Source organism: Quercus lobata, chromosome 2 (genome assembly GCF_001633185.2).
Source record: "Quercus lobata isolate SW786 chromosome 2, ValleyOak3.0 Primary Assembly, whole genome shotgun sequence".
Classification (NCBI taxonomy): Eukaryota; Viridiplantae; Streptophyta; class Magnoliopsida; order Fagales; family Fagaceae; genus Quercus; species Quercus lobata.
This window is the reverse complement of record NC_044905.1, coordinates 98,256,157-98,317,104: the sequence shown is the minus strand read 5'-3', so window position 1 is coordinate 98,317,104 and position 60,948 is coordinate 98,256,157. Positions and strand designations below refer to the sequence as shown.

The following is a 60,948-nucleotide window of genomic DNA, read 5'->3' as shown; positions in this document are numbered from 1 at the left end:
GTTATAGTTGGTTGTGTGCGCAACAGGTCTTTCCCAAAGATTAATGCATTGAAATAAAACTCAAGTAAATTCATCATTTCTTTTCTCATACAAGTTCGTCTCTTTCAATTGAGTTTGTGGGAGTGCATTGTCTGCATTTCATTTCCTGAATAATGTCCGAAGCAGCTGCTATTCTTGTGGGCTTGGGTTAGATTTTAAGTCCATCTTTATTATTTGTTTCTTTTCCAGCTTTGTTTTCTCATTACTTTTTGATTACTATTAGTTAGTACCAATAATTCTGAAAAGCTGTGAGGTTCTTATTGAGTTAATTTTTTTACATTTCTGCAGTAGTCATTGTTATAAAGATTATTGTTGTGGTTATGGTATGCCAAAGATTTTCTAAAAGGAATAGCAGCAATGTCAATCCGGACTCACCGGACTCACGATTTATGACACTCACAATGGATAAATTTCTCAACGATATGGAAAGAGAGAAGCCAATCAAATTTACCTCTCAGCAGCTCAGAATTGCAACAGACAACTTCACTAATTTTTTGGGTTCAGGAGGATTTGGATCAGTCTATTGTAAGGAATTTCAACGAATTCTCAACTTGTGAGAAACAAAAAAAAAAATAGAGAAAATACACGCCAAAGAAAAACAATCATACGCACAAGACAATATTTATGTGGTTCGGCAATTTGCCTACGTCTACAGAGTTGCAGGGATTTCACTATTATCAGGGAAGAATACAGAGTACAAATTTGCGGCTACAATCTTTTCTCACTATATAAAACACGGCAACACAACCTCCTTTAAAAACCCTAATCACCAAAGTCGGTTTCTACATATACATAATGGGCCAAAAAATTTTTCCCGGGGGCGTTGCCCTTGGACCTCCAAAGGCTTGTCTATGAGCACTCTAGCTTGGGCCATCAGCCCAAGCCTCCGCTCCATGGACTAAACCTCAGTAAATCTCCCATTAAAAACCACGCAATATTATTCGAGTCAAATCAAGTCATTGAACCAGATCAAACAAAACTAGACTCCACAAAACCCAACATCTATAAGGAAATCTTTAGTAATGGATCTGTAGTGGCAGTGAAAGTTCTATATGGGAATTCTGATAAGAGAATTGAGGATCAATTCAAGGCAGAAGTGAGTACAATATTAAGGGTTCGTCACTTTAATCTGGTACGTCTTTATGGTTTCTATTTTGAGAAGAACCTGAGAGCGCTTGTTTATGAGTACATGGGAAACGGCTCGCTTGACAAGTACTTGTTTGGTGAAAACAAGATCTTAGGATTTGAAAAGCTTCATGAGATTGCAGTTGGGACAGCTATAGGGATTGCTTACTTGCATGAAGAATGTCAACAATGAATAATCCATTATGATATTAAACCAGAAAATATTCTTTTGGATGCAAACTTCTTGCCTAAGGTAGCTGATTTAGGTTTGGCAAAGCTATCTAACAGGGAAAATACACATATCACCATGACAGGAGGAAGGGGGACACCTGGTTATGCTGCACCAGAAATGTGGATGCCATATCCTATAACCCAAAAGTGTGATGTTTATAGCTTTGGGATGCTATTATTTGAAATCATAGGGAAGAGAAAGAACCTCGATGGTAGTCTTCCAGAGAGTCAAGTGGTTCCCAATGTTAGTTTGGAAAAAGTTCGAACATGGAGAATCGGGAGAGTTGAGTATAGTTTGTGGGATAGAGGAGGAACATAGAGAGACAGCAGAGAGAATGATGAGGGTAGCTTTCTGGTGTGTTCAATATAGGCCTGAATCAAGACCTCTGATGAGTGTTGTGGTAAAGATGTTGGAAGGAGCGGTAGAGATTCCTACACCTTTAAACCCATTCCACCACTTGTTGGTTGCTAATCCTTGGGATAATGCAAATTCCCATCCAACACAGACTGATAGCACTTTTAATTCAGAATACTCCTCTCAAATGACCTATGTAGGCGCTACTCCCGTGATGAGGAAATATGAAATTGAAATAGGCTTTATCTAGGTGAGCTGAAGGGCATCACTACCGAGTCTGAGTGTCACCAATTTTTACATAAGTACATGATTCAAGGATACCATTTCTCTGTTTATACAGAAATGCATAATGTGCCATTTGAATTTGATTACTTATTTACTTGTAATCTCTAGACCCTGTTAAGATAAATGCCTTATACCTATAGCTCATGTTGCCTCTACAGATCAGGTTGCGAGCTGAAATTCCAATTCAAATGTTTCTACAACTTTCAGATAAACTTGCAGAGGATTTGGTTCCAACTATTGTATTTTTTTTTTTTTTTTTAAATTCAAAGGTCTCATCATTATCTTTTATCCTTGGCTTCTGTCTAGGATTTTCAGTTGTAACTTGTAATCAAATAATCTAATAGTTTTATTTTGTACGTTTATCTATAATTTCAATACAACTCATGGGTTGGTAATTAAGCCAACCCCAATTATTCAGATTTTGATTCAACCAGCTGTTCTGTGAAAGTAAATAGGAGTACAAATAATCTCCTTCACCACTACTTGCCCAAATTTGGTTGGTTTTCTTTTATTAATCATTTGTTAGAAGTTAAGTTGCTCCACCGTAATCAGTGATGACTCTAAGAATTTTTTTTCAGAGTGGTCATTAAGAAACTTAAATTATACAATATTTAATAAAAAAATATAGTTATATCTCATTATCAATGTTGCAAGCTATATCTTTTTCAAAATTTTAGTTAAATAAAATTTTTCTTGGATATTTTTTGGTAAAGGCCCAATGTATTGTTAAAAGGGCCAAAGTTTGAGATGTGCATGAAATATATACAATAAAGTAATCACATATCTACATATTTAACCTTACTTTTATGTTATTTTGTGACTGATTATATAATATCTTTGTGTTGTAGGTAACAAGGGCTTTACATGCAAAGTGGGGCTAGGCCAATTAAATCAAGCCAACTTACATCCAGCCAGGCATGAATTCAAGAAAAGACCAACCCAATTAAATTTAAGTCCAATTGGAGTAAGGAATCAAAGGAAATTTGCACCAAATCCAAGTCCAATTCGGATTAGTATTCCAGATTGCATATCAGTTAATATTTTTGGCATAACTTTCGGCTCAGATTCCAGTCGAGATGATTCAAGTTGGGCTGGAACTTTAACTTAAAGGGCTACAACTTTGTAGTTTACCAAAAGTCCAAATTCTGACGTTAAATGAGCCAAAATCGTCGGTTAAGTGAAGCCTAAAAATCTGGGATTTTCTTCAAACGGGAATTCAACTTGTAATAGGATTCCTTGACCTATTTAAAGGCTTTCTAGGGCAAAATTCAGGGGGGTTAAGGCTAGTGCTAGGGCTGGGGGCTGTACATAGAGAGTGCGGCTACTTCTTTGGTTTTCTTCCATTACAGTTAGTTTTATTTTATTTGTCTAGTTTAATGTTTAGTATTTTATTTTTGTGTTTTAGTTCAATTATTATGAGTAGCTAAATTTATAATTAGGATTGAGGATGAAACCTTGTTAAGGATTATTAGTAATATTTATGTGATTTGATTTTTCCTACAATAGTTGTTCTTTAATGATTTAAATTGTTCTTGCTTCATATCAATTGACTAAGATGAGATTCTAGATGTGAGTTCAATCATGTTTTTCTTATGATTTAGGATTTGTCTTAATTAATTGAATGCTTGGTTTACTAATTCTTGATTATAAAATTGGATATCGCTTGTGATTTGTCTGTCAATGGATATAATTTATAATTTTATTTTTAAAATTGGATATATCTTGTGATTTGTTTGGCTACGGATACAATTGATGATTTGATTTTATACTTAAGAAGCGAAGAAGAACATGCTTTAGATTTTTAAACATAAGTTTTAATGATGATATTTTCCATGATGGCAAGATTGATTTCTAGATTATCATGTAGTGAGTTGGAAAAAATTAATGATCATAAATATATGCTGATGTAACTTACAAGGCGGATTCCAAAACCTTAATTCCTTTCTCTTGATTGTTTACATCTTTTTATTGCTTTATATCTTTTGCTTAGTTTAACTATTTGCTTAGTTTTGTCATTTGTTTAGTATATTTAATTGCAAATAGCCAATTTTTATTAAACTAGATTAGGATTAATTTGGTTAAGGTTTAATTAATTTTCCTACGTTCATACAAGTCCCTGTGGGTTCGACCTTGTTCTTGTCTAACTATACTTCGATACGGTTCGTACATTTGCAAGTACTTTAAAATTTCACAACAGTTTGAATACAAACTTAGTTGTAGCCTAAGACTACAACTTTCACTAAACAAATTAAAATGACTACATATTTGAAAATCTAACTGTTAAATTGTATGTTTTTTATATTTTTATAATACATGTCAAGTTTCATGTTAATCAGATGTTATTTATTATTTAATCCATAAACTTATTTTTTGCTTATAATTTTAGACTACAAAAATTAAACATTTGATTGATGACATAAGTTATTAATCTTTAATCTTCTTGAAGTTTTTTCAAGGTGGTCATTAAGAAACTTAAATTATACAATATTTAATAAAAAAAGATAGTTATATCTTATTATTAATGCTACAAGCTATATCTTTTTCAAAATTTTAGTTAAATAAAATTTTTCTTGGATTTTTTTTGGTAAAGGCCCAATATATTGTTAAAAGGGTCAAAGTTTGAATACTTAGACTACAACTTTCACTAAACAAATTAACATGACTATATATTTGAAAATCTAACTATTAAATTGTATGTTTTTTATATTCTTATAACACATGTCAAGTTTTATGTTAATCGGATGTTATTTATTATTTAATCCATAAACTTATTTTTTGCTTATAATTTTAGACTATAAAAATTAAACATTTGATTGATGACATAAGTTATTAATCTTTAATCTTCTTGAAATTTTACAAACAGGGAGGATTTAAGAAAAATAAATGTAATCTAATTCTGTAATTGTTAAAATTCATAGCCAATAAAAAAAATATTGAGTGGAGTTGTAGCTTTAGTTTACAACTAAGTTTGTTGCTAAACTTTGTCCAAAATTTAATTATATTGGGCCTAAAATAATTTAGGGTGGTCACACATTTTTTTTTTAGGGTAAAAAAAATCATAAAATTTTTAAATTTTATAAATAAAAATGATTTTTTTCCTAGCCAGGGTGGGGACCACCCTGACTCTAATGTAGAGCCGCCAGTTACCATAATTTTGTTGTGCCTTTTAAGTTATAAGCCACCATCTTAAAATTGAGATTCATAAGCTCTCTTCCTTGAAGTTTCTCTCACATCTACCATCCTCTGCAATCAATCTTAATGCTTACACTGATTTTGATTGGGCTGATGATGTTACAGATTGTTGCTCTACGACAGGTTTTTGTTTTTTGTTTTTTTGGCAATTCTCTAATATCTTGGAAGAGTAAGAAACAAACTGTAATTGCGCGCTCATCAGCCGATAGTGATATAGCAAGATCGTAATTCAAATAACACACAATACTGTATTTCATGATTTTTTTTTTTTTTTTTTTTTTGAGAAGAATGTATTTCATGATCTTGAGGGGTGTGTTTTTTATAATATAAATTATCTGTGTGATAGGTAGACTTAATTAAGGCCATAATATTTTTCACCCAGTCCTTTTTAGACAGTATTTGTATATTGTGTATATAAGGTTTAAATAATTAAGGCCATAGAGTGCGTCTAAAGCCGGATTTTCTTGAGCTAGACCTGTTGATTGTACATGGCGAATAATTAACTCAACTGTTTGTACAGTTCACAGCTAGACCTGTTGATTGTACATGGCGAATAACATAAAGAAGTGGCAAAGAATTAATCGTCAACAAATAACAAAAACATGAGACCTTGGACCACTTATAAGGAAGATTTGTGTGGTTCTTTCTAAGGAAGAACTGACAGACTTATTGTAATTGTTGATAAGTTTGAATCAAGAGCGGAGGTTGGTTGAATCTTCTGCATGCGACAAAGGTTCACCAGCGAAAGTCTAGGACTCTAGGCAAGGATTTCTTGGCAACATTGATGCTACTTGCATGGTTTTGAAAACCAAACTAGTCAAAGAACCGAAAAAGGATTGCTCCTTAGTTTTTCACGGTTATTGTCCAGTTTTTTTGCCGGTGTTTTCGGTTTTTATCATGCTAGTTCCATGCCTGGTTATTGGCATGGTTTTGAAACTCGAATTGCTTAATGAACCGTAAAAAGAAGAGATTCAAGATTTTTAAGGTTAAACTGAAATTGAACCAAGGTTGAACTGTAATGACATCATAATTAATTTAATAATTATTTAAAAAATAAAAAAATATATTAAATTAGTAAAAATTGAAATTTTAACTAAAATAAAGATAAATAATTTTATATGTATATACACTTAACATTTTTGTTGGAGCTTTGAAGTCATGACAAATCTCAATTGAGTAACCAATAATTTTTATTTTTAATTTTAAGAGACCCATAAAATGGTTAAGAGAGAAATTGGTCTGTCTGCCCATGGCCAAGCCTATTTGACAACCCAATCAAAAAAAATTTATGCCCAAACCCATTTGAATAGTCCACCATTTATGAATTAAAAAGAAAAAAACTATAGGAATCCTATAGGATGCCCGCCTATTTAAATACAAAAGCTGGAATTGCTTGACAGTGGTTGACAGTAAAGCAAATATTAGTGGCTGAGTTGAAAGCAGCAAAAAAAGGGGACTCCATTCACCAAAAAAGAAGAAGACTCAAGCGGTCTAGTTTTTAAAATAGCGGCTACTTGGTTCTTATTCCTTCTATTCAAGCACTATAAATGTAGATTTGGAATTTTTTTTTTCCACCATGCATTTGACATTTTTTTTTCACTAATTTTGATGATTTTCCATTCAAATTATAATCACTAGTCACAGGGCGATGCGTGACAATTTTTTTTTTTGTTAAGTGAAAATAAAAAAAAATAATAGGTGAGATTTACAATTGTTAATTCAAACATTTCTTAAAATGATATGATTATTTTCTAACAAAGTCTTAGATTTTCTAAATTAAACTATTTATATTTTTTATTTGAAAATGTTTTAAATTTTGTAATTCCTTTTTTCCAACGAAACATATATAATACATTTTATGTTCAATTATTATATAAAATGAGATATTTTGTAAATAATATTGTTAGGTTCTAAGACTTTAGAAATTAATGTATTAGAACTTCAATTTGTATTATGTTGGTAAACCATGATCAAAACATAGAGTTTAAGTTTAGGCTTGCTCAAAGTGTGTTTAATTGTAAAATTGGAATTGAGTGATTGCAAAATTTATTAGACAAAATTTGCAAGGCTTGATCGATCGAAAAATAGACTCGATCGATTAAACCACGTGCAGATTTATTTTTTTGCAGAAATTTCAATTTAGCCCAAGCCTAGTTTGACGTGTAGGGTTTGTGTGTTGAATCTTTTGTGAGATCTGGAGATATTTACCTTCATACACACACATAGAGTTATCAAGATCAAGATTCGTGTCAAGAACTTGATGATCTCTTTAGTTGCTGCTTAAAGAACTTAAAGAAGATCTAAAACCTTTGAGTAGGGTCTTCAAGTCACAAGTAAGAGAACTTGTGGTTGCAACAGATCAAGGATTGAAGTAGTCTGTAGATTCGGAGCTGTCACGGGGTCGTGGTAGTAAGTTTTATACTCGAGGTAGCAATAGGATATTAGTAGTCTAAGTTCTATTGTAAAAATTTCAATTCTTTCATAGTGAATCTGTTTTTATCTAAAGGATAGTTAGATTAAATCCTCCCTAGGTTTTTTATCGGTTTGGTTTTCCTGGGTAATCATATCATTATGTTCTTTATTTTTTGCTGCTTTACATAATATAACTTTATTGTTTTAACCTAGATCTGAACAATAAACCTAAGTATTTACTTGGTTAATTAATTAGGTTAAATAATCTAGTTTACATGGGTCTAAAAATGTACAAATATAATATTAATGCGTGGTACGAATTTGTTTCTAGTGCTCCTTACAAACTTTTCGTCATTTATACGCTTTGATTGGCTGAGAGATATGAAGCCTCACTTATTTATTTATTTATTTTTGATGAGATATGAAGCCTCACTTATATTAGAGAAATATACAAGACTTTAATAACATAAGGAAAAATGTAATTTTATAAAAAATCTACCAACATTGCACTTAGAATGTGACATAATTGTCAATGAAGAAATTTCTCTTTCTACACAAACCTCTCCTCTTAGAGTATTACTGAATTGGACCAAATGAACCTAAATGAACTGAATGAACCAAAATGCTACACTAAAATAGCTCAATAGGAGCATAACAATAATAAATGCTATGCTTCAATTTTTAGATCCTATAGATATTATACAGATATAAATTAGTCTCATTCATTTACTTTTAAAATTCATTGGATTACTGTTGTTGCCTGACAAAGGACAAATAATATATGTCTGCTTCCTTTGCATGTCATACTCTTATCACTTTTGACTTATAAATTCATGTTATGGCCAGGCCGGCAGGCTTGTCATTTTATCATTTCAGTAAGCAAATTAAACCTCACACAACTAGGAATTAGTGGTCAAAACATGGCTCTCATTACTGAAGTCATAGAATCAAGATGTGATGTTCTCTCTTTTGTTGCGAACTTGATGTTGTACCAATCATCTATTCACCATTTTTTTAATTACGAGTTCATCTCTTTCGCATGCCATAGACTAGAGTTTGGGGGGGCGTGTTTTTCAGTGTTTGTATTTCATCTCCTGAATAATGTTCCCAACAGAAGTTCTTCTTCTGGGCTTCTGCAAGATTTTAAATCCATCCTTTTTATATACTTCTTTTTCAACATTTTTTTTTTCTCATAACTTTTTGTTCATTATTATTATTTTTGACAAAAAGTGGCAGTGTTCATTATTTATTATTAAAAGTAATTCTGAACATCAATGTGGTTCTTATTGAGTTCTGTAACACTCTGCAGCCATCTTTATAACATTTGTTTCTTTCGTTGTGGCATGCCTAAAACGGTTTGTTAGCAACAATGTTAGTCCAAGACTCACGATGTTTAACAGTCACCACCATGGATATATTCCTCAACGATATGGAAAAAGAGAAGCCAATCAGATTTACCTCCATGCAGCTCAGGATTGCAACAGACGACTTTTTTTATTTCTTGGGTTCAGGAGGATTTGGTTCAGTCTATTAGGGGATCTTCAGTAATGGAGACATAGTGGCAGTGAAGCTGATCTAAATGGGAATTCTGATAAGAGAATTGAGGAACAATTTAAGGCAGAAGTGAGTACAATCGCAAAAGTATCACTCTTTTTAAGCAGATTCAAGCCATCCAAAGTTGGCAAGATTTATAATAGTCCAACTGAATTGTCATATAGATCATACTAACTCCGAAGAACTAATTCCGAAGAAGTGGTTGAGCTCAAAGCTCCACCAAATAAACTCCTTACTTTGACATTAAAATAATATAAGATATGACAGTTACGTAGAATATTTTATATCACATATCTCATCTCACCCACTAATAGCGATATGTCCTCCATAGAGTCTGGATACAAGCAAATTACAAAGAGGAAAAATAAACATTTTCATTGTTTTTGTTAGAGATATATATTAGACATATTAGCCCAATGTAATAGGCCCAAACCCATTCCTACTTGTACTAGTAGTCTAGGGTTTAGTCGCCTATATATACTCATGTTAGGGTTCATTGTAATATAGGAAGTTATTGTACTACACTCTCATATAATAAAGATGTAGCCCTTAAGGGATTCCTCCGTGGATGTAGGCCGTCAAGGCTGAACCACGTAACCCTCGTGTTCTCGGTGTTCCTCTGCTATGCTTCCCCTTCCGCATCTACTCTAGCATACATAACATGGTATAACACATCTCGTTGCTAATATTTAACATGGTATCAGAGCCAAACTTCGTTCTTGGCATCAAACAAACATCTCTAGCAAACAAAGAAGATTCTTATGTGCACACTGCCATCAAAAGTCATATGCTTGTCGGCTGGATCTAGACTCCATGGCATCTCGTAGCCGCTATGGCTCTCACTGCTGTGTCCAGATCTTAAACCCAAGCAATCAGTGTCTCTCCCTATCAGATCTGTGCACATCAAGCCTTCGCCTAATGAAACCAACAAGACATACGTGCTCCACGGCATATCGCAACCAAAACCCAGAAACCCGACCTCCAACGGCAGCCGCACGCGCCACCACGCGCGACCAATGGCTCCTGGAACTCTCACACGCGCCGTCGAAGATTCTCGACTCCCAGCTCGGATCTCAGTCACACGCGCCGCCAAGCCGGCCTTGTCGTCCACCGATCCACTTGGCCTGAGAATCTGGTAATCATACGAGCTCTCACGCGCCTCCACGCGCCGCAGTAGCCTCTGAAAAATCTTCCACGCGCCGCCATAGATTCTTGATTTCTAGATCGTCTTCCGGCGCACGTGCCGCCCTGTCGGCCTCCTCGTTCGCCGATCTACGAAACCTGAAATTACGGGCCTCAACCGAGCTAACACGCGCCTTCACGCGCCACCCTAGTTTCTGGCTTCTCCTCCACGCGCCGACGGAACACCCACGCGCCTGCCACACGCCGAAGACTTCCGCTGTTGTCATCTGACGTCATTGGATGACGTCATCACTCCACGTCAGCAGCCACGCAAGCATGTCCACGTCAGCCCTAGTCCACGTCATCGACACGTCATCAGCCACGTCAGCAGTGTCGTCTCGTCAGCGCCACGACCTGGACCGACCTGACCCGGACCACCCGGATCTGACCCGTGAGCACTTTGACTGTTGACTTGACTCTGGACCAGTTGACTTTGACCAGTTGACTTTGACTTTTTGCGTTGACTTTTGACCAAAAGTCAAAATTTCCAAAAGGTCCTATCTTGCTCAGTTTTTCGCGTAGATTCCAATTTTGGACTCCGTTTCCGCATTTGAGACTCCGAAATTAGTCAGTTGGCACATTCTTCATTATGGTTTCTTCAAAGGCATTCTTCAAGGCATTTCCAAGTGATCTTCTCAATGCTTATCCAACCTCAAGCCTTCATCGAGCTTCTGCCTTGAGTTTGAGGGAGGGTGTTAGAGATATATATTAGACATATTAGCCCAATGTAATAGGCCCAAACCCATTCCTACTTGTACTAGTAGTCTAGGGTTTAGTCGCCTATATATACTCATGTTAGGGTTCATTGTAACACAGGAAGTTATTGTACTACACTCTCATATAATAAAGATGTAGCCCTTAAGGGATTCCTCTGTGGATGTAGGCCGTCAAGGCTGAACCACGTAACCCTCGTGTTCTCGGTGTTCCTCTGCTATGCTTCCCCTTCCGCATCTACTCTAGCATACATAACATGGTATAACACATCTCGTTGCTAATATTTAACAATTTTGTAGCAGCTATCATGATTTCTTCATAAATTTTGTAACTCAAAGCATAATTTCACAATTAACTTTGTAACCCCAATTTATGATTTTATTATTAATTAATTAATTTTATTAAAATACACCCAGCAATCTGTTTGAACTCCCACATGCGACAAAGGCTTACCAACATATGTCTAGGTGAGGATTTCGCGGCAACAGCACCATGTAGATTCAGATTTTTTTTTTTCCCACCATGCATTTGATGATATCCCATTCATTTTATAATCATTAGTCGCATTCGTTTACATTTTAAAATTTATAGCATGGGGAAATTATATATGTCCGCTTCTTCACTTGTCCTTCAGATGACACAACATAATCCTCTGACTTAACATTTTCTTGTTATGGCTAGGCCGGCAGGCATGTCAGTCGATCATATAGTGAGCAAACCCCACACGGTTTCAAGTATATTTATAATATAGAGGAAAGGATTAATACATTGGAATAGGAATTATTGGTCAAAATATGGCTCTTATATTAGAAGTTTTAACAAAATCAAGATGTGATGTTCTCTCTTTAGTTGCAAACTTGATGTTCTACGTAAACAGTCTATTGGCCATTTTTCTTGTAAGTTCATCTCTTTCACATGCTAATATGCTAGACTGTAGAGTTTATGAGGGAGCTTTTAAGTTTTGGTATTATTTACTGAATAATATCTTTTAGACTGCAAGCTGTGCCACTTTACCTCAAAACCAATAAGAGAACCAATAAGAGATGAGGGATCAGAGATAAGGAAGACGCATCCAAGTCATTTATGGAATTCAACTTAGCACCCGGCATGACTATTTTTGTACCACTACCAAGCCAAAATTTGACCCACCAAACAACTCCCACGAAACAGGCAGCAGATACAGCAACACCAATTTTTGTAAGCTCGTGTAAGTTCTCAAATCCATCGATCCATTTTTTACTTATTTTTGTTTAATTTCTTTTCCATTATTTTTATTACTTTTTGTTCACTATTATTTCTAAAAATAATTCTAAAGAGCTGTGTGGTTCTTATTGAGTTCTCTACACTCTGCAGTCCTCTTACTGATAATTGGTCCTATTTTGATTGCTGTTTGCCGAAAATGGCGAGGGACGGGTACGTAGGGACGTAGGGTAGCAGCAATTTTAGCATGGATAAATTTCTCAATGATATGGAAAAAGAGAAGCCAATCAAATTTACCTCTGTGCAGCTCAGGATTGCAAAAAACAACTTCGCTTATTTGTTGGGTTCAGGAGGTTTTGGATCAGTCTATAAGGGTATCTTTGGTAATGGAGACATAGTGGCAGTGAAGCTTCTAAATGGGAATTCTGATAAGAGAATTGAGGATCAGTTCAAGGCAGAAGTGAGTACAATTGGAAGAGTTCATCACTTTAATCTCGTACGTCTATATGGTTTCTGTTTTGAGAAGGACCTGAGAGCACTGGTTTATGAGTACATGGTAAATGGCTCGCTTGACAAGTACTTATTTCAAGAAAACAAGATCTTAGGATTTGAAAAGCTTCACGAGATTGCTGTTGGGACAGCCAGAGGGATTGCTTAGTTGCATGAAGAATGTCAACAGCGAATAATCCATTACGATATTAAACCAGGAAATATTCTATTGAATGCAAACTTCTTCCCTAAGGTAGCTGATTTCGGTTTGGCCAAGCTATCTAACAGGGAAAATACACATATCACCATGACAAGATCAAGAGGAACACCTGGTTATGCTGCACCAGAAATGTGGATGCCACTCAATGATGCCATATCCTGTTACCCAAAGGTGTGATGTTTACAGCTTTGGGATGCACTTATTTGAAATCGTAGAGAAGAGAAAGAACCTCGATGATAGTCTTCCAGAAAGCCAAGAGTGGTTCCCAAGGTGGGTTTGGAAAAAGTTCGAATGTGGAGAACTGGGAGAGTTGAGCATAGTTTGTGGGATAGAGGAGAAATATAGAGAGAAAGCATAGAAATTGATGAAGGTAGCTTCCTGGTGTGTTCAGTATAGGCCTGAATCAAGAAATGCACCTACCCATCCAACACAAATTGATACCACTTTTTATTCAGAATATTCCTCTCAAGTGAGCTTTGAATGTGATACTCCCGTGATGAGGAAATATGAGATTGAAATAGCCTCTACTTAGGTGAGCTGAAGAGCATCAGTCTCTCTCTCTCTGTGATCACTGCTTAGTGTAATAATTTTTCACATATGTACATAATTAAGGATATTATTTTTCTGTTTATATAGAAATGCATAATGTGCCACTTGAATTTGATTACATATTTCCTTGTAACTGCTAGATACACACACACACACAAAAAGGAACAAAAGGTGTTTTTCAATGGAAGGAAATAGAAGTATAATCATGTCCTACTCCACTGCCAGCCATACCACTGAATAATAAGTTATTTCCACCAGTAAGAATTGAGCAAGAGATACCCCACAGCACAGATTGCAGAGGATTCTGTCTGCAGAGTCTTCTAACTACATGCAGCAACCACCTCTTGGTTTCACATCCCATTAGATGCGCAGAAGCTGCCCAAGCCACCTTGCAGAAAAAGATCTAAGACCCTTTCCCCTCAAAGCTTTGAAACCCCAGCTTAAGATTTCAGACCAACACTGCCTCTACAAAGGTACAAATAATCATATGAGTCTGTCATGGGTTATTAATTTGTTTCCAAGTGCCAAACGACATATGAAAGTATGCCTTGGAATAATAGAAGAATGTCATACAATCCCCCAAAAATCATCGACTGGCTGCTATGATCTAATAGCTTCTGAATTTTCTGCACAAATGAATGTACCAGATTTCCCAAGAGTCCATTCAACAGAATCCTTCTTTTCCTAAATTACTCGACGCACTTTAATTTGAATATTAACTAGAGCTTTAGATCTTGCTGATATTGAACACCAATGGCCATCAAAGATAACACTATAACTCCAGCACTAAGGTTGCTCCCAGCATTATATACAACCATCTTGGTAGCAAATAATTAGCAATCCTCCTATCTAAGAAACTCTTCACTTCTATGCCCCACTCTATGCTTTGAAAATCATCTTGCTCTATCTCTCTTTGGAGCAACAGATTTCATATGTGCTTCATTGTTGCCGCTTTGTTCCACTCTCCCAACTCTCTTCAACCCAAACTAAATTCTCCTTAGAAGCATAAACAAGATTCCAAACGACGTTAGCCTCCTCCACTACTGTGTCACCAGTTCCTTTCAACAAAAACCTATTGATTTTCTTCTCAATGGTTCTAATTACTTTGGTACGTTGAGGATAAAAAATACTAGTACAATAAACCTGGATCCATGTAAAACAGATTGCGGTACAATAAACCTGGATACTACATATTTTATTACATAAAATTTACAACCTGTTTAGCCATGAATGTGATTGGTGGACTTTAACTACTTAATTAATGAATGTTTGAATTTTTTATTTTTGGGTGGTAATGAATGTGATTAGTGTACTTTAACAACTTAATTAATGAATGTTGAATTAAATTTTTGTGATTGGTGACATGTTAGTTTAAAAAAATTATGAAGTAAAATTTGTAATAGCTTTAGCATTTTCCCATGTTCTTTTTTTGATAATTCAATATTCACAATGGGAGTCAAGAGATTTGAACTGTAGACGTACGTCTCTGCTAGAAACACTAAAAGTGTCAATTGAGCAACAAAGCTGCATTTGGAGAATTAGAGATATGGACCACATGTTATTATTTTAGAAGAAAGGACAATTGCAGATTTCATGATTAGAGGTTTGAGATCCTTATTTTGCATTTGTCATCTCTAAAAAATGAGGCTACTGTAAGGACACGATTCGTGGCGGACCGTAACAATGTCGGGTTCGCACGTGAAAAGGCCCTAACAATATCATTTGTAGAGCGTGGGTTTGGAAGGGTAGGCCTTGATCGACAGGCGGTGGGTTTTTCGTGGTGTTCGTACAAGTTTAAGTTTTCCTTCATCCTTGGAGTCTTTTTCCTGGAGGTGGGCTGGGAGGCTCTGGTTTTTGGCCATTTTTCCCAACCTCTTCTCTAAGTTCCTTATTTTTCCTTTTATACTCGCCTGCGTCCACTATCCTTCATCCACGTATAGGGTCAACCTTTCCAAGGCTGTTACTTGTCCCGTCAGTCCATACCCAAAGTCGTTGGGGATGGTTGTAAAAGCCAAAGAATGCGGCTCTGTCAGGTTCAGAGCATTAAATGGCAATAACAGCAGCTTTCCCTGGATATTTTAGATCTTTCTTCCAAGTTTTAGTCCTATACCGTTTTTACCCTTCTTTCTGGAGGTACTCTGGGTCTGCCGAGGACTGAACTGCTCTCGGCGGTATCCAAAGGCTATCTTGTCGAGTTTGGGCCATAGCCCTCCTCGGCTTGGGCCTTTGGATTCTCCCCGGGTAGGTGGGCCTGGCCCATAAATCATTTGGGCCCCACAGCTACAAATCACATTTGTTTACATTTGCTATGACCACAATTTTTCAATTACAAATATTGCCACAACTTTGATATTGCAAAGTGTTAGTATTTGTCTATCACTTTCATATGGATTCACTAGTTAACTAAATCAAAGTTTTGGCAAATTTTGTGGAACAAAAGTTGTTTGCACATCAACACATATTTTCTCTTCAAAATTTACAGGATTACGTAGGGCAAACTATGTTTGCCTTCTTCACTCATTGTTGCACACAATACCCTAATTATTCTTGTCAATCTGATCATGCTGGTGATTCCTTGGGATGTACGGGGTTTAAGAATGCCAAAATCCTCTGAACCATATTTTCATTCCCTGGGGACTCAGTTGGGAATTAAACAGAACCCAGCCTGAAGTTGATTTCCAAATAATGTAATCTCCTCTAGGTTTTTTTTATTGTGTGGGTTTATAATTATACTATTGAAATTTTTATTTTCAAAACAGGTCAATATGGCAATTGTTGTTGACATTAAACCATTAATATCTATAGAATAGTATCCATTAACTTTAATATTAGAAGCTGTCGTAGACCCACTCAATGCGCGGAAAAATTTGATGATTTATTTTTTTTATTTTTTTATCAAGCAAAAAATAAAAATAGTAGATGAGACTTATAAATATTAGTCCTAAAGTCTTTTTGAAATGATGTGATTATTTTTTAACAAAGTATAGTTTATAGAATATATTATATTTTCTAAATTAAGTTATTTATATTTGTTATTTGAAAGTGTTTTAAATTTTGTATGTTTTTCTTAAGGAAACATAATGCATTTTACATTCAATTATTATATAAGATGAGATATTAAGTAAATAATGTAACATGTAGTTGGAATTTGTTCTAGTGTTCCTTACAAATAGTTCATCCTTTATACATCTTGAATAGGCTAAAGAGGAATAAGTTATAAGTAAATCCATCACTTATATTAGGAAAAAAAATACAAGACTTTAATAATATAATAAAATTTTAATTTTATCAAGAACTTACCAATATTATACTGAAAATGTGACATAATTGTCAATGAAACAACTCCTCTTTCTACGCAAATCTCTCATCCCAAAGCATCACCAAACTAAATAGAAATTGACTAAAATGTTACACTGATATGACTTAACAGGAGTATAGCAGTAATAAACACTGTAAGGACACGTTTTGGACCCAGTACCTAAAGTATGATCGGATCCAAGCCCAATACAATGAATTTGTAAAGAGTGGGTTGAACAACTAGGCTCTAATGAATAGGATAATAGTTAGAATGGATTTTAAAAGATAATTAAACAGAAATGGATTGGAATTATCTAAGTAAATTTGTTCTCGACGCAATCCGAGAAAGTCTATTCTAGTATATATTGATTGAAAATGGTTACAGGTATGGTTCAAAGTGCTCTAGTGCTTTCTCTTACAAATTTCCGATCCCCATCTCTCATTGTTCCCTTCTCCTTTTATACTCTGTTCCCTTTTCATCTCTACCTTCCACGTGCAAATCAGATGGTGGGTGCTTGATAGTTGTCCCATCAGCCCCCTCCTGAAGTCTTTAGGTAGTAGTTGTAAGGCTTAAACCCATTGTTTAGGTATCACTTCCACAATAATGCGGCCGGAGAGTTAGCTACAGAGCATTTAATGCGTGGTAGCAGCTTTTTTCTTAGATATTTTAGGACTCCCTTATGTCATTTGTTTCTGCAATGCTTATCCACTCCAACAGAACTTCCTGGAACATTCACTCGAATGGTAGACCATCTCTACAGACCTTGAGTTTGGTTAGCTGAGGAGGCATTCATCCTCGGCACAACCCCCTGGGCCATTATGATCAAAATTGACTTCTTCATTTGCTAACATGGGCTCTCTTGACAATGTTTACCCTCCTCGAATGCCTTCCAGTCCTCAGCTTGGGTCTTAGGCCCATTATATACGTAAATAATGAGCTCCTGCGCCCAATACCCCTACAAATACCATGTTCAATTTTCAGATATTATATAGATATGGATTTGTAGCATAATACTATATATATATATAGTGAATTATTATACAATTTGATTGAATTTAATTTTAGATTTAATATTTGATATCTTCTATTAGTATTGGGACTTGACTAGGCAATACATAATGGAAAACTTTTACAAATAAATTTTAAAAAATAAAAATTTGTATTTTACATTGTTTAGTCAATGTAAGATTTACATTGTAAACTAAATAAATGTGTACAACATTATATACTTTTATGCAAATGTGTGCCATTATGTACACATTTGTTTAGTCTATAACTTAAATCTTACATTGATGGTACAATGTAAACCAATAATTATCCCTAAAAAAAAATTATTGTTGTTGCCGAATGAAGAGCAAATTATATTTGCTTCACATGTTGTTGCATGCAATGCCTTGATGAAAATTCTTGTCAAGCATTATATACTTTTATAGAAATATGTACAATTTTATACACATTTGTTTAGTCTACAATGTAAATATCTTACATATATGGTACAATGTAAACCAATAATTGTAAAAATTTGGAAAAAAAAAAAAAACTACTGTTGTTGCCAAACAAAGAGCAAATTATGTCTGCTTCACACTTCGTTGCATGCAATGCCCTGAAAATTCTTGTCAAGCAAGTCTTTTCTTGGAATGTATGGCGATTTATGGCAGGCGGGCTTTAATGCATTATAATAGGAATTGTTGGTCAAAATATGGCTCTTATTCTGGAAGTTTTACACAAATCAAGCTATAATATTTTACCCATTTTGTTGCCATCTTTGTTGTACATATAATTTTTTTTCTTCTATAAGCTCATCTTTTGACGTTGTACATGCATATCATCTTTATTCTCCATTTCTCTTATAAGTTTATCTATATCGCATTCTATAGAGTATGTATTGCATTTCCAGAATAACGTGCAATACAAGGATCGGAGGGTTAGCAGATACATTATTATTATTATTATTACAAATAATTCTTTCTTATTGAGTTCTCTACACCCTGCAGTAATCCTCATACAGATTGTTATTTTGGTTGTGCTAGCCTAAGAAGGGCTAGAAGTAGAAAGGATGCACAATGTAGGACACTCACCATGGATAAATTTCTCAACAATCTGGAAAGAGAGAAGCCAATCAGATTTACCCGTCAGCAGCTCAGGATTGCAACAGACAACTTCACTAATTTGTTGGGTTAAGGGGGTCTATAAGGGGGTCTTTAGTAATGTAGCCATAGTGGCAGTGAAGGTTCTACATGGGAATCCTGATAAAATAATTGAGGATCAGTTAAAGGCAGAGAGTGAGTACAATTGGAAGAGTTCATCACATTTAATCTCGTACATCTTTATGGTTTCTGCTTTGAGAAGCAATTGAGAGCACTTTTTATGAGTGCCTGCACATGGGAAATGACTCGCTTGACAAGTACTTTTTCAGTGAAAACAAGATCTTAGAATTTGAAAAGCTACATGAGATTGCAGTTGGGACAGCCAGTGGGATTGCTTACTTGCATGAAGAATGTCAACAACGGATAATAACATTACAATATTAAACCAGGGAACATTCTCTTGGATGAAAACACGATATTAAACCAGGGAACATTCTTTTGGATGAAAACTTCTTTCGTAAGGTAGCTGATTTCGGTTTGGCCAAGCTCTGTAACAGGGAAAATACACATGCCCCACTGACAGGAGGAAGGGGAACACCAGGTTATGCTGCACCAGAAATGTGGATGCCACAAGTGTGATGTATACAGCTTTGGGATGCTATTATTTGAAATCTTAAGGAAGAGAAATAACCTCAATATAATCTTCCAGATAGCCAAATTTGGTTCCAATGCGGGTTTGGAAAAGAAATGGGAGAGTTGAGAATATTCTGTGGGATAGAGGAGAAATATAGAGAGACGGCAGAGAGAATGACGAAGGTAGGTTTCCGGTGTGTTCAGTATAGGCCCAAATTGAGGCCTTTGATGAGTGTTGTGGTGAAGATGTTGGAAGAAGCTGTAGAGATTCCTACACCTTTAAACCCATTCTGGCACATGTGGACTGTTACTCCTTGCACTAATGCACCCTCTCATCAAACACAGACTGATGGAACTATTTTATTTGGAATATTCCTCTCAATGAGCTTTGTACTCATGACTCCCGTGATGTGGAAATATGAGATTGAAATGGCCTCTACTTTGGTGGGCTGAAGGGCATCAGTCTATCTGTCTATATATCTACGTGTGTGTGATCTGTGTACTATTTTTTTTGTGCATGATTCAAGCATAGAAATGCATAGTGTGCCATTTGAATTTGATTGCTTATGTAATCTCTACAATAACAACCCCCCCCCCCCCCCCCAAAAAAAATAAATAAATAAAGCATTGAACCATAAAAGGAAATAGAAGTATAATTCATCTCTTTCGCCGATGCCTATGCCAACCATATTTATTTCATCGTGACTTTTAGTTACTAGCCATCATATTAAAAATCAGATTGATAATAAAATTGGAGCTTCACCCAATTAAGAAGTAGTCCCAGACCACTGAATAATTGGTTCTTCTTTACACTAGTTAAAACCAAGCAACAGATACCCCCTATATTGCAGAGGATTCTGTTCTGCAGAGTCTTCAAACTTCATGCAGCAACCAACTCTGGATTTTACATTCCATTTGGTGGCTTGAATGATGATCTCTTAAAAATTTCTTTGCAACCACATGTAATAGACAGCAGCTGCCCAAGTCATCTTGCAAACAAAAAATTTGAGACCCTTTATCTTCAAAGATTTGACACCCCAGCTTAAGATTTCAGACCAGCACTGCCTCTACAAAAAGCGCCCAATATATAACCTTGATAATTTATGAGACAGTCATGGTTTTTTAATCTGTTTCTAAGTGCTAACTGCTAAGCAACATATGCAAAAAAATCCTTGGGATAGGACAAGAATGCTAGACCATCATCCACAAATCAACTACTGGCAGCTTTGATCAAAGAGCTTCCAAAGTTTCAGCGCAATCGAAAGTACCAGATTCTGCAAGAGTCCATTCTCATTCGTGAGACTCCACATACAAATTCATGGATCATTAACAAATTGAGTGATGGCAATGATTTCTATAGTGGCCCAATTGCCAACTTGCATACATGATTATAGGCCACAAACTGAATGACCTCTTGTGATAGAAATTAATTAATTAATTAATTAGCCAAGTTATTAACTAATCAATTTATCATGCAAACGCATGGTAGCACAAACAAATCACCAATAAACTAATAATGCAACGGAAAATAAATAACACGGTGATTTGTTTACAAATGGGGAAAACCTAATGGCAAAAACCCCACCGGGTGATTTTCAGGTTACCACTCCCGAAACTTCACTATTATCATAACAAGCAGTTACAAGTAAAGGAATCCAAGTACCTTACCAACTTACAGTTGAACCCTTACCCCAATACCCAATTGGACTTGTTCTATAGTGACAGTTCTCCTTTCGATGCATGACTCCCAGTACGTGACTAACCAATTGCGCGGATTCCAGTACGCGGCTTCAATCACCAACTAAGAAGGTTGTTGGTTGCAAAGTTCTTCAGTTCATCCACATAATGAAGATCAAGAAGATGCTTGGTCACAAAACCCTACGGTGCACATACATAGCAACTTCTTCAAGAGAAAGAGATGAACTAGGGCAAGAACTTCGTCTCCGGTCACAATTTGCTTGAATAAAGTTCGCTCAAAGCTTGTGCAACTTGTGAACTGTTTGATGGCCTGTAAATTGGTCCTTTTATATGTTTAGGTTTAGGAGAAAAGAAGGCCCAAAGACATATTCACGGATCCCAAGAAAATCATATTGAAATTCTGAAAATCTTAAATCTCGATAGATAGCAGGTGTCGAGCACACCGAATGAAGAACAGCCTCCTAAAGCTCAATAGATGCAGCTGTCGACTAGCTGTCGAGCTTTAATGATTTTGCATTCTGAACTTGTTTTCTTGAATAGACTTGAAAGTTTCAATACTTGATCTTGAAATAAGGTTTCTTGAAGTATTTAAAACATCCTAAATCTACCCAAATACAAGTAAAGTGTGTTTTGTCAAAGGATAAGCCAATTACATAAAATCAAGACATATGTTCTTAACATGTGAAACACATATGTCCTAACAATCTCCCCTTTTGGCAATCTGTGACAAAACCACAATAAACAAATGAACATATGAGAGAAGCCATAAATCACTCAACTCATATTCACTTGTTGAATACAATAAAATATATCCTAACACAAACTCTTGAAAATTTTTACAAGAAGAGAGTTTATGGCAAGTAGACTTTGACAACCTGTATTTCTGAAATACTTTAAACAAAACTCATCAAGGCATCTTTATGTGAAACAGAAATAATAGATTGCATACAAGTATAAGAAACACGTGTATAAAAAGCGAAAAGAAACAACACATGAAGGGGTAGGTGAAAGAAAAACATACATCAATATAAATAAAGAGATAAGTACAATGTATGTCTAAAAATGGTCATAAGACCTCATGTACAAGAGTAATGTATCTAAAAAGAAAGAAAAGCAAAGATACATATTATTCTCACTACATCCCTCAAAAATGTATCAACACTCCCCCTAACAAAATGATCCTATACTAACTCTCCCCTGAAGATGGACTACTCTAATACCAAAACTATTCCCCCTTTTTGTCACGAATGACAAAGGGTAAGAGTGTCAAGTAGACATCTCATCGGCAGAGCTAGCATCTCCATCATTATCATCTGAAGCATCATCGTTATCACTATCATCATCATCCTCATCCTCAGAAGCAGAAGCCATAAGAGAAGGTGGTGAAGGGGGAGCCTCAGGAGCAAAGCCATCTATAGACGCCTGTCGTCGTGCAATATGATCAACACGAACGTTCACCTGATACAACTCTGTAAAGAGTGTATCAAGGCGGGTATCCATGCGCTGCAACTACGCCATGATATCTCCTAGAGACACATCGCTCGAAGAGGAAGGAGGAGCCAATGTGGATGGAGCCGAACGGGATGGAGCGGAACGAGAGGAAGGAGCCGCTGAATCCGACTGTCACTATCGAAGCTGGGCCTCGCTACATTTAACGATAGCGTAATCTATAGCACACATGACGGTAAAATGGTCAGATGAGAGAAAAGGAACAGAAAAATGGCGTAGAATCCTCGTGATAGCAGAAGGAAAGATGAACTTATCACGGGTCGCTGAATATAGATGAGCATCTATAATAAACAGAATGAAATGAGAAGGGAAGTCTATGGTAAGATGCTCAAGAAAAGACAACAAAAACCGAGCATGAGGTTCTGTGATAGAGTTATAGTGAGAGAGGGGATGCAAAACAAAAGTCATCACCATGTTCATGAACCTAGGACTTTTAGCAAAAGGTCGACATGATGTAAAAAGACGCTCACCCCAAGAAGTAGGGCGCTCACAAAAAGCAGACATGAGCTCATCCCTGGACATAGTCCTCAAACATTCACAACCAGGATAGTCAGGAAACTGTATTCTAGGAACCCAAAGCACATCCGCAACTAGCTGCGGTGTGATAGGAATGCGCGTACCTCGAACGCGAGTGAAGAAAAGAGGTACTGACCGATCAATCCTGTGCATGTTGGAGTAGAACTCCTGGACCAGCACGAGAGGACAGGTGACCGGGGTGTCACATAGTGACTCCCATCCCCTACTGTGAATGATAGAGGGAAGGTCGATGTCAGCAAAATCTGATAAGATGACTTGGCGTTTCGAATGAATGCCTCGTCTAGAAAATTTCTCTGACAATGCCTTAAAGGCATCATCATCACAGAACCGAATATGAGATAAGGTAGGAGCAGACGAAGAAGAAGCACCAAAACGAAAAGGGTTTCGAGCTGGAGTGAATTTACGCTTATGTGCCATAGACACGACTAACATAAACAACAGAAAGGGAGAAAAAGAAAGACCATCAGAAAAGTCCCAAACATTTTCAAATATATCAAATATATTGAAAAGAAGTACATATACATGGGAAATGCATGAACATGTGACATGCAAAAGAAATTTCATCATGGGCCTCCAAACCTACCAGCACACAATCATATAGCACATATCTAAATGCATGGCAAGATCATTATAATGCTAATGTGATGCAATGTATGAGGTTTTAAACACATTTAAGTGAAAACCCAACCCAAAATTTCAATGAAATCTCATCAATTTTGAAAAACTCCAAAAATTTCAAAAACCCCAAATCCTAGGTTTCAAAACATGAAATGCATGAATGTGAAAGGATTAGAAGCTTACCAAGTGAAGAAAAACTTGAAAAACCTTGGAAAATCCTTGAGAACCAAGATAGGAGTGAGATTGGAGAGTTTTTGGGAGAGAAACAGAGAAGTATCGAGAGAGAGATTAATGGAAATGAGGACCGGATCACGCAGGGGCTTTATATAGGAAATCCAGTAAATCTCGATAGATGCAGGTATCGACAGGTGTCGAGGTATCTATCGAGGAGGTGTCGAGAAAATACACATCGACAGCTGAGGTATCGAGGATCAACACACCATTTTTTAGAACAGAAGCTCGATCGATCCACCAAGTATCAAGAAGCTATCGAGCATACAGACCCAATCTCGATAGATCCACTAGGTATCGAGGTGCAGGTGAGATTGCGATAAGAAAAAGCTTAAGGAAGCTCGACAGATAGCCAGCTATCGAGAAGGTGTCGAGCCGGCTTTTAAAAACAGTTTTTCGAGATGTGAAAAACACAAACATGAATGCAATCCAACATGCAACTCAACCAACAATCCAATCAACACATTAAGCTCTTAAAATCATCTCTCAAATGAAAATTTAAGCACATGGATCTCCACAAACACACACACACACTAAACAAGTCTAACTAATTTTATATTTCAAAAACGAGTTTAGACAGTTTAGTGAGCATAAATTAATACATGTAAAACCTCGTGATGGCCGAATCACATTGTACCTGCACATGTATCAAGAGTAGCAAAGAATATTGCGTGTTGTGTGTGAAAAACTTCGCAAGATTGCATAAGTGTATGCATGTTATGACGATTTGAGATATGAGAAAATCACTTTAACTTACACACAATCATAACTGCTTGATGGGGACTATCACTTTTGAGGTACATCCTATAACTCCCACATCTCCTAGAATACACGTTTGCAATCATTTTTAAAAAAATTTTGATCTTTTTGCTTTTGAATTTTCTTTGCATATTTTTCTTTTAAGTATATCATGCATGGGCTTATTAAAGAGAAAAGAAATACCCAATGATATTTGACATTTTAATTTTGCTATGCCTAAGCACACAAATGTCACTGACACTACACTTTTGCTATGCCGAAGCATACAAGTGTCTTATTATGACTGGTAGGCAACAGTGGTGAGATAATTATTTATGCCTTTCTCTTAGGATTTTTTAGTCATTCTCGTCAAAAAGAGTTATATGCATGTTAAGTTTAAGAGACAACTTAATCGTACTCATCACAAACACGAGCCACAAAACTAACTTGCTTAGTTGTACATAGAGATGCTCATCTAAGTTACAAACGATACAAAGTTTAGAAGACTTTGTTTCAATTACCATCCAAGGTACATAAGTACCAATGTACAAAACACATACTGTTTTTGTATTTTTCTAATTTTTCAATTTTTTTTATTTTATAAAGAAAATAAAACAAAGCAAAAACTGAAAAAAAAATAACCAAGCAAAAACATGTTAAACAACCAAAGCATAAAAACTAGACTGACTCAAAACATGAAAGCAAAACACCTAAATAATGCACATACAAAAACAAGAGAGAGAGAAAAGTGATAGAATCACCTGGAGCCATTTTCCTTCCATACCTTGGAAGAACCTTTCCGTTTAGCAAACCCTTGAACCGGCGGTGAAGGGGAAGAATTAAAACCGTTCAAGTTCGAAAGGAACATGAGGGCTTTGAGAAGATCTCCAAGAGGAGCAAGAGAGGATTGAAGCTGATTCTGGTTCCCAGATGCTATCATGCCGTTGCTCTGTTGAGTGGCAAGCCACTTGTAGCAATTTGGTCGAGTATGACTGGTAGCTCCACAATGATGACAGAGATGCTACTTCTTTTGTTTAGGCTTTTGAGAGTTAGCCTTCTTAGCCCTAAACATCTTTCTTCTCAAACTTAGGAGGTGCTCCTAAAATAGATTTACTCTTGTCTAAGTTCTCACTAGCTAATTCAGTTTTAGTCTCATTGTTCTCAGTTTTAACATTATTAGCAGGAGGAACTAAAACAGTAGTACTAGATGAAGCAGTGTTAGAGGAAGAAAGACCATACCCTAAGCCTGTTCGATCTGAAGTATATTTCTAAATGCTTAGCATCTCATCCAGCTTTGCGTTTGAAGTCCTCTCCAATTGAGCTCTAACTTGAAACAGCTCCGCTTCAAGCTTCTTGGTCTTCTCAGCTAAGAAATTGTTCTCGAATTTCAGTGCTTCAATAGTCTGATTAGCCTCATCAAACTTTGTGGAAAGCTCCTCATGGTCAAGTTCCACATCACTGAGCTTCTTGGTGGTTAGCCTATATAATTTCTCATGCTTCTCAGAAAGCTTATATAGCTTCTCATAGGCTGTATGGATGTCATCTTGGTCATCCATCTTCTCAAACTTAGATTCCACCAGTTCCTCTTCTTCAACCACATCTTCAACAATCCCATCAGTAGGATTGACCGTGGCCATGAAGGCATTTAAGATTTCGTCATCCTCATTGTCAGAATCATCCTCAGGCTCAGTGTCGCTCAAGGTAACAGCAAGTGCCTTGCTCTTCCCAATGCTCTTGAGGTATGTAGGACACTCATGCTTCATGTGACCGAAATCTTGACACCCAAAACACTTAGGTCTAGAGGGAACAGTGTACTAACCACCTTCCTTAGCATCCTTCTTCCCTTTGTCTTGGCCTTTAAACTGAGAAAAGCTGGATTGCCTGCAGTCCTTGTCAAAACCCTTTCCATTGGCGTTCTTCATGAACTTCTTGAACTGCCTGGTGATGTAGGACTTCATCTTGGAATCTTCATCATCAGAAGATTCATCTATTTCACTGCTCTTGGCCTTCAAAGCCATACTCTTGCTTTTACCCGACTTGCCTATTCTTGTCAACCCTATCTCGTAGGTCTGCAAGATTCCAACTAGCTCAGTCAAAGGAATCTTGTCAATATCCTTTGATTCCTCTATTGCCGTAATCTTGACATGAAATCTCTCGGGCAGAGATCTAAGCACTTTCCTCATAATCTTGGGTTCAGGAATGGTTTCTCCAACATTGAAAGCTGAGTTCACTATGTCCTTTAGCTTGGCATAGAACTCATCAAAAAACTCATCCTCCGCCATCTTTATCTCTTCAAAGCATGTAGTGAGCCTCTGAAACTTTGAGTCCTTGACAGCCTTAGTACCCTCATAGGTTGTTTGGAAAATGGTCCAAGCCTCCTTGGCAGTTTCAGTGGAGGATATCTTCTTGAACTCCTCATTAGTGATAGCACTGAACAATGCATTCAAAGCTCTACTGTTGAAGTTTGCTGCCTTAATCTTAGTATCATCCCAGTCGGCTGGCGCTTCTGTAGGCTTAGTCCAGCCTATCTCCACAGCTTGCCACACTTTCTCATCTAAAGACTGCATAGTTAATACCATCAAATAAAAGAGGTATGATTAATGACTGTCCTCTATCCATGACAAACATGGATCAATGGATCAACATAGTAAAGATTAAACCCTAATCAGAGCGTGTCTGCTCTGATACCACTTGATAGGCCACAAATTGAATGACCCATTGTGATAGAAATTAATTAATTAATTAGCCAAGTTATTAATTAATCAATTTATCATGCAAACGTTTGGTAGCACAAACAAATCACCAATAAACTAATAATGCAACGGAAAATAAATAACACAGTAATTTGTTTATGAATGGGGAAAACCTAATGGCAAAAACACCACCGGGTGGATTTGGGTTTGTGAGAGTGCCTCTATACCAATTTGTATTATCCCAAATTTGAAATAGTGAAATTTGTTCATCATCACTAGTGGATGTAGGCTATTGTTGAACCATGTAAATTCTTGGTGTTTTGTATCTATTTTTTTTTTTTTAGATTAATTTTCTTCGTTCCTATTGTTAGTTTAAGGATCTTTCACAAGCCTAAAATATTTTCACAATCAATCTTGGTAATTTGAGGTTTCACAATTTTACAACAAACTGGTATCAAAGCCCAAGTTCGCTACTTAAGCGTTTGGATTTATTCTCTTTAGAGATTTTGGTGATTGGTTCGTGGATTTGATTTTCAGGGAGAAAGATGTTAGGTGATTCCTCTACAAAATCTTCAACGGATTCATTTGGAAAAGCTTTGTCAAAGTCTTCTACAAAACCTTTGGCGGTTAGGACAATGGTTTCTAATGCCAAATTTGAAGTAGAGAAATTTGATGGAACAAATAACTTTGGCATGTGGCAATGTGAAGTTATGGATATCTTGGTCCAACAAGAGTTGGATATTACTTTGGAAGACAAACCTGAAGGGATGTCAGACAAGGATTGCAAAAAGATTAATAAACAAGCTTGTGGCACTATTCATTTGTGTATGGCCAAGAATCAAAAGTATTTTGTTATGATGGAGACAAATGCTAAAGAGCTTTGGAAGGAATTGGAGGACAAGTATATGACCAAGAGTGTGAAGAACTGTCTCTACTTGAAGAAGAAGCTCTTCTGTTTCCAATATCGTGCGGGTGTTTCTATGTCTAAGCACTTGAATGACTACAATAAAATACTTGCTGATTTGCAAAATTTGGAAGTTGATATTAGCAGTGAGGATAAAGCTCTCTTGTTATTGAATTCATTGCCTGATACTTACAATCATCTAATTACTACACTCTTGTATGGAAAATATGAAATTAAGTTTGATGATGTGTCCAATGCTTTGACTAATAATGAGTATTGTATAAAAGATAAGCAAGCTCAAAAGGACACGATGACTGAGTCTTTGATTGTTACAGGCATGTCTAATGATAAGAAACTTGAGAAAGATGAGTGTGCCTATTGTCACAAAAAGGGGCATTGGAAGAAAGATTGTCCTTTGTTGCAAAACAAAGATGAGAAGGATTCTAATGCAAATGTAGCACATGATTGTGATGAGGATTATGATTTTGCATTGACTAGTTCATCATTTGTTTGTCATTCAAATGAGTGGGTTTTGGATTCAGCTTGCACCTTCCATATGTATCCGAAAAATGAATGGTTTTACAACCTAGAAGAGTCAGAACTTGGTTCAATCATCATGGGTAATGATCAAACCTATGAGATTTTGAGGAAAGGTAAAATCAAGCTGAAATTTCATGATGGAACAATTTGTTTTCTGAATGAGGTTTGATACGTACCTAACTTGAAGAGGAATCTCATTTCAGTTAGTTTATTAGAATCCAAGGGTTTCAAGATTGTTATGGAGAATGGAACTTTGAAGGTACAACATGGTGTTTTGGTAGTGATGATGCCCACACGTCAAAGGAACATGTATTTCCTTAAAGGGAGTACTGTTGTAGGTGGAGTAACAATTAGGGAGGTTACTTCAGACACTACTAGACTTTTGGAACATGCCAATGATAATAAATTGTTTGAGAGTGCCAAGAATAGAAAATTTGAAGTTTGGGAGCCTATTGAGGTTGCTTCTTTTGGAGGTAGGAATCATGATGTTAATTTTGGTGTTGGTGACATGGTGATTAAGCCTTTATACAAGTTCAAGTGTTGCTTGGACTTGTTCGGTTTTTGCCATTTGAATTAGCCCGTAGGGGCTTTGGTGGTGGTGACAAAGAAGTTTTGTTTGTGGTGATATGCACTTTGTTTTGGACTCTTATTTGGATTTGGCACCATCTTTGGGTGCATTTGGAGTCCATTGGCGCATTTGGAAGTGGTTTTGGATAATTTGCACTTTTTTCTGATTAGGCTTTGATTTGATTGGGTGCTTTGCATTTGTGATTTGGGAGATGTCTTATCAGTGTGGAGACTTGTTAAGGATTTGTATTTGGTGGCTTGCAAATGTTGTTTGTGAGGCTTGATGGAATTCAAGCCAAGGTGAATATTTGTAGAAAATGGCTTGAATTAGGGGTTTGACTCCTTGTTGGATTTGGATAAAGAATGAATCTTATTCTTTTTGGATTACAGTTGTTTGAAGTTATCAAGTTTTAGTAGAAGTCTTTGTTTACCACTTGATTTTGAGTTCTATTTGGAATAGGAGTGATTCTCCTTTTGTGTGCCGAAAAGAAGTTTAGTCCTTCTTGGTTTTGAATATACTAGTCAACTTAAGTCTCCTATATAAGCATAGTGCTGCTACGGAAAATTAGAAAGAGAGAGAAAGAGATGAGAGGGTATGAGAAAAAAGGCTCTCTCTTCGTTTGATTATTTGATATTTGTGGATTGCAATTTGGAATAGTGAGAGAGGTTTGTTACCACTTGGTTTTGGTTATGCGGTTTGGTGATTTGCTCTCTTTTGGTGTGTAATAACTTTTGGATTTGATTTGTGGCTCTCTTTTTGGTTTATGTGCAATTTGCATTTGATATTTGGTATTCGTATTTTGTATTTATGAATATTTGGTTCTTTGGTTTTTGTATTTGTGAGAGAGAGATGTTTGGGTGTATTTGGGATCTGGGTTTGTGAGAGTACCTCTATACCAATTGGTATTATCCCAAATTCGTTATAATGAAATTTGTTTGTTGTTATTTGTGGATGTAGGCTATTACTAAACTACGTAAATTCTTAGTGTTTTGTGTCTATTTTCTTTTGGATTAATTTTTTTTGTTCCTATTGTTAGTTTGAGGATCTTTCACAAGCCTAAAATATTTTCATAATCTATTTTGGTAATTTGAGCTTCCGCTATTTTACAACAATTCTTTCCCAATAAACGTTAATATATATGTGTGTGTTTATATATATTAACATTCTATCAGAAATTCTAAGTGGGTATATCTCCAAATGTGACAGTACTTTTCCCAAAAAAAAAAAAAAAAACTGAGAGCAGAAACATCGTTTAGAGACTGAAACTGAATAAAAATAAAACAGCAACCTTTCTTTTGGTTAGAAACAACAAACTGAAGCAACCAATAAAACATATATATGCAGGATTCAAAGATTTCTAATAGCTTACCAAAATAAACTATTGGAAATGATTTCACCAAGGAACCAACATCTTCAAATAAACTTAAGAATTGCTGGTGAAGCTCATCTCCCCTACTGTGGTGGGATCCACTAAAGGGGTAGCCTTGAAACTCCGTGAAGTCAAACACTTTGTCATCACTACCATCAAAAACCTGCGTTGGAGAAAGACTCATCACTTCTCTATAGATATAAAGCTTCAATCTAAGTCACAAGAAGATGAATATTATGATAATATATGATTACCAACAAAGCAAGCATAAAGTATATACGTAAAGTCAATGCCGTCCTTTGTAGGATTACCTTATCTAAAAGTTTGTCCTTAAAGTCGCGTCTTCAATCTAAAAAGTCTCCAAGCGAAACTTCCACGAAAAGTGTAATTAAACACATTGAAGGTTGGACACGCGTTCACTCCTGGATACTTGTCCAAATCCAGACCTATCCAATAGAAATTTCTATAGGATACAAGCCACGTCCGTCGTTAATAAAGACTAAAGGTTTTGTCTGTTTGGAGGTAAAATAAGGTAAGTGGAAAATTTTGAAGATAAAATAGTAAGGAAAATTTTTGAGAGTGTGCTTGATTGGATAGGGAGAAAGAAAAATAAATGGTAAATTAAGATATTTTTTCTCCTAGCCTACCAAAAAAAATTTCTCCTAAAATTAAAGAGAAAATTAAAAGAAAAAAATAAAATTGCCCAGGTGCAAAAGCAGAGAATTAGTCCAATTCCTTCTTTTTCTTTTTCTTTTTTTTCCTTTTTCTTTTTTTTTTTTTTTTTTTTGGTGCTGTGGCCTGTGGGACGTTGCCTCCCTTTTTTTTCTCTTTTTCTTTTTCCTTTTCCTTTCCTGGGCTGGACGTTGGCTTCTTCTTCTTCCATATCTTTTTTTTTCTTTTTTCTTTTTCTTTGTTTTAACTAGACATGATTTTTTTTTTTTGGACATGAATTTTTTTTTTGGGTTGTTTGTCACTTTTTTTTTGTTGTAATTAGCTATCATTTTTTAACAAGGGTATATGAGTAAATTTATACAAACTTACTTTTTCCATCCTTCCATTTTTCTACTCCCAACTAAACAAAAATGTGAGAAATTAAAATTTTTTCTATCTTCTAACTTTTTTATCCTCACACCATTTTCTATCTTCTCACTTTTCCATCACTCCAACTAAACGAACCGTAAGGGTGTGTTTGTTTGGAGGTGAAATAGGGTAGATGAAAAACTTTAGAGAGAAAATAGAAAAGAAAACTTTTTAAAGTGTGTTTAGTTAGGTGGGGAGAAAAGAAAATAAATAGTGAAGTCCTGATGTTTTTTCTTGTGGCCCACTAAAAAGTTTTCTTCCAAAATTGAAGAAAAAACTAAAAGAAAAAAATAAGGCGAAGCAGTGGAGAAAAATGCCCATGTCCAAAAGCACATGAGAATTAGTCCAATTCCTTTTCATTTTTTTTTTTTTTTTTTAAGGGCCGGACGTTGGCTTCTTCTTTTTCTTCTTCCTTTTCTTTTATTTTTCTTTTTCTTTGTTTTAACTAGACATGATTTTTATTTTTTAATAATTTGGGTGACTTTTATTTTGGTTGTTTGTCACTTTTTTGTTTTAATTGGCTATTTTTTTTAATAAGGATATATGAGTAAATTTATATAAACTCACTTTTTTCATCATTCCATTTTTCCACTCCCAACTAAACAAAAATGAGAGAAATTAAAATTTTTTTCTATCCTCCAACTTTTCCATCTTCCCACCATTTTCTATCCTCTTACCTTTTCACTCCTTCAACCAAACGAACCCTAAAAATATGTATAATATAATATAAAAAATAGCGCGAACTTTAGTGCATATTAATATATTATAAATCAGTTAATATTTATTTAAAGTAAAATTTTATTCAAATGTTTTAAATTGATACCAAACCATTAGTTAGTCAAATTATTTCTGCCATGGTATAAGCCTATGGTGGGTTTCCTTCTGTCCCTTGTGTGTGGGTCTTGCCCTAAAAATAAAATATTTATATATATACTAAATTAGATCTTTAATTTTGTTAACACGTGTCTAATTTAAGTTTTTATTTTGTGTGACAAGTGAGTTAATTAGTGAAAAAGCCAAAGAGTTAACATAAATGATCACTGGGTACCCTTGGTGTGATGATCACTCCACAAATATAAAGTTCTTGTAAGGTATGGGAAGCAATACTGAGATTTAAGTCAATGAGTTTCACACACATATGTACTTAGACTAAATTAAAGTTTCAAAAAATTAAAAAAAATGGTAAATTGCAAATTACACCTCTTAAGTTTGGGGATGTTTGGATTTTAAACTCTAAAGTTTCAAAATTTAAAATTTACCCCCTGAAGTTTGGAGGTATTTGGATTTTACACTATGACGTTTCAAAATTTGGATTTTACCCCGTAAAGTTTAGGAGTGTTTGGATTTTACACTCCAAATTCTGAAACTTTAAGGTGTAAAATCCAAAAAAGAAAAAGAAAAAAACCATCAAACTTTTGGGAATAAAATCTAAACACTCATAAAATTTAGGGGGTAAAATCTAAATTCTGAAACGTTATGATGTAAAATCCAAACACTCTTAAACTTTAGAAGGTAAATCCAAATTCTAAAACTTCAGGGCGTAAAATCCAAATACCTTCCAAACTTTAGGGGTGTAATTTGCAATTTACCAAAAAAAAAAAAAACTTAAATCATCATTCTTTTTAACATTATAATGTCCATAAACCACAGCTTTGTCTCATAGTCTTAGACCCCAAATCCTCTCTCTCTCTAGCTTTGGCACCTACAAGACTTAGAGACTCTACCACGCAATCTTGGTTTCTAAAACTTTCTGTGTATGATTGTGTTGGTTGTTTCAAGTTTGAAATGGGATGGCCGGATGGTGTGCTCTCTCTTTGCGTGGGTAGATTGATATATGTGGATTTAGTCTACAATAAGGCATGACAAGAGCTTAAGAAATGTTCTTTTAAAAAAAAAACTGGTTGTTATTTATCTTCTGGCTTAGACTCTGCTATTTGAAGAAGGCAAGAAAAAAACCGTACTCAATAGTGGTTTTATTTATTTATTTATTTATAAGTATGTATGTGTTATTTTTTTTATTTGGCATTTGGCCTGAATTTGTAAACAATTTTGTTAGTTGACAGATTTTGTAAACATATATGCTAAGTAACATCTGGAGTCCGTATACTCAGACTAATTGAGGAACTCGACTCTCAAACCAAAAGCTCACCGATCAAAAAAGTCTCTCCAGATCTGATACTTCTTCAGATCCTTCTTCCTCTCTATAGATTAAGCCCAATAGAACTGCAAATTTGACCGTGTAACTTTTGTGAAGATTGAAGGAGGTCGAAGCTTCTTCCTCTGTGCTTCTGTTTCATTTTCCTTTGTGCTTCTTCTATTTCTTTTGTTTTCGTGTGCTTCTTCTGTTGGTTTATGAGGAACTCGAGTCTTCACACTCGAGTTACCTCTTTGATCTCAAGTGCCACAAACTTGAAATTTTATATACCAAATATGTTTGGTTTTTTTTGTCAATTAACAAAATTGTTTGCAAAATCAGGCCAAATGCCAAAAATCATTATCCCAACTCCTATTATATTAGTTATTGACCACATAATAAATATATATATATATATATATATATTTCTTTTTTTGCTAAACATAATAAATATATTATGTGAGATGGACAGTAGATCAAGTGTGATATTGCTAGAGAATTATAGTTAGTGATATAGTTGATACCAGGTAGTGAGTCACTCATTTTCAAAAAAAAAAAAAAAAAAGGTAGTGAGTCACTCACAATGATGGGCTATAAAATTTATGGTTTACAAATTTAAATATTAAATTTATTGAAGATTTCCCTCAATTCTCTTAGGGGTTATTTTACATTTTATTATGCTTTTAGTTTATTTTTTGTTTTTGTTTTATAGTTAGACCATGCTTATATGTAATGGCATATTGTATTTCACTATTTTGGGATGTCACTGACGGTGAAGATAGCCATTTTTTTTAAATTGTTTAAAATATGAAAATGTAAAACAAATTATTTTAAATATGAAACTTGTGGGGGTAAAAGTTCATCAGTCAGCAGTGGGCCTTGGCACCCATGCGGGGCCCAACCATGACAAGAAGCGAGGACATGGCCAGAGGACTTCCAGCCCAACCCTGTTGGGCCGGGCCGGGCCCGTTTAAGAGGCGTCCGAGGAGGAATGTCTCCTCGGACGCATCAAATGGGAATCCAACGCATGCCCTTCACATAGTGGGAAATCGTCCCACATCGAGGGAAAATGCTGGACGCCCAGGGGAACAACCACGACTGCCGCATTAAATGCAAGGAACCTACTTTTCCAGCCGCATTAATGTGGAGGGGACGGGGGAACAGTATTATCTTGGCCAGTGCAACTCACAGAAAATGAGGATGATGTCCTATGGGACAGGCACTTAAGTAGAGGCCTAGATGATCAACAAGTGTAGGGTCATTATCATTCAAAGGATGCTATATAAGAGGAGAAAACCCCCATGATCAGGGGATCGGAAGCTGGAGAGCAAAAAAGTAAGGAAAAGAGAGAGAAAAAGAGAGAAGTTCTGTAAGAAAAGCCTAAGCTGCTGTTCCATGAACTGTTATCCCAGGAGGTTCAAATAAACGTTCCCATGTTTAGATGGTTGCATGGCTTACTAACTATTACGTGCACTCTGTCTTGACCTAGTTCTTCGACCCACTCTCTACAAATTCATTGTTGAGGGTCTTTTGGATCAGAATCGCTTGCTCACTGGGCCTGGGTCCCAAAATCTGCCCTTACAAAACTGTATAGTTTTTTTTTTTTTTAGGAGAACTATATGGTTTTATTTTTAACTGTATGGTTCTTTGTGTGCAATAAAAGTCTTTTAATTAATAAAAAACTTAAGTTTAAATTGCACAAATGATATTTGCAATATTATAACTCATATAGTGATTCTAAATGTTGATTTCAATTATTATTTTTTTAAATTTCCCAATTAATAAACAAATAATTTCATTACGTTAATTTCTTTTTGAAATGACCGTTGTTAATAATAGAGCTTCATAATATCATATTCAATATACAAATATTAATAATAATTACAAATATATTTCACAAATAAATATAATAAGCACAACTTACAATGTTGACAAAATTCTTCAAATTTTTTTTTTTTTTTTTCATATTTTTGTTCAATGTTAAGCATGAGTTACAAGCTAGTACTTACACATGGGTTACAAGCTAGTATAAATACATAGTCCTTGAAAATGAACACAATTGGTCCTTGAAGATTAAAATATGAGTTTAATTGATCAATTTGTTAATAGCTGTTAATCAACTCTAAGGGGTTATTTCTAAAAAAAAAAAAAAAAAAAAAAAAAAAAAAAAAACTCAAAAAGGTTGGTTTAGTAATTCCTAAGGTATCATATAATATCTATGATATCCTAAATTCATAACTTCTAATAATTTCTTATAAATATCTTAAAACCAACCCATAGTTCCTCTATGTAATAACTTGGTGGGTGTGAATTCCTCGTGTTACTCCTTGATTGTTATTCCTTGCACTAATGCACCCTCCCATCCAACACAGACTGATGGCACTTTTTGATTTGGAATATTCCTCTCAAATGAGCTTTGTGCACAAGACTCCCGTGATGATGAAATATGAGGTTGAAATGGCCCTACTCGAGTGGGCTGAAGCCTGAAGGGCATCAGTCTATCTGTGCATCTTTGTGTGTGTCTCTCTTAGAACTTGGAGTTGCTCCACCATATTTATTTCATTGTGGCCAGGGGCGGAGCCAAGACTCCAAGTTAGAGGGGCTGAAATATATTTTTTTTTTTAAAAATTATTATGAAACTCCAATTAGTATTAACTACAAAGTTGCCCGTGCGATACACAAATAATTTTGTGATATTTTATTTAAGATGATTTTGGATAATGTTGTACATATATTATAAAGAAAAAGTAAACTAAATTAGATTAAAGAAATATTTTCATTTTGAAATATTAGAAATTAGTTAAGTAGTTTCACTGCATATTTATAGCCTTCTTAAGGTAAGATTTTTTTTTTTTTTTTTTTAAAATCATGAAACCAAAAATAAATGCAAAAAAGTAACGGAACCATGAAAATCAACTAATTTGTGTTGTATTCAAATATTTCATACTATGAAATAAAAGTATGCGTAACTCTCTGACCGTCTTCTACTCATCCATAGTGCGACATTAAGACATGGTGTGAGCAAGTGTGTATACATGTGTTTTATAAATGATTTAAAATTAAATAGTGGTAGAATATGACTTTACATTGTGCACCAAATATTATATCTACTTATATACCCAAAACAAAAATTATCCAACCAAATTACGTAAATCTAAATCATATTTAAGCCCCTAATTTAAAAAGAAAAAAGAAAAATAAAATTACCCATTGGGGTTTTGGCGTCTCAATGGTGGTGGGACACCAGTATAATGGAGGTGGTGACTCATCAAATTCTTCTTTCTCTCTCTTTCAAATGTTTTGTTAATCTCAGGTCTTTTATTTAGGTAATATAGTAAAATAGCTTGTTTTATTTAACAATTTACAATATTTTTGTGTTTCTCTATCTCTCTTTAGGGTCATATCTAGTTAGTTATTACTATTAGTCCTTATTTATTTTATTTTTTCTTTTAAAAAAAAAAATACTAAAACAGTGAGTATGCTAAAAGATATACAAAATAGAGAAAGGTGTGGTATAATGTTAGGCAATTAATGAAATATTAATGAGATAACAGTAAAATAAGTTAATGTGAACATTTGGGTAAAAGTAAAAAAACTTAATAAAAGAGGTAAAAAAAATACTAAATGCAAAATTAAAGCGTCACTTAAGAGGACCTCATGCATCCTCGCATGAAGTCTTTACTTTTATATATATATTGGTTGATAATAAATTAAGGGAGTCAATTTGACTAAAGAAACAAAATATTTCATTACCAATTGATACTAGTGTGCTGTTTTGGAATTTACAGTTACTTTATATATATAGATATATATATATATATATATTTGCACATTATATAATACCAATATATTAAACCTAATATATAGTAATATAAAAATATATTATATATTATACTAGAACTAGAATCATATTATCTTTTAGTAATTATGGACCAATTTACATCATTTATTTTTTCACTTATATCTTTTCCATAGTCCTAACTAGGCCTCTCCCACCCACCTAGAAGCCATGTTTTTTGGTTTTTGTTTTCATTTGTTTTATTCTCCTCCACTCATTCCTTATCTTCTAGGCCTTTCTTACTTTTTTTTTTTTTTTCCCTCTACCATTTCCATATCCACAAGATTAATCATTTTTATTTCTCCCCTCTCTTTCTTCAACTTGTTTCTCTTTCTTCGTTATTTTTCTTTATTTTGTCCACTGTAAACTCTCTCTCTCTCCCTCTCTATCTCAAATGTCCTTCAAAACATCCGGGGTGTTTAGTAGAGAAGTTTGAGTAATGTTGTTTAAATGTTTTTGATATATGTGTGAGTGAAAAAGTGTGTGAAAATATGTGTAATGTTATTTAAAATGCTCAAATGTGTGTTAGAACTTATCTACCAAACACCTCCCTATTCTGCACGTATCTGTATGCTCAATTTGCTATTGTGTTGTGTTATAGTGACGCTACCTCTCTACCTCTCTTTTCAGTTCAGTGTCTCTCACTCTTTTTTCAGTTAGGGATTTTTGTTTTAATTTTTTCCCTTTGGGAATTTGATGGAAGGACTGAGACTTTAAATTTATAGATTAGTTTTGTTTCAAAAATTTTAAAGGGCTGGTTTTTTATTTTTTATTTTTTTTTTGGGTAAAACCGGTAGATTGCATTATTTTTGTAACTTTGCTATGGGTGATTTTGTTATTGGGCTTTTTTTTGTTGGAGATTGCTATTTTTAAGGGAGCTAAGTGTAATTTTATTGAACAAAAATCCCTTTGGGAATTTGATGGAAGGACTGAGACTTTAAACATATTACGGATTTCAAATCTAGAGCCCCAGACCACTGAATAATTAGTTCTTTCCACCAGTTAAAACCAAGCAAGAGACACCCCACAGATTGCAGAGGTTTCTGCTCTGCACAGTCTCTAAACTTCATCCAGCAACCAACTCTGGATTTCACACCTCATTCAGTGGCTTGAATGATGGTCTCTTAAAAATTTCTTTGCAACCATATTTAATACATAGCAGCTGCCCAAGCCATCTTGCAAACAAAAAATTTGAGACCCTCTATCTTCAGAAATATGACACCTCAGCTTAAGATTTCAGAACAGCACTGCCTCTACAAAAAGCGCCCAATATATAACCTTGATAATCCTAATTTATGAGACTGTCATGGTTTTTTAATCAGTTTGAGTGCCAAACAACATATGAAAGAAAGCCTTGGTATAGTACAAGAATGCCAGACCATCATCCACAAATTAACTACTGGCTGCTTTGTTCTAATTATAGCTTCTGAAATTTCTGCACAATCGAAAGTACCAGATTCTGCAAGAGTCCGTTCTCATTTGTGAGACTATACCTACAAATTGAATGATGGAAATGAGTTTCTGTAGTGGCCCCAATCGTAAATTTGCATATGGCACATTAGGTCAAGAAACCCATTGGTTTCTTTTTAGTGTAGACGAGATTCAAACCTAAGTCCCTTTTTCGAAATCAAGAGATTTTACCAATTGAACTAATTGGAACCCAAATATGACATCCATATTTGAGTTGCTATCTTTATGTACTTTTGCTTGATTCTCACATGTAGGTTTCTTTTTCTGTAAAATTTCACGCATGCATGGAAAGCACATTCCTCCACCTCATTTTGTTAATATATAGGAAACAATCAGTGTGCTCCAATATGTTGATCAAATTCTTGCAACTCAATGTTGTTGTCTTTTTGTCAACTTGAATTTCCTGATGTAGTTGGGGATTAGGATCAAAAACGGATGTGCAACCAAGCAATTACCAGATCATTATTCTACACTAGGATTAACACTGGAGCAAGATTAGCAAACTTGCGTCTCTACTCAGTTAGAAGTAATCTGTGCCTTTCTGAACAAGATATGACTGCTAAGCAAACTCTGCCCAAAATTTCCATCTTCTATGCTATGAAGTGGAAATATTGTTTGGACTATATGTTTCTTATTGATTTGTACCTTAGTAGATCCATTATGGAATTTATTAGTAATATAAATTTCTTTCATGGTTAAATTTGTACAACCCCTGCCTCAACATCTTCTCAAATTTATAGTATGATATCTGAACTGTGTCACTGTCATCTGCCTCTTACAGTTCTCTATTTATCACAAATACACACACACACACAAAAGGGCCAGCAGTATTATGAGTTATTATTCTTATTATTCCTAAAGAAGATTCACCTCTGATTTACCTTCTTCAACTTGGCAATCTTCTATTTGTGTATACTCGGGAAATTTTCTTCTTGCCAAATTATAGAATCTAAACATCATATCATAGAGTTAACAAAAGGAAAAAGAAAAAGATGAAAGAATCAAAACCCACATTAGACTACCCTTAACCATTGTTGGTTGGTTTGGAAGGGTTGAACCTGCTAACAACAATTTTTATTATCATTTTAATCTCTTCTCAAGTAAAAAACCTTTGAAGCACTTTTTATTGTATATATGTCATGGCATTGATGTCAATTCATGAACAATGCAATCATGTATCATGTATCATGTATGTAAACATTATTAAAGAATGTTATACATCTGCGTACATATACAACCATAATCTATTTCTTTTTCTTTTTTTTCTTTTTTGAGAAAGATATACAACCATAATCTGAGTAAATATAGACTAAGTAGCTAATTCAATCTCAAAAGTTCTATCCACAGGTTTGGAATTAGATTGCTCAAGAGTGTTTGCACTTGATGATGATATTGATGTGGTATTCGAACCCCCATTGCTTCCATTATCTAGGTTCATAGTTGGGTTAGGAGATACCATGTGCTCAAAAGGAAAAGGTGGTGGAGTAATTTCCATGCTTCCCTCCAACATCTTCACCACAGTGCTCATTAGAGGTCTGTCATCAGGTGAATACTGAACACACCACAGAGCCACCATTGTCACCCTCTCTGCCTTTTCTTTGTCCTTCTCTTCAATCCCACAAAGTGACATCATAACTGCTAATTCAGTATTGTCAAACATGTCCCATGTCCATCGTGGAAGCCATTGTCGTGACTCAGTTTGATTCTCATCAAAATTTCTTCTCCTCCCCACAATTTCAAAGAGCAGCATTCCAAAGCTGTAAACATCACACTTGTGAGTCACAGGATAAGGCTTCCAGAGCTCAGGAGCAGCATATCCTGGTGTTCCTCTGCCATTTGTTAATAGTAAGCGACTACTTCCTCTGTTACAAAGCTTTGCTAATCCAAAATCAGCAACTTTTGGATTCAAATTTTTATCAAGAAGTACATTTCCTGGCTTTATATCATAGTGAATAATTCTTTGTTGACATTCCTCATGCAAATAAGCAATCCCTTTTGCAGTTCCAACTGCAATGTCATAAAGCTTCTCCCATTCCAACCTCTCTTGGCTGTTCTCACGGAACAAGAAGTTGTCAAGGCTACCATTTTCCATGCACTCGTAAACAAGTGCTCTCATCATGGGGTCGAAGCAAAAACCATAGAGTCTAACTAAGTTGATATGGTAGGTTCTTCCCATGGTGCTAACTTCGGCCATAAACTGCTCTTCAACTCTCTTATTCAATTCACCATTAAGCACTTTGACAGCCACTTGCATTCCATTTGGGAATTGCCCTTTGAAGACTACACCAAAACCGCCTGAACCCAATATGGTGGAGTAATTTTCTGTGAATTCTGCAAGTTGTTTAGGTGAGAACCTGATGGGCTTTTCTCTTGCCATGTTGCTGAGGAATCTCTCCATGGTTGCATGCTCGACTTGTGAGTCTCTAAGTACTGGGAAAAGTGGTGTTTCTGCTTTTTCGATGTCTTGGGATGATGAATGTGGATTTGAAGCTTTATCAGTGTCTGCAGTGGCTAACCTGGCATAAGTTGGAATTGCAGTCCCTGCCTTCCTCAAACAATCAATAATGGCATATACTATGGCTACAATTGCAACCATCACCACCACACCTGAAACTGAAAATTGGAGGAGAATTATAATTCAATTTTGCCATACAAATTTGTACACTCAAATTCAGGAAAAACTTAATTTTGGGTAAGAATTTCTAAGTAACAACATTTCCAAAAGTAATGGTATTTTTTCATGAAGGGAAAATTACAGTATACCCTTAAACATTGAGCTCCATTGCAGTTAACTTTGTGATACTTATCTCCTTGTATTTATTTATTTTTAATGAGCCGTCTCTTCTAACTATAACAGAATTTGATGATGTAGCAAGTGCCAAATCACATCTTGAGAAATAATTGAAGAAAAATATGTTTCTACTTTCTACCTCACATTTCTAGTTCTCTCACTTTCTTCTTCAATCATTGTTTAGCTTTCTGTTTGTTCACAAAACATAAGTTCTAAGGTAAAACAATGTTTTTCTTAATTCTTTCCCTATGGGTGTTGTTGTCACTTGCCACAACAACCATAGGTTTAGCATAAGAGCACATTACGTTTAGTATGATAAACTAAAAGACTAAAACCCCGACAACATATGGTATTACAAAACCATGGTAGTACTTGCTAGCAATATCCTATATTTTAGGGGAAAACATATTTATGATTGTTAGAAGTTGGTCGAACTTGGCAAACCAAGTCGCCCATTACTGGTAAGGACCTATTTATTTAATAAACTCCCCATGTAACATATATATAAAGGGACAAGCTCTCTATCACTTGGGGGTGTGTTATAAAGGGGTGTAATTTGTGTAGTTGATGCAAAAGAAAAAGGCAGAAGAAAACTCTCCCTCTCTCTCTCTCTCTCTTATGCTCTTAGATTCTCTCTATTATGGTTTTTAGACTCTGGATTTTGTGTGCCTTCTCTAATAGCAAACCCCACCATGAGCAGTAGATATTTGGAACACTATGGCAAATTTACAATGTAAAACAACCATATACAAGGTCATAGATGAATGTATTCCATCTTTCAATGATACTATCTCAGGATAGCAGAGAAGGGTTTGATTCCCTCTTTGTGTAACTTCAATTTAAGTGCCAACTAACATTTTTAGAACTGACAGTACTTTAAAACTGAAAGCTGAAACATCATTGAGAGACTGAAACTGAATAAATATAAACATAAAACTGCAAACTTTTTTTGGTTAGACTTAGACGCAACAACTGAAACAGTAAACAACAACAGAACATATATGCATGATGATTCAAACACTTCAAATAGCTTACCAATAGAAGCTATTGTAGCCCATTTCATTGTGGAACTAACCCCATCATTGAAATTTTTGAAAACATTCTGGGCCTGATCGTCCATATTGCTGAATCCACCATAGGAGTCCACTTGGGAATCTTTGGCACCAATCAAATGGCCATGACTATCAAAAACAAACTGAATTGGAGGAAGGCTCCTAGTCATCACTTTTCTATAGGTATAAGCTTCAACCAAATTCTCTCAAGAAGATGAATATGATAATGATAATGATTACGTTACAAAAGCAAGCATAAAATATATGTAAGTAAATCATGGATTTGCCACCCCTTGTGATCTTGACTTTGACTATATAACGCGTTTTCAATCCTTAAAACTTAAAAAAGTCTCCAAACGAAACTTCCTCGCAAACGTTATCTTAAAGAGCAAAAAAGGAAAAACTCCTTTCTTATGTTTGGATACACCGTTTATGATTCTGACTTAAAACTAATAAACATATGATAAATTTACATAATTCTCAGGGTCATGTGTTTGAAATCATCACAAGTTTAGTTCATTTTGATGGTGTGTGGATCCTCACTTGTGTAACAAACGTTTTTTCTTAGGTCATGTTAACGGGTTCTCTTAAGATAATTATTAAAAAATTTATGTTATGAATTATTAATAAATCATATTAAAAAAGTTTTAACATTATTTTCATAGAAAAAAAAAAAAAAAAAAAAACTCTCAATATAATTAACTGCTTTATCATTTTTTTCATAACATTAGTTAACGTTTTCGTTTTTTTCTTTAATCACAAGTTTAGTTCATTTTGGCCGTATGTGGATCAACAGGTTTTTCCTAGAAAAAATTGTCTCGAAACTCAATTGTAGGTCAGGTGAGAAACCCGCGTGGGCGGGTAAGAGTGATAATAAAGTTTAAAAGTCTGAAACCATGACTTGGTCAAATTAAAAGGGCTCATGTCAATTTTCAGCCAGTCTTGGCAAACCAGTAGACTTGGACGGGGTTAGATTCGATTCCGTGGGGTATGGGCTAAAAATGAGTAGGGCCAAAATTGGTTTTAAAATCTTTGATCCGTTTCCAATTTTTAAACGAGTCGGATTAATCGGTATAGTTCATCTTTTTTTTTTCTTTTTTCTTTTTTACATACGAAAAAAATTTAAATAAATAAATAAACTTTGGTATATTCCTCTTTTCTTCCTTTCAAATAAAAGAAGAAAATACTAAAAAATATCAGTTACATATATAATATATAAATTTTTAAGTTTGCAATTAAAGGTTTACTTAAACTAATAATTACACAAAAAATAGAAGAATACCCGGATACGGGATAACGTAGACCAAATATGAACCTCATGTGAACCTGCCATATATAAAACATGAAATACATTTTGTTGGGATTTAGGTGTATGTTCTATGCTGGCATATTTTTGTGTCAAACCAATTGTCAATGACAGTGTATTCATGGTTGTTTTGTAGTATGTCAAATTAACAATTAAGTTGCTTAAAGATTTCAAGTCATAGAAGACTCGCTTAATTAAAGTGATCAAGACAGAAAGTTCACTCAACCCTCATTTGAGCGATATTGTTAAAAATAAAAACAATAAACTAACTTTGATGAACTGCTATTGTGTTCTTTTTATTGCTTTAATTATATTGCTTTGAATTGTGGTCTTTTTTTTTTCTTTTTTTTTTAACTATGACTTTGCTATTTGTTAAACTATTTACTTTAGGAATAAAAAAAATTAATCTATTAGAACCTTAAGTGATTAGCCTAGTGATTTCTAAAGCCACATGAGATTCTAGGTTTGAAACTTCTGTTTAATATATTAGGTTCATCCTCGAAAGATTTTTCTGCGTTATTATTTAATGTGTGTGCAGGGGATAGTAGAACTACACACACCTAGGAGAATAGTAAAATATTCGAAAAGTTTTGAACATCCTTATTAAGGGAAAAATCTAATAAGTAGAATGCTTGGGTTAATCTTAGTTTTTTTTTCAAATTTAAATCACATGCAAAAATTATTAAATATATAAAGTTTTAAGAATAAAACAATGCATGGGATGTGTAATAAGTAGCATGTCAAATATGTCCAGTTTAACATAATCATGGTAGGATTACAAATGAACCACATAGAACAATGTTTGTTTAACTTAAGCAATGGAGGGACGTGTTCTAGATTTGTACACTCAAATTTAGGAAAAAATTATTTTTCATGTTAAAATACAAATAAGAATATAAAAAGATGTAGAAGCAAGGACGGACCTAGGTAAAGGCCCAGGGGGGCCGGCCCCCCTTGGGTCAATAATTTTTTTTTTTTTTTTTATAGCTATTATATATTTCATTTTTGCAGTTGGGCCCCCTTTCAAAACCTTAGGCCCCCCCTTCTCCTCAATAAGCCCAACTAACCTCACCCAAATAGCAACTATCCAAACCCAAAAACTTAACAAAAACAATAAAAACATTCACAATGGTGATTGTATTTTAGCAAAAAAAAAAAAAAAACTATTTTATCACCAAAGAATCAAAAAATCATGTGTTATTGGAGAAGATAAAGCTAAATTTTTTGTAATTACAGTAAACTGATATAAATACCAATTGACTGTAGCAATTTGTTAAAAATAAAATACAATATTTTATTAAGATTATCTCTTCCTTTAATTAAAAAACTCAGATTCTCTCTCTTCCTTTATTATTTTAATGAGTTGTTTATATTATTTTAAATGAAGTAATAAAAAAAATTGAACATTTGATATTAGGTGTATTTTGAAATGATGTGGTAAAATAGATAAAGTAGCTTTTTGAGGTACTAAAAGCTAAAATTTTTAACACCACCACTATAAATCCTCTAACTTCAACAAATATATATATATATATATATATCATAGCCAGCCTAGTATTTAATTTTTTTTTTTTTGTCTTTGTTGGTAAATCTTTGCATTTTAATGTATTTAGAAACAACGATTTTGTGTATTTATAATTTTTTAATACTATATGGATGCCTATTTGGAGTTTTTTTTTTTTTTTTTCTTTATACTCCGGTCACCATTAGCTTAAAATCCTGGGTCCGTCCCTATGTAGAAGGAGAAAATGGAAACGTGGTTTGACATAGTGGCCCATGTTTACAACAAAAAACCCAAAGCGACTATATTTTGCTATATTGAATTGTGTGTTACAATAAATTGATCAATATATAGTACATATAAAAATACTTAGGTTTGGTATGGATGGTAACCTAGATAGACTGTGATATTACAAAACCATGGTAGTCCATGGTGACAATATCCTATATTTTAGGGGATACATATTTATGATTGTTAGAAGTTGGTCAAGCTTGGCCAACCAGGTCACCCATTAGTGGGCAAGACCTATTTAATGGAATAACCATATGTAACATATATACATGTCACTTGGGGGTGGGTTATAAAGGGGTGTAATTTTTGAAATTGATGCAAAAGATAAAAGTAGAAGAAAACTATCCCTCTCTCTTATGCTCTTAGATTTTCTCTATCATGGTTTCTAGGTTTTTAGACCATGAATTTTGTGTCTTGCTCTAATAGTAGACCCTACCATGAGCAGTAGATATTTGGAAACCTAAGACAAAATTACAACAGAAAACAACCACATACAAGGTCCTAGATGCTTGTGTTCGATCTTTCAATGATAGTATATATCACAGGATAGCAGAAAAGGGTTTGATTCCCTCCTTGCGTAACTTCTTGTTTTTAAAATAAAAAATAAAAACATGCCCAAAAAAAAACTATAAATGTTTAAACATCATTGGGAGACCAAAATTGAATAAACATAAGAAATCTACTATGGTCAAACTCAAATGGAAAACGCTAACTCAGATCGCCCTTTTTATCCATTTTTAATTTATCAAAAAAAGAAGAAGAATAAACATAAGAAACAGCAACCTCTTTTTTTATTAGAAACAAGTTGTAGGATTCATATATTAGACAGCAGCCAAGAAAACATGTATGGAGGATTCAGACATTTCTAATGGCTTACCAAGAGAAGCTATTGTAGTCCATTTCATTGTGGAACTAACCACATCATTGAAACTTTTGAATGCATTCTGGGCCTCTTCCATTTCCATATTGCGGAATCCAGGATAGCTGAATCCCCTGTAGGAGTGTACTTATTGGGACTCCTTGGCTTGGACCAAACGGCCATTTCTATCAAGAACAGAATTGGAGGAAAGCTCATAGTCATCACCTTTCTATAGGTATAAGCTTCAACCAAATTCTCAAGAAGATGAATATGATAATGATAATGATATACCGAACAAAAGCAAACATAAATTATATTTATGTAAGTAAATCATGGATTTAATCGCCACACTTTAGGATTGACTTTGACAATAATTGTCCTTTTTCCAATAATAAAACTCTACAAGCGAAGTTACCACGCAAAAGTTGTCCTTTAAAGACAAAAAAACAAAAACAAAAACAAAAAATTATTTCTCATGTATAGATTACACATACGCTGTTTATGCGTAGTTGCGTACCGTCGATTACAACTTATTAAAATTAATAAATTTATGTTATCTTTAGGATATTAATGAACTACGTGTTTAGAAAATACACTAATTATTATTAAACATGCTAAGTTATACACTTTCATTATAATTAAAATCATGTTTTTAAAATATAATTTCAATTGTAAGTCTAGTATGTACAATGTATAAGTATTATCGTTCCAAAAAATATATAAATAACACCATCTCTAATACATATTATAAATCAATTAATGTTTTTAATTTGGACCTCTTTCATGTAAACACGAAGAAAAAGAAGAAGAAGAAGAAGAAGTTATTCCAAAAATATATATATATATATATATATATATACATAAATAATACCATCTCTAATACATATTAAAAGTCAATTAATATTTTTAAAGGAAATTATTATTTAGACCTCTCTCATGTAAACGAGATTGTTTCTGTAGAGAGGGAAAATTTCCGACCTATTACAAGCTGACACGTCACATTACCAAGTCCACAAAATACAGCCAATTACAAAGCACCATGTATTGCTGCTAGGTTTTGCTATCACTATTCAGAAGCCAACGGAAATTTGCCAAGTGTCATGCAAAAACCAATCACGCATCAGCGTACGTGTAAGCGATGACACAAGCAGCCTCGCGCGTGTAAGCGATGACACAAGCAGTCCAGCACGTGTAAACGATGACATAAGCGGACCAATCAGGCTGTGACATGTGTCATCGATCTCTCTTTGTTGTTTGTCCGTTTGGGTTTGTTTGTGTATCTCTATGTTTTTTTTTTTTTTGAGCAAGTGTATCTCTGTGTAGATTTGTTTGTGTAGATGTGCTTGGGTTAATTTTCAGTTGATTTTGAGTTAATTTTCTATTGATTTTGGGTTGATTTTCTGTTGATACTGGGTTGATTTTGGTTAATTTTCAGTTGATTATGGCGCGCTGGGTTGTTGTAATGGTTGGGGAAGAGAAGTAGTTTGATAGAGGAGAGAGAAAAAAAAATAGTTTACACGGTGAACAGTAACCGTGTATATATACACGGTTACTGTTCATTTACACAATTGGGTGTATATTTTGCACAACTTTACACCCTGTAGGTGTTTTTTGCTCAAAATGTGTAAAACTTGCACCTTTTTCTATTTTAGAAGAGCTGATGGGATGCTCTTAGGGGTAGGAAGTATAATAGGAAGTATCTGGAATATATATTACGAATATGTGGATTTTTGGTACAAGATAAGAGCATCACCATCTACTGTTCTATAAAAAATGTCATTTTGATACATTAAAAATTTACTTTATTATTTTACCACATTGTTTTATAATACACCATTCATCACATATTCTATTTTTTTTATTCTAAACATTAAAATAATATATACAACACATTAAAATAACATATTTACTTAAAACTCAGAAATATACCAATACACAGCCCAGCGGTAGTCACCACCATCCAAGAACCAACAACCACCGCTACAAACACCGCCACAAACTACAACCACAATCACCGGATCCTCCAACAAATTCCAAATCCAAAAACCACAACCAAAAAAAAAATAAAAAAATAAAAAATCAAAATCTTCAACAAAATCCCACCATACACAGCACAGCCCGCTACCACCATACCCAAGCACAGCCCATAATCACAATCACATGGAATCCACAACCAAAGGAAAAAAAACAGAAAAAGAAAAAAAAAGGGGATTAGAATAAGAGATCTCCACGGTGACAGCCTCATTGGCGAGGCCGAACTCCACGGTGGCGGCCTATCTCAATGGCAACAGCCTAGGTAGAGAAAAAAAAAAAAAAAAAGACAGAGAAGGAGAGTGACAGGGAAAAAAAAAAAAAAAAAAAGGAGATAGAGAAGATGAAGGCGCAAAGAGAAAGTGACAGAAAAGAAAAAAGGGGAAAAAAAGAAAGAAAAAGGGAGAGGTGGAGGTTCTGGAGAAAGAAAGAAGAAAAGAAAGACAGAGAAGAAAGAGTCATAAATGAAGAGAGAGAAATGGAATAAAAAATTATTTTATTTTTTAGTATAGTTGTTCATACCGTTCCAAAGATGGAACGGTATTGTAGCATGTCTCAAAATTTTGACACATTTAACACACCTCATGATGCTCTGTTTTTGGTGTTTGGTGTGCCAAATGTCAAATATTTGGCATTTGGCACACCTGATAGTGATGCTCTAATAGTGGAAAATTATTGGATATTTTTAGCAGTTTCTCTTCTGACCAAGTACCATTATAAGTTTTTTTTTTTTTAATTATTTGACTATTGAGTAAATGGTACTTGTAAATTGTTTTAGGTGATATCTAAGGATTTTAGAGGAAGTGTTAAAGAGAAGTTCCTTTTGGTATGACTTTTAGAGGTAAGTAATCTTATCCTAATTGGTTTTATTTTGTTTATACTACTGTATTTTAACTACTAAAATTTGTTTATAATTGTTACAATTTTATTTAATTGTTTTAGCTACATTGATTTAAAGTAAAGAATAAATAATTATCACAAATGTATTTGAATACTGAATATATAATTATATATATACATATGTATGTATGTATTTGAATGATATATATATTTTTTGAACTATGATTTGATATATATGATTTTGGACAATCTGACTATGTATTTGACTCTGATACCCAGCCAATGGGGGTTATTCATTGGTATTGAAATCAATTCTATCTGGGACATCACGAGTCTATCATGTTTCTGGACCCAGTTAATAAACGATATACATTAGCACAAAATTAGTTTCATCTGAATCTGATACCCAATCATGGGAATATAATGTGACCATAGTCATAAAGATTGTTAAGAATATAAATTATGTTTGAATATTTGAATTGTTTTAAATCCTTGAAACTGCTTATGTGTTTTTGGAACCTATTATAAATTATAGCTTTGATATATAGAAAACTAATTATTTTATAAACCATCTACGATCTATTTGTTAGATTAAAATATTCGATCTATGTACAACTTATTATTTTATAGATCTATTTGCTTGATATAACTTATTAAGACTTTGGTTACTTATTGAGTTGTCAACCTTTTTCCCCTCCAGTTTCAGATTGGAAAGAATAGCAAGTTTTAGGAGTTTTGCTGTTATGTTGTGAGTATGAAAGAAGCTTGGTGATTTTAGGATTTGATGGTCTTGTAATAGTCTTATATCTTTTGGCCAATTGGCATTATGTACATGAGGTTTGGATTTTGTTCCTTTTGAATTATTGGATATCTATTCATAAAGAAATTGTTGAGGTATTTTGGATTTATTTAATATAATTTTTGATGATAAATTTTAATTACTAAGAAGACCTTACACACTTATAGGGTGCTTACTTTATAAGCGTGCGGCCATTGTCGCATGCCTATCTTTATAGTTAAGTTCAGAGCGTAGCAGTTCATCAATTAATATTTTTGTTGTAGAATAGGAAAACAGAAAAGAAAACTACTTTTGCGAGTGCATTTCTTGGGTGTATTTGCTTAAAAATAATTTGAGTATTACTCTAGAATTATTGAATAATTACTTCTTATTGTGTAACGTCTTTGCTTTTCATTTTTAAATTTCCACTTTACATATAAGAATATGAAGTGAGTGTTTGTATGCAATTTATTGTTAATCGTTTATTTTGCTAAAAGTTGGTAAAAAATTAATTCTTTTTCTAGTAAGATTAAACTATAGTTGTATATAGGAGAAAATAAAACTATAAAAAACTGTATATAAACAAACACGGTAAATAAATATATTTTTAAAAGAAATTTTTTTTGATAAGTTAAAAAGAAATTGATGCCAAAACAAACACTTTTTTTTTAGAAAAAAATTGGTAAATAAATAGGTAGTAAGTTTCTCAATAAATAAATAAATAAATAATTTGAGAAGAAAAAATAAATAAATTTTTTTTGAGAAGAAAAAAATAAATTAATTAAAGGGGTACCAATTACACATAATAATTAAGTGCTTCGGACAATTCTTAAAAAGTGGGGGAAAAAAAAATACTAGTACTTGGAGTTGGGAGAAGTAGACCAACCCCATATTCCTTAAAAAAATAAAAATCAACCAACCAACTCAATTAAATTGCGAGAAATGCTAGGGACACAAAAAGTCTTACAATTTTTGCTACAACTCGCCACGTGATGAGTTGTGAATGGTAGATGTCAAATGGTGGATCCACCCTTCCACCACTTGTAACTTAACATGTGGCAAGTTATGACAAAATTTATGAGACCTTATATGTCTCTAGCATTATTCTTAAATTATTACAAAAAGTACTAGCATTATTCTTAAATTATTACAAAAAGTACATTCAGTGATCTTGTGAATATTCTCAATTCTGATAGAGTTTGGCAGTTTGCCCTCTCGAAGTTGCGTTCATACTTAAAGACTTTATTTAATTTGTGAAAGTTTTCATTTTGTTTCTCAACTTTGTGCTTGTGTTTGGTGTGATATATTTTGTTCACAACTAATCCCAAGTCCGGGAAAGGAAGAGGGTTACCATAGGTTAATAGAGAAAATATAAAATTTAATGTCATATATTTTGTTGTTGTTATATATGGTATATATAGAGATAATTTTGTTGATTTAACAACACACAATAATAACAAAATCTTATAATATTTTCACAATTAATTGAGGCGTGCCAAAATTTAAAAAAAAAAAAAAAAAGTTTATATTGGGACCTATCACAACTCAAAACAAACTTGTGAGATTTTTGTGACTACAAACTTTCTCCACTTTTAATTATAAAAAATAGAAAGATAAATTACACCATCACCCATGAAGTATAGTGAAATTTGATTCATTATTCCTAATTTTCAAGAAATAGCACTTTGTCCTTAAAAGATCAAAATATTTGACACACTTCAACCCTTTTTTCCTCCTCAAAATATCAAAATATTTGACACAAGTCCCTTTTTTCCTCCTCAAAATATCAAAATAATTGACACTCTAGTGCTAAATAATTTTCTTTCAAGGATCAAGTTTCAATTATTTTAATTATTTGGGAGTGGAGTATTATTATTATTATTATTATTATTATTATTTGAAAAAAGGGAATGTGCTTTCTTCAAAAACCTGTAAAGTGAGTCTAATTTCATCATAACTTGGGGTGTTAGTGTAATTTACCTAAAATAAAAATGAAAAGACAGTGTTATTCTTCAATTCAATCTATATAAAAGCTTGGGTTTGGTGATATTTTCAAAGTGCTACCCCTGGTTTTTTGTTTGCAATGATGAAGAATAGAATCCTCAGAATAAAACGACATGAAAATGAAAATTATGTTGTTGAGACATCAATTAGCCAAAAAAATCGGATCAGTGAGTTACTAGAAAAAATTTTCATGGAGTATCTCTGACCCTTTGTTTCTCTTCTTTTTCTCCTCCTCTGATCTTAGTTAAGCATTTTCAGGTTTGTGGATATAGTTTATTTGTTCTTTGAACATTTATGTATGATATTTTTTCTCCTTATCTTTTTACTTAGTTCAATATTTCTTTTGCTGTTCTTTTCATGGTGAGAAAACTCTTAAATATAATAAATATAAATAAATGATTTATTGGCCATTGGGAAACAAAAGCTTGAATCTAGTTTTTATTGTACCTTGATTTCTTTTCTTACCATACATATATATGTTGTTGGGAATTGCAGGCAGGAGAAGGAACAACATCACTGCTGAAACAAGTGGTTGGGGATTTATTTTCAGTAACAACGGTTGCATGTCTCAGGATTCAGACTCTCCATCAATTGTTGAGATCATAGCTGATCCCAAAAATTTGAGAATAAGGCTTTATTGTCATTATTCGTAGAGAAGATAAAATAAAAGTTTTACGAGTTTTTTTTTTTTAATAGGAAAAGTTTACCGGTTGGAAAGCTTGTGGAGAAAGTTTGTAGACACAAAACGACCATTTTTTTTCATAATTGTTATTGTGGCAAATTATTAGTGATACGTAAAAAAAAAAAAAGTAATGTCAATGGTGTTCTCATGTGAGAACCAATAAATTGTTAGAGATAGGTAAACAAAGCCTAATGGTAATAGCTTTTGATGTGACAACGCACTACCATTGAACCCCACTAATGCACCATAATAACATTTTTGCTATTGAAACTCAAATTTCATGATTTAGAAACACCAAAATGGTTCCCAATTTTCATCACTCAAACTCAAATTTTTTGAGTTTTAAATGATGAGAACATAACTCAAAAATTATGCCAAACAACCATCTCTTCCATAGGTTTTTATTGACAAAATGTTTGTACAATTTTTTTTTCATTAAATAAATATCATGTTAGAACCTTACAAAACAACTATGGGTCAAATGGATTTGTCTCTATCCTTCAAACCAAAAATCTAAGCTAAAATCGAAAAGTGTTTGGATAGAGGGGAAGAAGAAAGTAGAGCAGTGGTTGAGCTAGAATTTCTGTCTAGGGGGCAAGATTAAAAGAAAATCTTAAAAACAAAAATAATCTAAATACATTAATTGAAAATAGCAACAAAATAAATAAACAATTGTAAAAAAAATAAAACTACAAATATGTGTTTTATTTTGTTAAAACTTGTTAGGTTCTAAAGTCTTAGAATTTTATGTATTTAGAACTCTAATTTGTATTGTTGGCAAACCAGGATCAAAACAATGTTTTAGAAGTGTTTTTAGTCTAGCTCAAAGTTGTGATTTTATGTAAAGTTGGAATTGAGTTAAAGCAGGAAGCATTGTGCCTTTCGGCCTGGCTCGATCGATCGAAAGATAGGCTCGATCGATCGAAGATTGGGCAGAATGTTTTTCTACAGATTCGTCCAACTCAGCCCTAAGTGTTTTAAAACGTTTTTAGGGTTTCTTATTTGTCTTAAGTATAAAAGGCAAACTCTAGCCACGTTTTAGTGTTGCTCATAATTGTGGTTTGTGTAAATCTCTTGTGAGATCTAGAGGAGCTTTCCTTTACACAAACTTAGGGTTTTCAAAGAGAAGATTTATCTACACCTTGATGATCAATTCAGTTACTGCCATTGAAACTTAAAGAAAACATAAGCGGGTGTGCTTGTATTTGGTGGTGAATCCAAGAAAGAAGGAGTCCGTGGATTCGGAGCTTGCACGTGGTCGTGTCAGTAAGTTTTACTGGTTGGTAGTAATAAGAAGTCGAGCGTGGGGGCTTGTAAGTCTTATTATATGAACTTCGATTCTTTCAAGATAGTGGATTTAAGTTTACCTTGAGGATAACTAGGTCAAATCCTCCCCAGGTTTTTACCGGTTTGGTTTCCTAAGTGATCATATCTTGTGTTATTTATTTTCCGCTGTTTTGCATGATTTGATCTTTATTATTGTGATAACCTAGACTTGTTTAATTGGACTAAGTAATAACTTGGCTAATTATCTAGGTTTAGTCAATTGTTTAAGGGGCCTAAAAACTATCAAGTGGTATCAGAGCAGGTAACTCTTTCGTTGTTGATCCTTTGATCACTGAGCTGATCCTTGACCCTTGTTGTCATGGAACACGGACACTCTCTAGTTATTCATCTTCACTTTGATGGGAATAATTATACTTATTGGAAAGTAAGGATGAAAGTATTCCTAAAATCCATTGATGAGAGGGTGTGGAACTCCGTTGAATACAGATGGGAGAAGCCCACTACTCCTGTTAGTGAGTGGGAAACTTCTCAAAAAGAAGCAGCTGCATTTAATAGCAAGGCTATGAATGCGATCTTTAACGCTGTTTCTATGGAGGAATTTAAGAGAATCTCTAATGTTGAGGTTGCTCATACTGCTTGGAATATCCTCCAGACTGTGCATGAAGGCACAAAGGCTGTCAAAATAAATAAATTGCAGCAATTGACTTCTAAATTTGAAAGTATTAGGATGTCTGATGATGAATCTTTTGATGAATTCTATGCTAAATTGAATGATATTGTTAATTCTGCTTTTAACTTAGGTGAAATCTATGATCAACCTAAAATTGTTAGGAAGATTCTTAGATCTTTAACAGAAGACTTTAGACCCAAGGTGACTGCCATTACTGAAAGCAAGGATGTAGACTCCATCCCTGTTGATGAACTTGTAGGATCTCTTCAATCTTATGAGTTTGATCTACCCAAAACTACCAAATCTAAATCAATGGCTCTTAAGTCAGTTGATGATGTTGAAGGTGGTAGATTTAATGATGAGCTCTCTGCTACAGAGATTGCCTACCTTGCCAAGAACTTTAGAAACTTTCTCAGGAATAATAATAGAAAGGAGGTACAAACACTGCTGAACCTAGAAATTTTAGGAAGCATGATCCCACTAAGGTTAACAACAATGATAAACCTAGAGAAAGAGTAGGTCAATCTTCCAATAATTCCTTGGACTCTCAGTGTTTTGGATGTCAAGGGTATGGACACATGAAATCTGAATGTCCAATCTATTTGAAGTTTAAGGATAAGGCTATGGCTGTAACCCTTAGTGATGGTGAAGTTTCTGATAATGAGTCTGATTGTGATGAGGATAGAAACTTCATTGCTTTCACCGCTACTACTGTAGTTGATGAGAGCATATCTGTTGAAGAGAACCCTTCTGATGGGAAACTCTCTGAAAATGCAGATCTTCAAGAGGCCTATAATAAACTTTGCAAAGTTGCTGTAAAGGATGCTATGAATGTTGAACTTAGCCTGAAGAAAATTGAATCTCTTGAGCTTGAAAAGAAAAATTTGCTTCTTAAACTGTTTGATGCTAATGATCTTTTGAACAATATGAAAACTGAAAATATGCTTTTGCTTGATAAAGTTAAATCTTTGGAACTTGATTTATCTATTGCTAGATCTGCTAGTTCTAAACTTGATCAAATGTTGAGTGTTCAAAAGTCTTCTTCTGACAAAACTGGATTAGGTTATGTTGAAAGCATTTCTGTGTCCGCTCCCCATTCCACAAAGTTTGTTCCTTCATCTTCTTCTTCTGAACCTTCCGTGAGTGAGATAGTGAATGAAACTGTCAAACCCTCTGTGAGTGAGGTTATTAAACCCTTAGAAGGTTCATCATTTAGGAAGATTAGGGTTGATCTGAAAGAGTCTAAGTCTAAGAAGCCTACCCCATCTAAGGACAAGACACATGATAAGCCTGCATGGGTTTGTCACTTTTGTGGAAAGTCTGGACACATCCGTCCAAACTGCTACAAGTTGCAAGCTGCTAAGAGGGCAAACAAACCAAAAGTACCTGTGCCTCAAGCACTTGATCCTATGGTACTTATTGGTGATTTGGTAAAGGGTTTAAACCTTTATTCCAATCCTGGAGTTGGTAATCATTCTCATGTGAATAAGAACTCCAATGCTCATGGTGCATCTAAAAGGTTTTGGATGCAAAAGACTCGATCTAACTGAGTCTTTCTAACATGGTCCTTGTACTTTATTGCTCTACCCTTTGTAAGCAGTGTTCTTTGGTTTTGCTTTTTTTGTTTCTAGGATTAGCATAGCATAACATTCATGCATTTCATTCTAGGTGTTTTTTTTTTTATTTTAAATAAATAAATAAAAAAAGGAAGAAAAAGGAAGCACATTTTGTTTTGTACTATTCTTCTTGATTTTTAAGAACAAGGTTAGTCAATTTATTTTCACATAACATATCTTTTGTACCTTGTTTAGCTTTGATGAGCTTATTTATTGCACGTTACTAGTTGAAACTTTGTAGTGCATGTTGTGTGGGAAAGATGTTTATGGTTTTTTGATTACTATGTCTTAATCTTGAAGTCACATGTTTTTAAATGTTTGACTTGAACTTTTAGAGAAAGGCATAAATAACCATCTCACCACTGTTCACTAGCCAATCATGAACACTTTAGTGCATATCATAAGATTTTGTGCTCGAGAAAGTGTAGCACATGCACAAAAAGAACATAAGGTGAAGCCTCGGGTTAAATTGCTTAATTCTTAAAATCAAAATTGGTGTGTACTATTAGACTTGATGCCAAACTCACATAACTTAAAATTGGTATGTATATTATGAGGCATAAATACAAGAAACTTACATGATTGCAAGCTTATGATCTAGGAGATATGGGAGTTATATGATGTAACTCTTTAGGTAATAGTCTCTTTTAAATTCTTTGTGATGAATTTTGTAGACTTTGTGATTGATTGCTATTCACATATCACCTCACATATATCTCAAGCTTTTGCTAGTTGCACACACTATACGAGTTACTCTTTGCTAAACATTGTACATGTTATTGTGTGTGTTTATAGTCTGACTAACCAAGTTTTGCAAGTACTTTGAATTTTGTGTAAAATTAATTTGTTGCTTGAAAATTTGTGGAGAATGCAAGAAATTTTGTTTTTGGGGAATTTGGGCTTAAAATACTTACTTTGAAAATCATATCATTACATACTCATGCATTTTGTTCTTGAATTTCAATGCTTTGAGTTGATTCTAATTTTTTTCAAAAAACTGTGTTTTTCCTCAAAATTTGGTGAGCCTCTGCCTATTTCGATCGATCCATTCTGTTTTTCGATCGATCAAAATTTTTTAAATTTGATAGAGAGAGCCTCTGTCTGTTTTGATCGATCGAAACTGATTTTCGATCGATCGAAATTGTGTCAAATTGTTTTTATAGAGTCTCTGTCTGTTTAGATCGATCGAGACTGTTTTTCGATCGATCGAAACTCATGAAACATGTTTTTTAAAAGGTCAGATTGTCTTTTTCAAAAGGACTTTTTCAAAAAAAATTTCAACTTTTCTCTCTCTCCGCGTTGGCTAAAGGCTCCACCATCAATTTTTTGTCGTTTTCCTTCAAGATTTTTACAAGGTTTTTGTCCTTGAAGGCCGGTAAGTCTCTTTTGCCCTTCCTTTTGCATTTTATTTTATGATTTCATGCATTTTTCATGCATTCTTGTGGGTATTTTCGGCACTTTCAAAATATTGGGGTTTTTGATGATTCGAACCTATTTTGGTGAAATTGATCAATGGGTTTTTGTTCTATGATGCTATAATGATGATTCTTATAGTTTAATTTGATCAATTTTGTGGTTTTTGAGAAATTGAAAATTCTAGGGTTTGAAATTGTTCTGAATTGGGGATTTTGTCTAATTGGGTTAAATTGATGAAATTGGCTTGTTACATTGATAAATTTGGTCATTAATATGTGATTTCTATCATGTGTGGTGATCAATTCGTCAATTTTTTTAAAATTGATTAAGTGGTTTTTCAAATATTGGGGTTTTTATGTTAATAACTCTATGTTCAAGCCAAATTTTGTGAATTTGAACTTGTTGGACTTAATTGCACTGCATTAGAACATGCATCATGTCATTTAACATGTTCATGCATCATATAAATTTTTATTCTATATTCTGTTTTTGTGCTAACTTGCAGTTTGCCCTTGGTTTTGTTTTTTTTTTTTTTTTCTCTCTCTCTGTGTGTTGGTCCTTATCCTAGCACCATGCCTAGGAAAACTAGAACCAATAGGACCCCTTCCACTTCCTCTGTGTCTCCCTCTAGGGCTGAGGAGTTTAGGAAGAGAAGTGTCGAGAGGCCTTTGAGACTTTGAACCGTAAGCGTAAGATATGGGCTGAGCGAGCTGTGGTCTTAGATGAGTTTGATCCGGCCATTAGGGCCAATTTTGAGTCTAGAGGTTGGTTGCCTCTCTTAGAGATAGATCATCCACCCTTGACCGCCCTGATTAGAGAGTTCTTCTCAATCCTCTCTTGCCACGTCTATGATTCCAACACCCTTGTTAGGAGTTGGATACGAGGTGTAGAGGTCACCATTACCCCTCGGGTAGTGGCTGAGGCTCTTGGGGTTTCGGTTGTTCGAGAGCCTGACTATCCCTATGATGAGTCACCCTCATTAGATGTAGTCATGTCTTACATCACTAGGTCATTTATCCAGTGGGGTTCTGATCCTCGGATCACGTTCGCTGAGCTTATCGAGACTGCCTATCTCTTCTTTAGGATAGCGTGTCATTCATTGTGGCCTATCTCTCACCATCCCTTTAGAGCGATGTGTGTTTTTGTATGCCTTTGTTTCTGGAGCGTCTATCAGTTTTCCTCATTTGTTCCTTCGTTCTTTGAACGAGGTTCATAGGAGTTTTGCCGTAGAGCATGTGCTGATTCATCCTATTTTCATTCATAGGATTTTGCTCTTCTTAGGTTTAGATGTTTTTCCGTCTGGTGAGCCTGTTCATGTTATTACTCCCATAGGTGCCACCTTTCTTCGTCAGAGGGCTGCTCAATTGAGAGTTGCTCCTTCTCGTCCTAAAGGTGCGTCATCTAGAAGTGTTCCCCTTCCTCCCTCTTCTACAGGTGTTGATGCTACTGAGACTTCAGGTGCTGCTGCTGATGATGATGTTCCTCCACCGATTGCTATGGATGATTCAGACATTCGTCGCACGTTGGATCATGTCTTGACCGTTCAAGCAGCTCATGGACAGATTTTGGTGGACATGCTTGATAAGATCCGTGCCTTGCGTGCGGAGTTGGCGCAATTTAGACCACCTCCCTTTTGATGATGGATTCTGTTTGCCCTTTGGCATTCCGTCACAAAAAGGGGGAGTACTTTGTAGAGTTTTTGCTTTGAGGGGGAGTTTATTTGTTTTTGGATGGAGCTTGTGGAGTTTAGATTGTATCTAGGTGCTTCACTTTATACTTTACATTTTTAGCTCTTGCCTTGTTTTTGATGGGATATTCATGTTAGGGGGAGTTTTATGTTCTGTTGGTACTTTATATGTTTCTTGTTTCAAACTACTGAATGATTTATATTTATGAGTTATTCATTGATATATGTCTTTATTTGTGTGTTGTTTGAAATCAAGAAGTTATTTTGTTTACTTGTATTGTTTCCACTCATGCGGTTATGCATTTTGTTTAGTGTTTTAGGAAATATACAGGTTGATTCAATTAAGCTGCTGTCTACACTTGCAACTGATGGATAGTAGTTAGGATTGAATTTGTTTTATGAGCATTATTTTGTAAAGGGCTTTTTATTTTGTAAACTTTGAGCTTCTAGTTGTGTTTTGTCACGGATTGCCAAATGGGGAGTTTGTTAGGTTCTAAAGTCTTAGAATTTTATGTATTTAAAACTCTAATTTGTATTGTTGGCAAACAATGATCAAAACAATGTTTTAGAAGTGTTTTTAGTCTAACTCAAAGTTGTGATTTTATGTAAAGTTGGAATCGAGTTAAAGCAGGAAGCATTGTGCCT

The 60,948-nt window shown here is 34.4% G+C and overlaps 2 protein-coding genes and 2 pseudogenes across 3 annotated transcripts; 3 read left to right on the top strand and 1 right to left on the bottom strand.

Annotated features, from left to right (window-relative positions):
* Positions 1–419: 419 nt before the first annotated feature.
* On the top strand, positions 420–2,159 carry LOC115962492 (annotated as a pseudogene). The gene is made up of 2 exons (XR_004085442.1): positions 420–564; positions 1,023–2,159. The product of XR_004085442.1 is annotated as a G-type lectin S-receptor-like serine/threonine-protein kinase At1g34300 (transcript).
* A 10,377-nt stretch (positions 2,160–12,536) lies between these two features.
* LOC115974005 (rust resistance kinase Lr10) lies at positions 12,537–13,530 on the top strand. Its single transcript, XM_031094235.1, is given in 2 exon segments — positions 12,537–13,145; positions 13,147–13,530. Coding segments are annotated over 2 exon segments (993 nt in total).
* A 5,394-nt stretch (positions 13,531–18,924) lies between these two features.
* LOC115974003 lies at positions 18,925–20,018 on the top strand (annotated as a pseudogene).
* Positions 20,019–40,653: 20,635 nt separating this feature from the next.
* On the bottom strand, positions 40,654–43,623 carry LOC115977443 (rust resistance kinase Lr10-like). The gene is made up of 2 exons (XM_031099287.1): positions 43,319–43,623; positions 40,654–42,105 (listed from the first exon to the last, which is right to left on the bottom strand). The coding sequence occupies exons 1-2, from the start codon at positions 43,503–43,505 to the stop codon at positions 40,802–40,804; spliced, it is 1,491 nt and encodes a 496-aa protein (XP_030955147.1). The 5' UTR covers positions 43,506–43,623; the 3' UTR covers positions 40,654–40,801.
* Positions 43,624–60,948: the final 17,325 nt, after the last annotated feature.

Coding starts and splice junctions, on each gene's coding strand:
- LOC115977443 (XM_031099287.1), bottom strand. CDS start 43,505: ATGACTAGGAGCCTTCCTCCAATTCAGTTTGTTTTTGATAGTCATGGC. Junction 42,106..43,318: donor GGCTACAATAGCTTCTATTG/GTAAGCTATTTG, acceptor TCCAATTTTCAG/TTTCAGGTGTGGTGGTGATG.